Source organism: Lathamus discolor, chromosome 4, assembly GCF_037157495.1.
Source record: "Lathamus discolor isolate bLatDis1 chromosome 4, bLatDis1.hap1, whole genome shotgun sequence".
Taxonomy (NCBI): Eukaryota; Metazoa; Chordata; class Aves; order Psittaciformes; family Psittacidae; genus Lathamus; species Lathamus discolor.
In genome coordinates this window covers 116043584-116115672 of record NC_088887.1, presented here as the reverse complement: position 1 = coordinate 116115672, position 72089 = coordinate 116043584, and positions in this window count along the sequence as shown.

Below are 72089 nucleotides of genomic sequence, written 5' to 3'. Positions count from 1 at the left end.
AAATGTTATGATCCAGCTCTGCAATTTTCTAAATGCTTTATGACAGACAGTAAATGTAGCTATATCTGACTGACTCATGCAGCGGGTACAAGTAATATATACCAGGGTGTGCATTCATCAGTCAACACTTTTAGGCACATAAGACCTGTGCATTTTTATTTTTCTTTAGATTTTTGGTGGTATTGGTTAGTGACTTTGACTCTGCAGTGAAATTGCATCTGTTGCAGAGGTGCTCGATACTAAACTCAGTAGTTTTTGGGAGACTCTTTGAAAAGAGAAGATTACCAGAGGAATAAAAAGCAATATAGCTCAGAATTAACAACATAGTGCAGACTTAACCAGCCCTTAGACTGCAGGGTTGAGGATGGAGGATGTCAAAAGGACAGGAGAGTTTGAAACTCTCCCAAAGAGTGACTGGTGAAAGGTACTCCCTACAGAAGAAAAGTTTCAGCTGCTGGGCTATTTTGGTGAACACTTGGTATCTTGGAGTTTTCTTAGACTTGTATTTTTTGTCTGCCTTCTTGGTAGGATCTGTAGTATTCTTTCGTGTTGACAAAGAAAAAATAGAAAAAGATAAAGTCTTTTTTATCCATTTTCTTTATGATGAATGAATATGAAAAAAAACCCAACCAAAAAACCCAAATTAAATTTCTTATAACTTTTAAATTTCTTCCTGTTTTGATTTTTTTGCGTGAGAAATGCATTTGAAACTCACATATACTTATTTTTTAAAGGCTGTTGGAATGATTGAAAACCAGACATAAAAAGCATGTAGGCGATTAACATCTGTTTGACTGGAACAGTTGGTAGAAAAGATTTCTTTGTCAAATGTTCACCAATCCTATCTTTTTAACTGTGGCTAAGAAAATTATCCTCTACTTAATCTCTGAAGCATGTAAAAAACAAGACAGACAAAAAAATCATGTAAGTAGCCACTGACAGCAAAAAAACCCCTCAAACAGTGGCAAATATACGACTTTATCTTTTTCAAGGGAAAAAACCTACCAAAATAAGGATTACTTCAAACCTTATTTCGGCTGCTTTTATACTTTGTACAGGAACATGAAGGAACCTAAATATATTTTTCTTCTGATTGCTGTTTACATTCTGAAACCGTTTTTAAAACAGGAAATCATTTGAACTTTTTCAAATAGTGTTTGAATCAGTGAAGAAGTAATTAGTTAGGATAATATGTTATTATGCAGTAAGTCATATACCTAGGAAGCAATTTCATATCTTGCAAGTGGACAGATAAGGAAAATATTATTTTCAGGGGATGGTTCTTTATCAGAAAGAGTGACCTTCTGATATAATTAGTGCTGTATGTGCTGGTTAAAAACATAATTAGGAATCCAATCTGGAATTCCTTTCATTTTGTTCTGGTCTTGATTGAGTTGCACTGCTCAGATTGAGTTGCACTGCTCAGATTTGCTGATAAGGTCTCACTTCTTGTTATGCAATGGCTCAGGGTCTTGTTCTGCTTCAGACACTTTTCTGCTGAGACACTGACACACAACTGGCCTTTTAAGTAATGCTGCTGCTTTCTGTGAGGTCAGTGAAGAGTCTTATTGAAGACACTGTATATCTCAGGCAGAGGAACAGTGCTGCAGATGATATGTACAGTTATATATCTATTATGGCATCCTGCTGGGATTTTTAAACAGTCCTTTCTGCCAAAAGATTCTATCCAGAAAGTGTCGGCATCTCTTGTTTAGATGGTGGCAGTAGGTCACTTATAGAAGTAACTACACAGGCATGTGGGAGGTATGCTGAGAGGTCTGTATTCCCCTCTAACACTGCTTGCTATAAAGTTCCTTACCCCATGACACAGTTGTAAGCCTGTGCAGCTTCCATCTTTTCTTTCCTCCCATTTCTAAGTGTTTTTGTGGTTTTTTTCTCTGCCTTTATGAACACTTTTACAACTGGGAATACCTTTTGTCTCCCGTTTTTATTTCATTTTAGAACACTGTGTCATAACGGATAGCTATCTAACTGGTGCACACTACAGCAATGTTCTCTTTGAGCATTGTTCCTCAATTATGAAAGCTGCTGCTGTAACAATGTTGCTTACAAGAGCTTCCATTGCATACTGAACAAAGAAATCATTCATGGGGCTCTTGCTAGCACTGTGTCTATGAGAATGGTGTCAACAGCTTTGGACACAACATATGACACCTTCGCTGTCTTTCTGTAACAGTGGAAGGCATCCAGGCTGAGCTGAGGGAGCTGTGCAGCTGTCTCCTGTCAGCAGTAAGAGCAGCCTCCCATTGTGCTGGTGTCCTTTCAGCATGCCTGGGCTGCTAGGGCGGAGAGCTGACACAGCGTGGTGATGTTCATGGAAATAAACCTCTTTCTTCATAGTCAAAGGACTGTATTTTCTGTGGGACAAATTTGCCGCCTGCAAAAATGAGTTTGGGGAAAAGAGATTCTGTATCCCTGAGCACCTGGATACAGATGTGCACTTGGGAATTCAACTTTGAAGACTCCTTCCTCTCTACCTTGGCCCTCCTAAGGTATGTGAGTGGTGAAGCACAGACATATTTTTACCTTTGGCAAGGAGCTCCACCAATCAGTTATAATATGCTGCATGAAAACCTCTCTTTACTTTAACTGTCTTCAGTCAGCTTCAACTTATGGCCCCCAGTTGTTGTACTGCAGGAGACAGAGACAGTCCAACCTTGTCCACCCTATCAGGAGCTCTGGGTTTTGAAAACAGCAGTTGTATATGCCTGCAGGACATCTCCTTGCCAGTTGAAGAGTCCAACCTGTCCTTTGGATAGAAGTGAACCTGTACCTTTGATTTCCTTGGTGCTTTTCTGTGAGCCTTTTACAGTGCTACCACACGTTGTTTGCATGTTTGTTTTTCAGGTATGGGAACTAAATGCATTGAGGTGTGGGTGCAATCTGCCATGACAGTTTTTCTATTTTATTCTCAGTTCCTTTCTTTCAGAATTTCTAGCATTTATTCTCACTTCCTGAGCTTCTTTCAGTGTTGAGCTGGTGTTTCCATGGTGCTATGGATCACAGCCCAAGTTCTGAAGGGCTTTTGCCTACTTATTAGGTCTTTTGGCTGAAATAACTTCTCAAAACAACTGTGTGAAAGCTCTGTATATCATCCACCATTTCTGTGGATTAGTCTGTCCCTGCATCTGCTCCAAGTTCCTGTCAATACACCTGGATAGCTATATGGCAAAGTCTGTAACCTTATGTCTGTTTTGCATCTTCCCCCACAAAAAGCTCTGAGACTAAAAAAATGCAGTTATCTTTATCAAATTCTTGGGCACTAAGGAAATATGGCACAGGACTTTCTTCAGCATGTGTGAAAGTGGATTCAAGACCAGAGGAAAGGATGAAGGAGGATGTTCTGTCATGATGACAGCCAAAGATTTGGCTGTCATAGAAAGAGGAGCAGTCTCGAGGTGAGGGCATTGCCTGCAACGTCTTGTGCACAGCACTGCAGAAAGCAGCCTTCTGTATACTCTCTCACAAACAAGCTGGAGAAGTTCTAAACCATAAATTGTTCTATGCTGGGAAAGGATTCTGGGAAATTATTAGTCTTACCTGATAATATAATAACAGCTATCCTGTTCTTATATTCTTCCCTAGCTATTTTTTATCCCCACTGGAGGCAAAAGGACTTTCATTCTATTTATGTTCTTTGGCTGCAGTGCAGCAATGTGCATCCTCACTAAACCATCTCCACTTTGCTGTCCCTATAATGGGGGCAGAGGGAAGGAAGAGAGGAAGATATATACACTTTCTTGCCAGCTTTCTGCTTTAGCTGTCTCAGATCTGAATGACTGTACTGTAAGAGCAGTGTTTTCATGGTCTGTCACCTGTACTTGGGTTCTAACTATAAACAAGAAATGCATCAGTGTCCATGAACGTTCCTCTTTTCTAAGTGACCTGATAATTTCCAAACTTCAGAAAAGGCCTGAGTTTCTTGCCAAAGTTTGAGTCCTCTTGCTCATCCCAAATTTTCTGCATGTTGTAAATATCCTATCAGCCAGTTGTCAGATGCAACTGCTCTGTGAGCCCCTTTTGACTGTTACTGCATGCCTATATATATGGTAGCTATCTCCTGTGTCCTTGCACTGTCTGTTGTATCCACGTTATTTGAGACTGGGTATATTTTAGCAGTGGGCAACACAGGAATTTTTTATGGACCTTTCAGAGAAGCTGTAACTCAACCTCCTAATTTATTTATTTTTCCTCTATAATGTAATAAAGCATCCTCTTTTTTTATTTAGCTGGAATACCATTGGATTTGGGTAGAAACTCTTTCTGATTTCTTTGACTCTTTTGTGAGGTTAAAAATAAAATTAAGTAACTGAAACAAATTCCACAAAACATTACTGATATACAGGAGGTATGAAATACAGAGATAGCTGTTCCACATTTTAAGTCACTCTAAAGGCTTGTGAAAAGTATTCATCCAAAGACAGGTAATTTGCATTGGGTCCCCATACAAGGTATTAGAGCAAACCTACACCCACTGCTAATCCATAAATGGTTGAATCACATTCTCCTGTGATTCTCAGTGTTTCTGGCTTCAGGCTGTTCTGATATATTCACTAGGTATTTTTTGGGGGAGAATGGTGAAGTGCTTTTTTGTTTTATTTTGTATTTTCCCCAAATAAGAAGAATGTGAATATCACATTTAACTTCCTCAACATATTAACTTAGACATATTTCCATAGACTCAGTGTAACTGCTGTAACAACTGTCAGTAATTACTGGAAATGGGACTAGCATCCTCAGAAGTAATATACATCAACTCCAATTTTGTCTGTTGGACACCTTGCAATAAACTCTTGAATCCCCATATGTGACTGCCTTTGGGAGGGTAGGAAGCTTTTGACTCCTGGAAGAAGAGCGATCTGTGAGATCTGCACAGCATAAAGGGAGCTCAGCCCTGGGGAGAGAAAGCCTCATTTAAGAAAAATACATAATGCTTTGGTTTAACTAGCATGGCATCAGCAGTCTAAGGCAAGAGTGTCCCTGTTATTTTGATGTGGTCTTACCTTCTGGAGGAGGATGTGGTGCGACTACTCTCTTGTGTTTTCGTGCATTTTCTTGGGGGCAGTCTGGGAATGCTCAGAGAAGATACCCAGGAGTATATCAGCCATGTTCTGTTTGATTAGCATGCCAAACATGCCTTTAGAAAAGGTTATGTTTGCTGTAATATGTCTGGAGAGGCTGCTGCTGAAGCTGGAGCACTGAACCCCATGTGATGGTATAGCGTGGACGGTGCTACGTTGGCTCCAGGGTCAAGCAGCAGCCATACATGCGCCACTTCTTTGGGGGGACTTGATAAGCTTTAAGCATCATTGTACCTTGTCTGCTGTTCATGCACCATTAGTTTTCTTTGTGCCTCTGTTATCTTGAAAGATGTTATAGGCAAGGCACCGAAGAATGGTTGAGGGATTGCTATTCCTTGTTTGGATATAAAGTGTACTTAACTTGAGCACCACTGACATTTAGGTCCTTCAAAGACATGGAATTTGTGAAAAGTGACACAGCTGATGAGAGGATTGATAACTATGCAATTATATATTTATTTTAAAGGTATAAAATGAGGATTGAGTATTCCATAGGTTTCACAGACTTGAGTTTTATGATCACAGCACACAGGGTTTCTCTTATCATCTGCTAGCAATTTTCTTAAGGGCAGACAAATCTTTTGTTTAAGTGATGACAGAAATTAAGGGAGAAGTAAAAGAAGCAAATAAAAAGTAAAAAAGTACACCTTTTGAAAGAGTTTATCCCCACATATTTTTACCAGCTTACTCCTCTGTAGTGCTTCTGTCCTCCAAGATAAAACACAATACACAAGTACACAGCTAACAGTCTTAGTCACAGCCTGGTTTGAAGTCTTTCAGCAGAGAAGCAGAAAGTGAACTGCCAAGGGGAACACTTTCTTCGAAAACTGAGTGAACCCTTTTCAGTTAAGATTTGTGGATAACTGAGACCTTTAGGCCTGCCAAAGATAATAAATCAACAGGAAGAGAGTATGGCCAAAGCAAAGGTAAAGTCATATTGCCCATTAAAAGGAAGAATTTGTTTCAAAGTCCTACTGATATACTCTGGCACAACACAAAGTAATAATATAATAAATAAGTAACGAACACAAATCCCCCAGCGATGACAACAGCTGCCTAAAATCAACATGGGTATTATCAGAGAAATTCAAAAAGAGGCCAGAAAAGGCAAAATAAAACTATTTTTGTAACCAGTTCTTTTGTTTCACATGTGCTAGTGCCCCAGTGATGTTCTTGAATCATAGGAAAAGCTCATCTGAATACCAAATTTTGCAAAAGCATTTTGGTAGGGATTGCCATCAACAAGATAAAAGAGAATAGATCTGGTCTTTATACATTCCTTTTTAAAATGTTATGAAGGATTTAGGAAAAATTTAAAAATGCCATCATTTTACTTCTTACAAATGTTAATAAAAAAGCCCAACAAAACAAAATAGCAACAACCAGAACTTTACAAAATGTATAGCTGATTTTGGGGCTAGAGATACAAAATGCTGGCTGCCTCTCCTCATTAAGATAAGCATATATAGAAATACTGCAAGATCAAGATGAGCCTGCATTTTAGATGTCTTCCTGACAGCAGTCATTAACAAGTCACGAGGGAATACCTCATTAAGCAAATAACATATAAATTATGGGGTAATTTAAAAATACTTCCAACTCATTACAATAGACTGGTTAAAAGCAGATTTCTTTCATAGTATCCTCTATTTATCCGTAATGACATTGAACCTGACTTTCGTTCTGCTCCCCTGAAGTCCAACATGTGAGAACTTTGCCCAGTGCTTTTTCCAGCATATGTACCAGACCCTGTGTAGGGAGATGTTTCTTTCTTCTCTAGATGCCATTGAGATGGACTATTCAAGAAAGTAAATACTCACAGAGGCAGCCACACTGATCTGGAAGTGGGCTTGTTGTCTCTATTGATGGGCTTCAGCACCTTCATGAAACCAAGAAAGTTTCTGGAGCTTTGTAGAAATTCTCATGTAAAAAAGTGAACCCAGGAGCTGCCCCAGTCATACTACTGAGAATCTGTAAGTTTTACTTTGCTTTCCACTTGGACTCAGAGCTCCGTCTTGGCCGGGTCACATCCCAGTTGTGTTCTTTGAGTAGTGAAGAGCTGCCAGACTAAGGAGAGCATAACTCTCATATCAGAGGGCTCAACACCAATCACATGGCAACAGTCTGCAGATGCAGACTTTGGAGCAGGATGAAAAAAGTAACTCAGTGATAAGAAAATGTTCAACAACATCTAATTAGAGTTCTTTCTCTTATTCCATAAGCAGGAAATTCACAACTTTTCGGTGAACATCTCTTGATAACATGGCACCCTGCCATCAATGAATAGATGAAGTAATTTGTCATTTATACAAATAAAATTGTGTTCAAATGATGAATAATGACTATGCAGTAAGATATAATCTGTCACTCGCCCATGCAAATCTAGTGATATGAGTGTCACACAGAAATAAAAGGTGTGGGCCAGCAGATTGGAGCCGTATGTTCATTGCAGATGCTTATTCAAACTCAGCTTTGCAAGGAAAACTAGGAATACTTTGCAAGATTTAATTACAGAGATTTGAGACCACTCCTTGTCATGCTGGCTATTATTTTCTTATTTTCCTGTCCTCACTCACCTGATTGCTTCCATCTGTTGTCTCTTGTCTCATATACAGGCTGAAAACACATTGTGAAGAGACTGTGGATTTTGTTCTGCGTTAATACCTGCTGTGGCACAAGGTGATTCATGCTAGACAACTAGTTTTAATGAGTACTATGGTAGTACTGACAATCTGATAAATTTTGTACAGTCAATTTTTTCCTCTTTTGTTTGCTAAATTTTATATTATTTTCTAATGTTAAGAATTTTACTGAGACAAGATTAATATAGCTTGCAGACTCACAAAGCAGTGTACTTCAGATGGTGAAAAATTAAAGGATGCTGATGGAGTCTGAAGGTGCAGAAGAAGGAAACTCTTGTGTAAAGAAAAAATATTTCCTGTATTAGTATCCAAGCAAAAGATGGAATGGTAAAATGACTTAAGGAGAGGCATAAAACACTTCGTCAGCATCTAGGCCTCCATCCAACAAAATTCATAACCATCTGCTTGGTCTCAGTCAACCATTACACCACTGAAAGCTGTATACAGGTCAGCCCATGAAGGTAAGCATGTGCTTGAGTATTTTACTTGCAAGGCTATAGAGTCTTATATAAATATGCAATAGAATGACATCAGCCGCAGGTCTTTTAGAATGTAAGGCGGAGTCATTGCTTTCTGGGTTGGAAGTCAAGCTTGTTCATGTGGTTGTAATAGAATTGTCTTTCCAGCATTCAGGAATGTATTTGATGTAAACCTTGGTGTAGAAGCAATTTCTTTGAGGAAGACAGGTGCCTCTCACTTTCATAGCTCAGCTCTTAAGCGTTTTCTCCATGAACGGCCATGAAGTACATTTAGTCATGTAATCATTCCAAGTAGCTTTCAAATCTTTGCAAGTCATATTATATCTGATTTGAAAAAGTAAAAAAAGCCATTGTTTTACCTCAGGTCATTAGTGCTCTAATTGGCCATTACCTAACCAGAAACATATACCCATTATTGCTGCTATAAATCTTTCTTCTTTTTTATTTTTTTTTTTTAAGCCAACTGGAAATGAGAAAAAAATCTAGCTAGAGCATGTCTCCTTCAGAATTTTTTATATTTCCAAACGTGTTGGTGCCCAGTTTAGAGGTGGGTTTTCCTTGAGTACTTTAAGTGCTATTTATGTTTAAATTGCTTGTATTAGGACAGTCGAGTTATCTTCACTGAGAGAGAATTTGAAGCAGATCTTAAATTTTCTGTACGTTATTATGAGCAATCAATCATTAAAGATGGTGTGATAGCCAAATCTAAAACTCAGAATCTGGAAACATTTGGATTTTATCATCCTGTTAAAGAAGGAGGGTATGTGTGAGAGAGATTGATGTCAATAAAAACAATGAGTATCTGGCAAGAGAGAAATTTGAAAAATAGTTTCCTTGGAAACTGCTTTATACTTCATACATGCTATTTTTGAGATAACAGCCTTTCCTCATCAAAACACCCTCATGGCAGCAAGTACCTGTTTGTACTTTCCCCCTCTGTTTCAGGGGGAAAAAAGGTTACAAAAATTGATTAGTTCGGAATATTTTCCCTTTCTTCTGACCTGTTCTTTCCTAGTACAGTTATTCTCCCTCGCAAAAGGAAATCCATGAAGGTTTATGTATGTCAGTCCTGCTGCTTAACTCATAGTACTGATGAGAGGTAACATTTAAAGTCTGAGAAGTGATTTACTGTCTCTGAAAGAGTGTTTCACAATTGGGAAATGCCACAGAACTTGTTCCACTGTTTGATAGTATTCTGTATTTAAAATAACGATGTGATAGTTATGTCCCAAAGGCTAATACAAGTTTTATTTCCTGATGGTGACAGCTGATATCAACTTTGCTTTCCTAAAACTTACTCATGCATTTCCTTTGAAACCCCAAAAATATATTGACAGAGTTTAATGAATGATGAACCCTCAAAACAACACTTGTCTGGAGAAGATGGAGCAGAAAAACCTTCTGGGTATCTTTTTCTTTTTTTATGTAGAGTCACTTGACTCTGCATCATTAAATTGCATTATTATATTTAAGAAGTTTTTAACATGTCTGATTTAGGAGTTTGGCATACAACAGTATTATTATGGCCTCAAATTTTAACAGCAAATGCAGCTTTAAGAGAGATAGTGTAGAATAGCCACTGCCCTACAAGCTGCTACCTGTGCAAATCCAAAGGACTCATGTGAACTATGATGAAGTGTGAATTCAGGAAATGGCCTCAAGTGGAAGCTACTGTAGATTCATAAAGTAGAAGCCTGCTCTACAGTCAAGTTGGAATCCTTACCAGCTTTCAATGCTTTGGGATGGTTATAGTCTGTTCACTTATATATTGTAGAATCTGACTCACTATCTTCAACATATTTATCCTCATAATGCTCTGTTTTCTCATATAAACTTAGCAGTTTAAAAGTTTATGGTGGGATTCATCATACCTAACTTTAGCTATCTAAAAGCAAAATATGTTGTCAGAGATGTCTACTGATTCCACAGTAAATAGTGTGCATCCACCTCCGGAGGACAATTCCCAACACCCTACAATGGTTGTATACAGTAGTCTTGATAAGTACGTTTCACCTTTAAACATGCCTCTTTTTTTTTGTCCACTGACAGTGTGAGAGACTCAATGACTAAGATGGACTAGATGTAGAAGTTTTAGACCTGAAGCATGAATATTGCACAGGATGTGGTCCAGGGAGCAAGGTAATGGCCTTGATCTCTCATTCCTTTGCAGAGACCTAGAAAATTAAATCAGTCCAAAAGAAAAAGACAATACAAAACAATAAGACAGTTCTTTTCTTTAACGATGTACCCAGAAAATTTTTTCTATGGAATCCAAACCCTCAGTGTTAAAATCTGCAGGTGGCAAAACAGAGTTCTGTTTTGGTCTAGTGATAGTGCCTCGCCACAACAATTGTAAGCCAGGTGCTTGTCCATTTCCTACTCACAATAATTCCTCCTAATTCTGTTACTGAAATTTCTCTGGGTGTCTACAAAAGAGAAACCTTCTAAATGAGTGAAAATTAAGCTAGTCAATACATGTGAACCAAATGATGATGTACTGCATTTGAAACAGGGGTTTTTATTACTGCTCTTTTGAACTGTAAATATAAACTAATGTAACCAATTGCAAATATAAAAGTACAGCTTTATTGCAGTCTTTATGGGGAGTAAGAAAAATCTGCTTACTTATGTGTCAGTGGGAAAGCATCTATAATCTTTCTGAGAAATAATGATGACAGTATTCATTTTAATTGACCTTTATCAGTGATTTCTGTTTACAACCCCAAAATTTCAGACGGTGAGTTTTCTATCTTTAGTTTTTGTTTCCTTAGCCTCATTTCAGACAAAAAAGAATAACAACACCTTGGTGAAACTCTGAGTCATGTGGATATGAGAGACAGCTTGCTAGCCTACTGTTATTGTCTAAAAATTCAGAGAAACCTGCTAGCACTAGAAAAATTGATTATGAAAATAGCGGTGACTCATGCTGACCCATCTTTTCTTTGGCTTTACAGCTTTGCAGCTGCTTGTTTTTGCTTTGGTAAAGATAATCGATTTCTTCAGTTTGGATTATAGGATTTTAACACAAGCAGTTTCACTGGGTGTGAAGTCTGTTCACTTAACTGTAACTTTAATACAGGTTGTAGGGAAAGTTGTACAAAACTGCATTTGCCAGAGTGAGTCGAAGCATGCAATCCTTAACGGAAAAATACTCTTTGTTTTACTCAAATTCTATGGTTTCTAGTAATATAAATTAGTATTGATTGCCTTTGTTAATCTAGGTATGGCTCATTAGAGGCAAGATCCTGTATCTACTGGAGTAATTTGAAGATTTTTCCACTTAGGTCCTCAGGAACTAAATCAAGTCTTAACTAAAGCACCGTGGCCTCTCAGTTAATTGTACGAATGACATTTGGGGAAAACATACTTCTGGTTTTAATTTGTTTTAATGGTTAAAAGTCGGGTTTGATTTTTTTTTAATTAGTTTTAGGGCTTATCCTACCTGAATGTAGGCACCTTTAGAAGTGCCTGAGTTCAAGGCTTCAGCCTAATCAAGGAGACTCAGGCCCCTCTGCAGTCACTGGAGAGGGAGAGGCATCTTCACAGTGGACTTTTTATCTGAGGTTCAGAGGACGGTCTGGAGATGCTCTCTCTTTACCTCAAAGTAAACATACACTCTTAAATACTTGGGATTTGGATCCTACATGCATTTTTGGTGTGTTACTGTAACCATATTGTGACTGTCAAACATGGAATGAATGCTTCGTTGCATCAGTGTGGAAAAAGACATATAAGATTTTGTGTCCCTACTGCTGCAGCCTATGTAAGCCACAGAAATCTCAGCCTGTATTATATGGTAACTTCTTGATTTTGATGAGGATAAACGAGAATAGTAGGATATTGGTTATTGCTTTTTGTTCTCAGAAACTTTCCAGAATTAGCATCCCTTGTGTAATAATTTAGTAAAGTGTCTGTGTAGAGGTTTATGTTCCTTTGGTTTCAGCATGACACAAGTATTGGGTTTAAATATTTAAATATGTTCCTGAACATGGTCCATACTTCTTCATTTATGCTTTTAGATAGAGCTAAAAAGCTTGAAAAATTGCAGTATTTGCAAATAGTAAAAAATTAAGATGTTTTATTAAATATATGAGTTTTTGACCCTATTTTCATGCTTTCTAGAATGAAATGAAAGCCTTAAAATGTAGTCATGAAAAAAAGAAATTAACTAGTGCTTAGACCCTGATGAGTGTTTCTGCACTGTCTAATTTTTTTCCTGCTGTCCTGTTATTGAACTGTTTATCCCAATTGAGAACAATCCAGCCAGGGAATGTGAGAGAACCTGCCTTTACAGCTTGAAGATTAGGGCACTCATCTGAGCTGTGGGTAATCCTTTCTCAGGTTTCTTCAGCAAGAGTACACTGCATTCCTTCCTTATTTTAGATCATAAATGTAATCTTCATAATGAGGTTCTTTTCTCCTAAAGATTTTTTGGGACTGAAGAGGGGAAAAAAGAATACTTTGGTTAATTGTCATTTTGTATTGGAAAGAAATGCAAGACAATTCCCAAATCTAAATTATCAGGACAAGTAGTCAAGAGAAGCAACAGAACCAACGCAATAACGTAAGATTTCTATTATAGTCTGGAAATCCTGATGTTCCCTACATATAGTGTTCTGTGTATTTTGACAAAAGATTTCATTTAACCAAGTTGTTCATGTTAAATCCTCATGGCCTTTAGCACACAAGTTAAAAAAGAAAAAAAGAAAAGACAGCAACAACTGGCAAATGTCTAGCACAGCTGCATTATTGCCTATGAAATTGGGAATGTAACAAACTCATATCCAAGGTAAATGAGATAGATAAAGCCATATAGTGTGCCCTCCAAAAAATTATTTTAACTCATCATCAATAATGAGAAAAATGTCTAAATACCTTAAAGGGACATTTGAAATTTATATGGCCTGACACTTAAAAAATTCAGAAACATCCGAAGTAGTACAAAAATAACAGGTCTGGGGGTTGCAAACCTGCACAGCAATCTGCAGTATGATTCTTAGTCAACCAATATTTACTTCTTACAACAAGATGTCAATTTAAAGAAAGCAACAATTTCATTTTGGAATACAAACAAAATCAACAACCAGGAAAAAGAAAAAGGCATGAGGAGAGGAAAATTGCATTGTGTTAATGGCTTAAAATGTCCACTTCTGCTCTGTCAGCTTCTGATCCTAGTTCAAAATTCATATAACAAGGAAATGTGCTTTACAGTTCACAGTTGCTAAGAACTGTACAGTATATTTGTATAAGCTAGAACAACTTAATTTGAATTTGTTTCTAAGGAGATATTTCTTTGTCAATTTATTACTCTTTTATTTGATACTTCTTAGTATTTTAACTGATAACTTCATCTTGAAAGATAACAAACGTTCTGGCCTCCCTCCAGGGAAGAAGTTTTTAATATGCTTTAGCATTAATTGAATTGAATTTCAGGATAAAGATCTAAAGTATATCTGACTTATGTTGCATGGTTCTGCCCTCTTCTCTTTGTTCTCTTTTAAAAAATTCCCTACTCTCAATTTCATTTTTTTCTCTTGTGCATTTGGTTTCTGGGCATCCGGCAGCAGCAGTGATCTCTGTGCATGGTCTACCAATCTAAACCAAGTTTAGTTTGCCTTGAACCATCCACTACCCCTTATTTTTCAGTTTCCCTGTTGGTTGCTCTCTCAGAAGCACACTTGCCATTTGTATCTTCGGGAACCTCTATGGCCTGTCTTTTCTTCTTTTCTATTAGATTTTTGTGTTCTGCTTCTGGCTGAAGATGTCTGCTGTCACTGACCCTCTGATTGTTCACCTATTACACAGTCCAACAGTATTTTGGGAATATATCCTATGCTGTCCTTTGTATGTGGGAGAAGCTACCTATAAACAGCTACAAAGCATTTTGCTCCTCGGCATCATAACCTGCTATACAAATCACCTTTACTATGTTGCTAATACTGGGGTTTTTTAGTGTTTTTTTCCATCATGCTTACCGTATATTTTCATAAGGAGCTGATACATATATATATATATACACACACCATTTATTTGTTTTACTGTGAATGAAAGAAATGCTGCATTTTACGGTCCTGAAAAATAGACTTCCATCGAAACAATTTTCAAATTATGTCTTTCTAAGCCTATGAATCCATGATATCTTTTCTAATGGACTACAGCTTCATCTCAAAGGGGCATAAAATCTCCTGTGACAGGGAACGAGATACATAGCAGACCCTGGATCCATCTCTGTGCTAATACAATTTTGTTTAAATAAAACTCAGTGGAGTTTGCTATTTGTACAGCAGCAGACTCCAGGAGATCTAATCACTGACTCATTTCCCAGTGCTGGTGTGTCCTTCATTTACTTCCTCTTCTTCTCCCAACATTGCCTTATTTCCCTTGATATACCATAATTCTCCTGACCAGATCAAATGGCAACTGTGAACAATGACTAGAGGAAATGCTTCCAGCATTTAGAGCTGGAATTGTCAGACAACTATTTCTAATTATTTTTTTTTTAACCTTGGTTTAAATGAAATATAAGGATGAGTGCTCCATCCCTGGCAGTGCTCAAGGCCAGGTTGGATGAAGCCTTGTGTGGGATGGTTTAGTGAGAGGTGTCCCTGTCCATGGCAGGGGGGTTGGAACTAGATGATCTTGAGGTCCCTTCCAACCCTAACCATTCTATGATTCTATGGTTGTATGATTCTATAGACGTGACCTGCTGCATGTGTAAACTTATAATGCAGTGATTTTAACTAAGTTATAGAGTTTTGTAGGCACTAAACCTTTACATAAATCACACACTACATATGTTATTTTTTTATTTCCCCTGTGCCAGCACATTTAATCCTATAAGAAATATATATTGCAGGACAAGACATTTGCCCCTACAATCTAAGAGGCTGCTCTTCTGTGTGCCATTCTCTACCAACAACCTTTTATACATTTTAAGAAGAGTCTTATCTTCACTACCTCTATGGTTATGTTATCATTAAATTTTCACCTGCTTCAGAACACTGGTCCTTGGTTTGTGCTCAAACTATTTGCCATTTTTTTCTTCTCTTACCTGCAGAAAACTGGAATATACTGCCTATTATTATTGTGTGAACTTTCTCTTTTACGCTTCCATTGTAAACTCTCTTCACACAACTAAGTGTGACATTTTTGACATTTCTGTGACATTGCTGACATTTCTAATGACTTCTTCCTGCCTGCATCAAAGATCATAGTCCAGTTTCATGGCCTGTGACCTAACAGGTATTTTAACACTCCTGATCATTATTGCAGTCTTGATTTCATTGATTTTCTTGATTGCATTTTGTTTTGTCAGCTTTTGCAACTCTATCACCTCCAGTGTCTCTTATTATTGCTTGAAATGACCATTGGGGTGACCTCCAATACTGTAATGTCAGCCTCCCCAAGTCCGTTCAGAATGCTAATGAACAGTCTCTTTGTCATAAATGACAACTTGATCTTGTCAGAAAATGGTGCAAAAACCTTTCACAGGCAACTGCAACTTGAAAACACATAAACCCCATCACCTTCAAGTATTTTGACAAATTGCTTTTCAAAATATTTTTTACATTTTAGTTTTATTAAAAACAAATGAGAAAGGGACATGTTATTCCTTTTAAGATTTCTACCTCCTCAGCCTCAGAGAGATTAAAAATGAAGACAGGGTGGGAAAACCTTACTGAGTTCAAATCAGAATCAGAATCCTTATTTTACATCTCCAGCAGCGTCACAAAACATACAAAATATTCCTACAAGTGTGGATGCTACCCGGCCCTCAATAAACACTCTTGTGAGACCTCACCTGGAGCATTGTGTGCAGTTCTGGTGTCCTCAACATAAAAAGGACATGGAACTGTTGGAACAAGTCCAGAGGAGGGCCACGAGGATGATCAGGGGACTGGAGCACCTCCCGTATGAAGACAGGCTGAGGAAGTTGGGGCTGTTCAGCCTGGAGAAGAGAAGGCTGCATGGAGACCTCATAGCAGCCTTCCAGTACCTGAAGGGGGCCTATAGGGATGCTGGGGAGGGACTCTTCATCAGGGACTGTAGTGACAGGACAAGGGGTAACGGGTTAAAACTTAAACAGGGGAGGTTTAGGTTGGATATAAGGAGGAAATTCTTTCCTGTGAGGGTGGTGAGGCACTGGAATGGGTTGCCCAGAGAGGTTGTGAGTGCTCCATCCCTGGCAGTGTTCAAGGCCAGGTTGGATGAAGCCTTGTGTGGGATGGTTTAGTGTGAGGTGTCCCTGCCCATGGCAGGGGGGTTGGAACTGGATGATCTTGAGGTCCTTTCCAACCCTAACTATTCTATGATTCTATGATTCTATAATAAGGCGGCAAACAGGGCAAGTAAAAATGCAGCTGCTACCTCATTACCTTCTGCTTATAATATATTTATAATACATTACCCTCACTTATACAGTATGCTCTCTGGAACACAGGTTATTTTTTTGTTTGACATCCAGGACAGCTGGTCCAGAGCTGGAATAGTGACTTTTGGACATTAATTTAGTACACTTCTAGAGCAATACTATCTGCTTTTCTTCTCTCCTTTTACAAATCCTGTCCAGATCTTCCACATTAGTTTTTCTTTTCTCCTCACAACCTTGCCCTCATGCTTTCCTTTTTGCCTAGAGTTAACTTCCACATATCTAGTAAACATCAATATACCTCTCATCCTATCTATCCTGAAAAGTCACTCGCCAAGACCTCTTTAAAGAAATTCTACCAAATTAGAGAGGATCACGCTGCTTCTTTTTTAGACAAGTATTTTTCAGATGTTGCCAGGATCTCACTCATAACAAGCATATCTGATTTACCTTGCTACCCCAGATATTGGTCTCGCAAAGAAAAGTGATCCAGATGGATAATGCTGCTGTACTGTGTCCTGGTGACCTCACCTTCCACAAGACAAGGTAGTCTGGCTGGGCGGACAATAAACCCTTTTTTCAAGTAGGAAACTATAATTAAATTGCAATTCTGTGAACAGTCCTTGACTGTAAAAAGCTGCTTTCCACCACCACTGAACTTTATGAAATATCTATATGAAATAACTATGTGAAATACTTTACAAAGTACAGCCAATCATTTCGCTTGTGGTAAAAGAAGAATGCAGAAACAGAATGCCTAGATTTTTAGCCGTGCCCATCTGGATGTTTTTAGAATCTCTTTCCATGTGTGCCAGATTTCATATATGTTTTAGGCACTTTCAGATGTTCTGAGTAGTGGGCCACTTGGCTCGAGAGGAATTACACAAACCTCTGAGAGCCTGACTGCTTTTATTTCTAGCCAATATTAAAAAATCAGTGGTTACTTTCAAAAATTTACAGTTATGTCACCTGTCCCCAGAAGTGCGGGGTAGCCTGGCTCTGTAATCTTGATCCAGCACTCTCATGTCAGCACTTCTGTCTCCTTCACAGCAGCCTGTCTTTTTCTTCCTTTTTTCTTTCAAGTTAGAGAATATACTAATAAAGTGTGGTGGCTGCTAGTGCTGTTTTCTGTCTATACAAGTTTACTACCCTGACCTCTTAGAGAAGCAGACTCCAGAAATGCTTTATACAGAGCCATGCATATTCAGCACAATACATACTCATGAAGGAAATAGATTAAATAATGCTTTAGAAAGTTGAAGCATTATACATATAAATACATTCCACTTATAGCTTCCATGCTGACCTCTGGTGAATGAATATGCAACATCACCTTTTCTCAGAGGTGTACCTGTCATGAGATGGGGACAAATGCATTCATGTTTGCCATTTACAGAGGCACTTCATGGGTCCTCATTGGTGATTCTGAGTGGAGAAGGGCAAGCACTGGCGCCACATCTGTCTTCCTCCATCAATAAAATCACTTAGTGACATGAAGCAGAAATTCAGCCTGTACATAAAAGTACTGGGGACCATGTGAGGTTGTTTGGAACTAATGCAGATCACCAGGTAATTCAGAAACTATGATTAAAAGCTCATGACATGCTTCAAAGATAAATGAATCAGAGAAGAGAGTTGGAAGAGACCTCATATGTCACCTCCTCTGTAGCCAGCTGCCAGGGGAAGAGTTTTTACTTGCACAAAACCAGTGAAATCAGACTTGGACTTCTAGCCTGGATAAAGAGAGTTTTCTTTTTTTGTTTGTTGTTTTTCTGGGTTTGTTTTTGTTTGTTTCTTTAAAAAAAGATGCTGGACAAAAGATGCTGGTCAAAAGATGCATCTTCTGAGACATACAGCTCAATACAGATTTAGCCTCACCCTCACCAATAAAAATCCACCCCACTCTGTACTTTTAGAACATTTTCTGAATCAAGACAATATATCTTTTGTTTCTTTTTAGATTCTTAACTTTTTAAGTGCTCACTTTGATGGGTTTATATATATGCTGAAAGAGACAAATATAATTACTAGTTTCAGTCAGGAATTTCCATGCAGAATTTAGGTTATATTGTACTATTTATTGTACAGATAAAGAAGCTTTTACATGTGGTGAAATAAAAGTAGTGATGGTGATGTTCTGAAGACGTGAAAACTGCAATTTGCACTTGGCAGGAAAAAATAATCCATCTTTAAATGTTATTGCTGGGCAGTATTTTCACAAGACTCTAAACTTGGCTTTTTGTTCATAAAAATGTTTAAAAAGTTATGTTTCTGTCTGTAGCTTTCCAGTCACATGAGCAAAGACCAGCAGCTTGGCATCTCTCCATCTGTTTCCTCCCACAGTCTTTTCTCTCCATCAAAAGCCCATATATATTGTTAGAATCTCAGCTAAAATACATTGCCTTGGCTGATTTTCCTTAGTCTGTGGTTATGTGAGTACACTCAAACAATTTCTGTGGATTATAGAAGTACAGTTTTTCCTTACAGCACTGATGGTGTCCAGTTTTTTTCATGTAAGCCTTCCGTATTTCTGCTCAGCCAGTTAAGATGGGAAATCAGGAGATGCCAGTTTAAGAAGCTGTCACATCCTACCTATAACAAGGAATAGCAGTTGGTGGCTCTTGTAGGAAAATTGACAAAGGGTTTTCATGTTGGTGGCTAATTCTCAGATGAACCAGGTCTAGTATAAATTCATTCAGGAATGTGGATTAAGCAGTCTTTGTACATATTTAACTTAAAGTATTTGAGCAGTGTTATTTAAAGTCTATGTTAGGTAAAAAACAAACTGGGGTTTAACCTTCATGTGTTTATTTTGTATGGTTACTGTTCTGAGACACTAGGAACGAAAAGTCATTTTTCATAGTAGATTTCCAAATAAGAATTTCAATTAAAAATTAAACCTGAACATTTGAAATTAGCCCGTGAAGGGGATTTTCAGGGTCTTTTTAGTTTAAAGGTTGAATAGGTAAAGATGATGCTAGAGATCTGTCAGAAAGCAAATACAGTTTTGCTAAAATATTTGGGAAATGCAGTTGCTTCCCCTGTGCAGACACACTGAAACAAAAGTTCCAATTAAAGAAAATTTCAGTAAAATTTCTTTTCAGCCAACTCAGTATTAATAAAAAGTTTTCTCCATTTTTTTTTCATTTATTTTTCTTTTTTTCTTCTCTGCCTTAACTATCCATCAGGTTGTGATTGTTCCTATTTACATCAGCATGACTGGTGAAGCGGGAGGTTGTGGTCTTTGCTTCATACATTTCTAAGCACTGCTGCTTTGAAAAAAAGCTGATAAATTGAAGGCAATTCAGAGAAGAGCAGCAAAAATGATCAAGAGAGTCAGGAAGGGCTGACTTACAAGAAAGATCTATGAGCTTGGCTTGGCAGAGGGGACAGGGTAACATAGCACAACACTGACATGAGTCAGGTGAGAATAACTACGTAATACAGCAGACAGGATTGTAACTACGAGTAATGGGATGGACTTGTAAGAAAAAATTTTTCATTGACTCTTCGTGCAAATATCTTGACAATGAGATATGTTGAACTCTTGAATAGTGTCCCAGGGGTCCAGCTGAAGCCTTATCACTTGAGGCACTTGCTGATAGAGATGACAAAGCATTCACAACAAATGAAACTATCTTGTTTTGCTCTCCTCTAACACCAGTGTCTGTATTTCTGTATAGTGTTGTGATGGGTTGACCCTCGCTAGATACAACGTGCTCAGCAAGGCCTTTCTATACTCCCCATCTCAGATGGACAGGGGAGAGAAAATATAACAAAAGGTTCATGGGTTGAGATATGGACAGGCAGAGATCACCCACCAGTTACCATTATGGGCAAAATAGGCTCGACCTGGGGAATATTACTTTAATTTATTACCACCTAAATCAGAGTAGGTAATGAGAAATAAAAACTGAATCTTGAAACACTTGTTCCCACCCTTTCCTTCTTCCTGTGCTCAACTTCATCCTGGATTTCTCTACCTCCTCCCAGTAGCACAGGCGAATGAGGAATGGGGATTGCGATGAGTTCCACAGCCCCAGTGTGGGTCCCTTCCACAGGGTGCAGTCCTTCAGGAGCACACTGCTCCAGTGTGGGTCCCCCGCAGGGTCACAAGTCCTCCAGCAAACCTGCTTCAGGGTGGGCTTCCCGCAGGGTCACAATTCCTCCAGCAAACCTGCTTCAGGGTGGGCTTCCCACAGGGTCACAGGCCCCTTTGGGCATCCCCGTACTCTGGGATGGGGTTTTCCACAGGCTGCAGGTGGAGATCTGCACCACCATGGACCTCCATAGGCTGCAGGGGCACAGCCTGCCTCAGTGGGGTCTACACCACAGGCTGCAGGTGGGATCTCTTCTCGGTGCCTGGAGTACCTCCTGCGCCCTTTTGCACTGACCTTGGTGTCTGCAGTTCTGCCTCACTCACAGTCTCACTCCTGTCTCTGTATGCTGTGGCAGAGTGTTTTTTTTTCCCCTTCTTATCCATATTATGCCAGAGGTGCTACCACCATCGCTGATGGGCTTGGCCTTAGCCAGTGGTGGGTTCATCTTGGAGCTGGCTGGCGTTGGCTCCTTTGGACATGGGGGAAGCTTCTGACATCTTCTCACAGAAGCCTCCTGCTACTACAGGTACTGTGGCAGCTTCCAGCTACCACAACCTTGACATACAAAACCAGTTTATGCACAATTATGAATTTACTGCAGGGGAAGCTCTGTTGGCAGAGGTAAGACCAATATCATTGTCAATAGCAAGGAACACAGGAATATAACTGCTAAATGTTTTCTGGTTTTGAAAATGTTTGCATTTCCAAGGTTGACTGTGCAAAACTCTTCTTTACGTTCACACACATATGCGTGCTTGGAAGCTGTGACAAGATGCTGATTTTAGATGAAAGGGGAGGAAATGTTGTCATTGTAAAATAAAAAGAAGAAAAAAAGGTAACGAGAAGAGATATTTGTCATGGGGAAAAATGGCAGTTTGGAAACTCAGCCAGCTCAGATAACTAAACCTACTGGCACATGCCCCAGCTCATAATCTGGCTCAAGAAAAACGTATGTAGTAATGTTTGATTTTAGTTTTCCACACTGCTTGGCCCTTTCACAAATTTCCTGTTTGATAATTCACAGTGCTCTGTCAATTGCTCTCTATTCTCATAGCAGATGAAGGGTGTTATTTACTGTTGTGATCTGCCTGCACTGCATTTTGTAGGGGGTCAAGGACAGTTAATACCTATGTGAGCATTTATTTCATCCTCCGACTATGCAACTCGTCACATATTTGACTCCTTCACCTCTGTTCTGCTCCCTGACCTATGTTGCATAGGGATTAAGCTTTTCATTCACTGCAAGTTATTTTCTATGCATAACAGCAGGTACTAGAAGACCCCACACCAATGGTTCAGCAGTCTCCTGGTATCAGGTTTTTATTCAGGTACGTAACCACAAATCCATAAATATATCTGGGGCCCTGTCTTCTGCTCGACTGTGTGAACATGGGTCCCCAACACACACCTTCGAGGAGCTGGTTCCTGGGCTGTGCACAGATTTTCTGCAATTGTTGCTTACACCTGTGAACACTACTGTGGAAGAGAAAAAATTTCAAACCAAGATCTTGGTTTTCAAATGCTGACAGACACTGGTTTATTGAGGCAATTAGCTGTGAAATTTGGGTTAATAATGTGCAGAAGGCAATCTCAGTATGGCCTCTCTTTTTCTACTGGAGGTTGTTGACTAGCAATCCCGAATGACATATCAGTTTTTCATTACTATGATAAACATAATTGTGGTAGTGTTAAAATAGACATATGGATATAAGAGGGAAAAATTTATTTTAGATATCTCTCCTTATCTAAATCTTAATGGTGTGTGCTACTTCAAAAGATTTTGAGATCTAAAAGCAGTCTTTAAATTACAATGACATATCAGTGTTTCTGGTCTTTGTTTCTTGCTTCTGCAGTGTTCAAGGCTGATTTACATCCAGAAAACTAACACTGCAATAAAGTTAGTTGCAGAACTATTAATTAAGTACATGACATGTGAGAAGCATTCTATTTTGAATAACTATTCAGATGAGAGATTTAATACTACTTAAGTGAATCTTTTTTTCAAGTAATAAAATTGCTTGCTCATACCTAGACCAAAAGAAGCAAAATTGGAGAAGATGAAGTCTGAGACACAAAAATAACAGGTTTCGAAATACACAGTAAAGTAGAAAAATACTTTTTGATAAACAAAACTTACTAAGAGAACAAGCGGAGGAGGAAATGGGGGGAAGAAATGTATTGCATTCGCCACTGAAATGATCTGATGTGGAAAAGCTTTCAGTGAAAAATGAAAGATCTTTGTAGAACCCAATTAAAGATGCTATTGTTTACTAAACCCCCAAATTATTCTTAATTCCAAATTACCCCCAAGTAGGTACATCTTTCTTCCTCTCCTTTATGAGACTGACAAAATTCAGCATTCTAGCTTGCTTCTAACCTTCCCCATGAGGCTCATTCCAGTCCTCCTTGGAAGTCTTAAGAGCGGCCGGACTGCTGAAATACTTGGCACTTTTATGAAGATGATTGAATAAGAAACTGCTACAATAAAAAAGAAAAAGGTGGGGGGAGAACTGCTGTGATTTTTTTTTCTTTTCCCAAAAATGTGGTGAGCTTGAGGTACGGCGTTCAAGTAGAGCTGGTTTATCTTAAAAGGAACAGCTCTGTGCCACACAGAGCAGCATGCCTCTGAAGATGTGTACTTCTTTAGCCCCTTTAATGAAGAGATTAAAGGGTGTGCTCTGACCCTGGCCAATTAACAAAATCCTCGTTAAAACTGAGATGAGAGAAAGTGTCTGGTTTTGTAGGCAAAAATGGAAAGGAAAGGAAACACATTTATAGAAAAAAAAAACCCCAACCAACAGACATATAAATGAGTTTGAGAGCAAACCCTGATGAAAATTAAAACTCGCGGTACTACTGTACTACTATACTTCCATGCAACTACAAGAAGAAAGTCAAAAGAGTTTCAGTTAAAGAATGGTGTAAAATCACACAGGTACGAAGCTTTCTTTCTGTGATTTGATCTACCTACCCTCTTGTCACACTCCAGTTCTGATGCTGCTTCTGAGAAAAAGTCTGTTGATTCTCTCTCAGACAGAAGAATGAGCTGACCCTAGAAATAAGAGCTGAAAATACTCAGTGTACTCAACTAATTATATAGTGAAATCCACAATTTTTATTGTAAATTCACTGTGAATATTTTTTCTAGTTGTCAAGTTTCCTGAAAACAGGTAGAATATAGCCATTAACCATTCCTTACTTTCCTGGGACTACTCTGTGACCTGACCTGCCTATTCTGATTGAAGAAATGATTAAGGTAAGGTTTCTTGCCCTATGTCATATCGGCTTAGGTCTAAGCCTGAAAAGGTTTTACCAGTTCTCTTGGATCTAAAAGTCTATGAACCTAGTGTACAAAAAAAAATCCTAATCTGTTTTATTTTAACTTGGAATAAAGTCCTGCATCCCTTTCTGCATTTCTGAGTCCAGGTCTGAACTGTCCCTTTGTTTTAACAGGCTGATCTGGGAGTGGTGGAATGAAGCCTACCCTTGTGTCTCAAGGTTGCTGTCCCATAAATAGTCTCAGATTTCTAACAATAAGATCTTTTGCAATCCATCCTTTCTGGTAGTTGGAAAGCTGCTTGTTTTTGTTTTTGTTTTTTTTCTCTCTCTTGCAACTAGTGACCTACTTGTATGAAGCTATGAAGAACTTTATCCTTTTTGATAGTTCAGCCTTACTGTGAAATCTGGCTGCAATTTTTTTCTGCAGCTCTACAAGGGAAGTTAGAGAACATAGAGATGTATGCACAGAGACATTGTGATTGCATAATTGTAATTTCTTTAGAAATTAGAGATTAAAAGTCTCCTCTAGACTTTTTCAGACAGCCTTTCAGGATTGGATTGCCTGCTTCAGATGCAAATTCCCTTCTTTGGCCCCCTGACTTTCATTCAGACCTCTCCTCTGAAACTGCAGGCAAAAACCATTTCCTGTGTAATGTCTTCTGGAGCAGCAGTCAAACCTTTCTATGGATCTCAGCAGTTCTCAATCAGCCTACTTGGTTCTAAATCTCATGCTGAAACTTCTTGTATTCATAGAATCATAGAACAGTTAGGGTTGGAAAAGACCTTCATATCATCTAGTTTCAACCCCCTGCCCTTCCAAATCCCATTTACCACTTGTAAGGGTATTAATTTTTTTGCTTTTTCCAACGTGCTGGGATTCATGGTTGACAGAAAGTAAGTATATACCATCCAGGCACTTTGCCACATTGCTCTGAGGGGTGTGAGGATTGCTGGTAGTAAGGAAAAACACACCACAATCTTTCTGAAGTGATACCTTCCTTCAGCCACTGCAAGGATTTATCAGAGAAGTGTTGGATTAGCTGCAGCAACAACAAAATAATCAGAAAGAGAAGGATAACTAGTTTTCTTTAAGCAATTTAGATGCCATGTCCTGCAAGGTGCCAGGCCATTTATCCTGGGTGCTAAAGAACTCCCACACTCCACTAAGCTTTCCATTTTCTGATGATACTTGTTTGTATAGAGACAGCGGAGGCAGACATGCCTATACTAACTTAGTACCTGTATTAAGGACTGAGAAATCCAGGCACCCAAAGTCAGTCTAGAAACCATGTTCATGCCACCAGCCATCTGAAATAACAAGATTTTGTGCCACTATTAGCTTATATACAAAGGGCAGTTTTGGCTCAGACTCTTTGGACAAGGGCTGTATGCTTCTGATTGCTAGCTGGGGCCAAGCACACCCAGTTATGCTTGGGACTTGCAGGATGATCTGTGTAATGGAACCTGTACAAATATCCAACCTTGAATCAAATTTCTGGGTGAATGATTCATGATAAAGGAAAAGAGGCAAGCTCTGGAGCAGACAATGTTACTGCTTGCTAGCACATTAATGGCCAGTCCTGGAAAGAAAATAAGGGGGGTTGGACAGTAAGAGAAGCAAACTCTAGAAAGAAGATAAAGTCAATATATGACTAGGTGTCTCCAAAGGATGATATTGACTCCAGAGGAAGCATGCTCATAGAAATTCAGCTACATGCTTAATTTTTACATAGCTGACATTATGTGAGAGGAATTCCGCTCCAAGTTACTTTCTACAGAAAGTTAATTCAGGAAATTTTCCCTCTGGTTTTGGAGAGTAAGGTAGTTTTCATACAGTCTTGTGCATGTTATGTTTCTGGGGAACAAAAACAGGTGCAGAAGCAGGCAAGGCTTTTACAGCTGAAGTGTCACATATTAGAATAGTATTTGCCTCTGAAAAAAACTCCCTGTTATCACAATGAAGAAAGCCATCATTCTAAGGGCAACGCAATGCACTGTATACCAAGTTTCAATATAAAATGAATATTTACAACAACTGAATAAACTTCTCGAAATGGCTAGGAAAAGGAAATACAGAAGCAGCCTTTCCTATAGCAGCATAAGTGGTGCTGCTTTAATGTTGCTTAGAATTTTGGCTGGAGGCACTGAGAACAGCAACTTTTTAATGAAAACTCAAAGCATCCATAGCAGTGTGAAAATTCCAACATTGTTGCATTCCCATATCACTTTTTAACAGCTTGAAGGGAAAAAATCTTTAATTTTAAATGATTCTTGGTTAATTTACAAAGAAATTAGTAGAAGAAAACTTCTAGGAGGTAATAGAATGGCATTACTTGTGCATGTCACACAACATCAAGCCTAGAAAAGTTGCCATAAACTACTTTTTCTTATACCAGAATTAACCTGCTCTTTTCAGACCCACTTATCAGAGACTCATGAATTAGGATCTGGTTTCAGGTGGACTGATCTTCAGGTGCCATGAGGTGGTATAACTCCTTTGACTTTGCTTGCTGAGGCTACGGCACATTTATAAATTCCTAGAGGAAATGTATCATATGAATTAATTACCTGCTTTAAGCTGGAGTATTTATTCAGTCATTCTAATCAGCAAGGGACTGATCTGCTGAACTCCCCTAGCCACATAAAAGAGAGCAAGAATCGCAGTATTAAGCTGGTTATACATATTTTGGAAAGTGGAGAAGTAAATGGAGAGATATAAGTCCTTGACTATACTTAGCAGTGCAGTGCCAGTTTTCCTAAGCTTGAAGAGTGTTGTGGTTTATCCCCAGCCAAAATTCAAAGCAGCATGATTTTCATTCATTTTTAAGTTAATAACTTATATGCCAGGCATATATGCTCAGGCTCCAATGAACAGCACATATGTATGGCACATATGTGCATTCTTAAATGCTTTGATAGTTCTTAAGTTCTTAGTTTTCACATCTTACAACATTACATTTGTCGATCTTTGTTTGTTAGTTACTTGATGTACTACAGGTTTGTTCATTTCTCTCTTAACTCTCTTAACTGGATCGGTCACACTATCAAGCTCCCCACTGTTTCATTTGCATAGTCATGGTAATGAGATGTCTGTCTTTTTTTCCTTTGTTCTTTTTTCACCCAGGTCTGTAAAACCCTGATTTAGCCTCACACGATGGACAATTCAGGGAGATTAGAAAATTAATTTAGACTAGGTGCTTGGGTTTTAGATTTCTACACTTATGTGAGTTTAACACCAACCTCTTTTAATGCTGCTTACTTTAACACTAAGAAAAGTAGGTACGAATGGGTCTGTTCAACACATGAAGATTTTTTTACTCAGTCTGTTTTCTTGATTTTTGCTAGAAAGGGATCATAGAATCATAGAGTCATAGAATCATAGACTCATAGAATAGTTTGGGTTGGAAAGGTCTTTAAGATCATCTATTTCCAACCCTCCTGTCATAGGCAGGGACACCACACATGATGCATGGAAATAACGTTTACTTACTTAATCAAAGGATAAAGTCCTATTCTACACCCTTTCCTTTCAGGAGACACTTTATTTAAAGTGTCCTGTAGACAGATCTTGAGCATTTTATGAAATATCTGAAAATAAAATCTGGTTCTTTTCCTTAAAAATGCAATATAGTGTTTAATAAGTGATATTAAAAATAAATATTTTCCAAAGAAACTGCAGTGAAAATAAATGCAGTGTTGGGCAGGTTTACTTTCCACTTGTCTTCCAGAAAGTGCAAGATCATCCTCTTCCAAAATGCTGACAACCTCAGAGCTAAATTACAGTGGCTTTATCACACAGTCTGAAGTATGCTGGAGCTTACCTAACCTTTTCTCAGGAGCAAAACAGCTATGTTAAGCTGGGTTTTGAAATATGTGGACGAAATGCATTCTTTTTTTTGTTTGTTTTTTTAAATAAAAGATTTTTTTTTAACTTTTCTTCAACAGTGAGAACAGCAAAGTCAAATTTTGTCTTGCAGTTAAAAACAGCACTTGAGATGACAGCAAAAAACTTCTACAAAATGATTAGTTCATTTTATGGCTGGTTGAGCAGAGAAGGTCTGAATAAAGTTTTTATTTTTTCCCATGTCATTAATGAAACACTAATGAAATTAATTCATGCTTTTGTAACAAGAACATGTTGGGTGTAAGAAGATACCAGTTAAAGAAATAACAGCTCTTGATTCCAAAGTACTCCATGATGTGGAGGCATCATATTAAAGTGAAAGCAAAATCAATCTTGCAACTTCCTTGTACAGATTTTCCTTGTCAGAAAATTAAGAATCCAGTCTAATCTATTCATCTGTGCTACCTCACTCAGGCTTGTTCTTCAGATTGCAGTTTGGCCCATACTAAAGTGGGTAGGAAAAAAACAAGTTAAATTGTAACTTAGGACAAAGATGTAGATGTCTGTATTGAATTTCTCTACTTTGGTCTTATTCAAACGTTTCCAAAAATGCTTGAGTAGGCAAACTTGATAAGTTAGAGTGAAGGTCTCATATCTAAAAGGACTTCATAGAAACGGAGGATGATTAACTTTAGGCTGTGATTGTATGCTATGAAGACTTTTGTATCAGGATAGAATAGAATCATAGAATAGTTAGGGTTGGAAAGGACCTCAAGATCATCTAGTTTCAACCCCCCTGCCATGGGCAGGGACACCTCACACTAAACCATCCCACACAAGGCTTCATCCAACCTGGCCTTGAACACTGCCAGGGATGGAGCACTCACAACCTCTCTGGGCAACCCATTCCAGTGCCTCACCACCCTAACAAGAAAGAATTTCCTCCTTATATCCAATCTAAACTTCCCCTGTTTAAGTTTTAACCCATTACCCCTTGTCCTGTCACTACAGTCCCTGATGAAGAGTCCCTCCCCAGCATCCCTATAGGCCCCCTTCAGGTACTGGAAGGCTGCTCTGAGGTCCCCACGCAGCCTTCTCTTCTCCAGGCTGAACAGCCCCAACTTCCTCAGCCTGTCTTCATACGGGAGGTGCTCCAGTCCCCTGATCATCCTCGTGGCCCTCCTCTGGACTTGTTCCAACAGTTCCATGTCCTTTTTATGTTGAGGACACCAGAACTGCACACAATGCTCCAGGTGAGGTCTCACAAGAGCAGAGTAGAGGGGCAGGATCACCTCCTTCGACCTGCTGGTCACGCTCCTTTTGATGCAGCCCAGGATACAGTTGGCTTTCTGGGCTGCGAGCGCACACTGCCGGCTCATGTTCATTTTCTCATTGACCAGCAGGATCAGATTAAGCTGCATCTGTTCATACCACTTCATAAACCTACAGCTAGGTCAAGACGTGCTTTCTTTCTCGAAGGACTGTGCTCTGACTTAAACAGCAAATTTTGTAGTTTATGTAAGCAACAATAACATTGTTTTTTGGCAGTATCAGTTTCACTACGCAGCCCCAGGAATGGTTGTTACAGGGCAGGCAAAGGGAGAGTGTCTTGTGGTAGGAAGAAGGCATGGGATGCTAGGTGACGAAGCTGGTAATCTCTTATTGCCATCAAAGCTTTGTAGTGTTGAAGCTGAAGTTCAGAAATTTAGCTCTTGCAGAGCTCTTAGGAGATTCAAGCTCCCTTCCCTTAGTTGATTAGCATTGCATGTTGATCATATAAATTTACATCGGTAACAGCCTGTTGTGCTTTGCCTTTTTTTAGCAGTTTGTGTTTGGTTTTAAGTTCTGTGTTCAAGAAGGCTCAGGTTTTTAAGCAGTAAATGTCATTTTGATGGAAATGCATGCATTTGCCATCCATTGCGAGGTGATGCCTACTGTGACCATAAAGCTAAACTTCATTGCCTTGATGAATAGTTCATCTCTTGGCTGCTCAGCAGAAGGATGTTCTAGAGTCTTTAAACTAGGAAGCTGTGGGCTAAATTCCTTGGCAAATGTTTTTTTGACTTCTGATTTTAACTTCTACATGAAACTATTTATGAATTTTCAAGGAAAAATAAGCATAAAGATGCCTGTCTAGCTAATCATACCTGCCTTTTGGGCCAGAAATTGAATGGTTTTGTAGTCCTATAGTAATAATTGATTTGAGCTGTGTCACTTTTGTTCTGTTGTGCTCTGTAAGTGCCAACTTGTGTACTTTGGGAAAAAGTTATTACGGACCATGCCTGGACAAATATCAGTAAGAAGACTCCATTTCTTTTTAATGCACTTTCCATAATTCTACTAATGTATTTTTTATCCAAATGCATAGCATAGTATTCAAATTAGAAATACTGTGGTGCTTCTCTAGCTGTGATTTAACTAACAGGAAGGTCTGTCAACAAACACAGTGTAAGTTTTTCTTCTTCAAATGTTCATTGTGTCATTTAATTATAACACTACATCACAAAGAAGGATGTTTAACATATAAGAAAAAAGCACATAAAGATATATATCCTGTGCCTGGTAAGTACTTTATAGCCTGGGGGCAAATTCTCAGCTAGAGCAAATCAAAGCAGCTCTGAAGAAAATGCATTTATGCAGTGTACACTGACAGTAAGGCTCCTGAGCAGGCAGGCAAGCAAAATGTACTGTGGCAGGATGATTTTGTGCCAAACAGCTTTTTCATTTTACTTCCTCACAGAACCTTCCTGCATTTCTGCAGGTTGTAAATAACCTCTTGCTCCCTTTCCCCAGCTACCTAGAAATGCAACCTAAATCCTGGGCAAAAATCCATATTACAGAGAAAACATTTAAACAAGACAGGAAAAGTGTGTAAATGTAATTGCTGTCAGCAAGAGCAGCTCTTATTGGCACTGCCCAAGGAAGCAATGGGAATATATAGGGTAAAGAAAACTTCCTGGATGGCTTCTTTCTACCCTTTGAGCCTTCTATTGTTAAAAAGCAAACATAAATCAGGGTGAGCTTTTGGTGTGTCCAATGCTGAACAAAGGATTTTCATGCACTGAGGTGCTTATAGCTGTCTTTGAAAGCCAACAGCCAAGAGATTTCCTTGGAAAGGTCCAATTCCTGAGCACCAATGTCACTGTCAGGTGAAATGCTGCCAAGAAAAGTCTGTTTTCTTCCATTGACAATACAGGGAGCTGAGGATGACTATTTGAGATGTAAGCAATATAGACATACAAACCGGATGGGTTTTTGTTTTGTTAGTTGTGTAACTTACATAATTTATCTATGAGCATCTTTATATGATGTTGTTCATGACATAGACCTACCAGAGACAGGTCTGAATCCTTTTCTCTCTTTTGCTGTGTGAGCAGTTATTTGCTGAGAAATCACCTCAAGCTCCAAAGACCTGTCAGAGGCACAAAGCTTCTGCCTCTGGCTGCCTACCTACCTCCCAGCTACCTTTGTGACAGAAAAAACTCCTTCATTTTGAATTATCTGTATATAAGTAAGCGCAAACTTAAAATCTCATGTGCAGCATGATCAAAACCTGTGGGTAGAGTCAGGAGTTCAGCTGCCAAAGTCTTAATGTCATATTTTCTGCCAAGTCCCCCATGACTGTCTTTTTCCTGCTCTATGACAACATGCATGCAGTGCTGTTAGCAGGGTCAGCACTCAGACATCGATCTTAGGATGGTGGCACACATCAGCAGAGGATGACTGGCCCAGCAGGTTGATTCAGCATGTTGTCTGCGTTCTGAGCTCCCTCACAGGAACTGGGGAGAATCGGGTGCTTTTAAAGAGCATGTCAGACTGTCCCTGTCTGGCAGATACATCCTTCCACCATATTGAGAGAAGCTAAACTGTACTTCAGTACATTTAGTGACTTAATACAATTAGATTCAGTTTTGAGTTTCAGCAGGGTCACAGTGATTTTTCTAACCTCTTTGACCTCCAAACTTTCTTAGATGTACCTGTCAATCCTGTTTAACCTTTCATCAGTGGGTTGTAATGTGACTGGCCTCATTACTCTTGAACACCGGAAACTTCACTTAGTGGTACGTGACAGACTGAAGGTCTGTCATTCAAATGTAATCATCCTTTGGGATGAGAAAGAAATGGATGAGAGGGAAAGAGTGAAGATTATTAATTTCTTTAATGTGTGCTCTTGAAAAAACCATACTCTTTTACAAAGCAGCAGTGGAAGGAGTGGTTAAAATGTGATCAGATCTGTTTTGCAATCTGCTATTGCACTCCATGCTGATTTTAATGTATTATACATAACAATGTACCACATCTAATCCAAAATAACAAAAAGAGGCATCTGTGTTGTGTCTGTCTATAACTGGTGGGTTTGCCTCTCTTGGCTAGCTTCTGTGATCCAGAATTTGTCATGATCAAAGAACATTCTGCAAAGAATGCAGGGGATGATTTTGCTTAAAAATCAGCTGCTGAAACAAACATCCAAGCATTCATTTGTTTCTTGTGTAGCAGTATTAAAATAATTGGCAGCACTGCAGCAAGCGTAACAGTAAAATGTATTTGTGCTTCATGCCACAACAGAATGATTTTAGTAGGAGCTAGCACAACTTGAATGCCAATAAGTTACTGAGAGTTGTGAAGCATAACTACCACACTGTATCTGAGGTTTAGGATTTACTCGGCTTACTACAAAATCAATAATGGGATCGTTTGCAACAAAATCTATTTGTTGAGAAGGAATGTCAACGCAGGTATTCATCACAGGAACGGGACAGAGAGAGTACAGTGCAAAGCCAAGGATACAAATGAAAGTCTTTACAGTACACTGGCTAATAGCTGGCAGTTTCAAAAGTCTTGGAGACTAGAAGGATCTTAATAGAACCGTGTGGAGTGTGAACATACACAGAACAGTTAAATTATTTTTGAACTCAACGCTTCCCAAGACTAGCTAGAATCATCATCCCTTGCCATCTCAATACTCCCTGGTTTCTATTGTGAATACTCTTTTCTGGCTAAGTGAAGCCATTGATAGTAAAACCCTTCAGTTTTCCTCCCCAGATCTGTTCTGGACCATGGCAGAAATGCAGTTTTGTATCCTTTTGACAGTTTGCTAAATTTTTCATTTGTAGTTTTCCTTCTCAGCCTTAATTGTGCGTTGCCTGGAAGTAAATTCCAGTGATATGGATCAAACAATGTCACATATTGCTTCAAATTAAGGATGAGATTGCCTTCCTCTAGCATCAGCTTGTGGCCCTGCATGTGTGAAATGGAGAAGACTACCATTTGCTATGGTTTACTGTTCAAGGATGTATTGTGTTGGTAGAGATTCTGTCACTTCCACCAGACAAAATGACAGAATTCTCCATGTTCTAATCTCCTCTGTATCTAGCTTTAGACTAGGTGTCTCCTAATCTATACGTATGAGAACTGCAAGTGATCCAGACAATCTTTCATCCATCTTCTACAGTTCTTTGAGTCTGCTTCAATGGGAGTTGGTAAGCAGAAACCAAATTGAAGCTTCTAATAGGAGATTCAGATATGGCGTCTGCCTTTGACTGTTTTCTGTGTGGAAACTGAAGAGTAGAGTCAGAGCTACTACTCATAACAATGCTGATTTTAGAGGCCACTGTAGGTGGTCTGAATATAGCTCTAAGATGATACAATCCACCAGAACCTAGGGGAAAACAAAAAAGAGGATGAAGTTCACCATAAGTGAAAAGTTCAAACTTTTAAAAATCTGAAACAGTCTTGGATCTGAATCAATATTAACATTCAGGAAGTACAATATGATGTTTGAAATATACAGAAAAAAATGATTCAGTGTATTTACGATTAACAGAAACTGCTGCTGATTCAGAATCTGATGGAAAGACAGGAGAATTAAAAATGATTGGTGATAAGTTGCCTTGCTTTCTTGGGGAGAGTAGAAATGGATGGTTTGATTTCTGTGACTGACACAACAGTTTTGCAGGATGCTGCTCGTGGGACAATAGCAGAGCAGTAGAAGAGTAGGATACCAGTTGATTAAGTACCCAGATAATCATGTATCCTTAAAGGACCACTACAACTGCAGCACCTGGTATCTGACATTATCACTGCAAATTATTTGGCACAAAAGGAAAAAAAAAATTACAATGAATGCTTACTACTATGAATCATAGTACTAGCAAATTGTTCTTTAGCAATGAAAACTCAATATTGTGTTGACATTGCAAATAAGGATGAAGTCTCTAACACCTCTTTTATACAGCACAGTCCACATCTGTCTGACAGTAGTGACTGAAACTTACAGAAATAAAACAGCATCTAAGTTCTTAAGTGTGCAAGGTGTAAGGTGAAACAGTCAACTTAAGAGATAAGAATGGGTGAAACAAATCATTCTAAATGAATGCCTGTCTAATGACAATTCTGCCAGCACAAATTAAAGCAAGAGGTTAAACTCTGATGTTATGAGAAAGGCTTGGAGGTATTTACAACATGAACTTTTTTCTATTCCTTTGCAGCATCTGATACCAAATAAATGAATCTCTGTGTAACAAGACAAATCTGCCACAGATTTTAGTGAGTGACTGTAATATGGTGCCAGATGGTGTAAATCAGTGCAAAATTTGGCGGTGGATATTGGAATCCGCAATGTTTTCAGGGACTCGTATGCATGAAATCAATGAGTTCTATCTGAAATCACAAAATTTTTCTTGTGAAAATGAACCCATGAGCCTATTTTAGCCTCTCAGAGTATTCCTTGCATTTAAGTTATCATTACTCTTCACCGTGATTTAAAAGAAACAGTATACTAAGAAGTCAGAAGACAGAAACCAGTGACATCCAACCAATAAAACAGATGTTTGGCAATTTAGAGAAAAATCTCCTCAGACAAAATGTTGACTGCTACTTCATGATAAGACAGTTCTTCCAGGTCTTCACTTTTAGCATAACTTGAAAGGAGGGTTTAGCAGAAGGAAGCCAGTTGTCTTGGAGAAGCACATATTGAAAGAATGAAGTCTAGGAAACAGGCCTCTGATTAAGCACAGTGACATACTGCTCAGCACTGTGGAGAGAAATGTCAAGGACAAAATATGATACAGTTTTCCTTTTTCTTTCTTTAATCTTTTGATCAGTCTCTAGGAACAATTTATCACCTTTACAAATCATCTTGTGATGTACTGGCTTCGTATACTAGTTACAACTCACCAAAGAAATATTTTCTATAAATATTGCACTCTTTTTTCCCCTGTTTTTTTCACCTTAATTTTACATTGAAATTTAGTATGGTCAGAGGCAGTGAAGAACTGTGTATTCCCAGAAGAGTTCAAGTACGTTGCAGATTTACTTAGGCACTCTCTTTCTTGATGGCAATATGATCCTTTCCTCTTTCCTGTCATGGCTTGTAACCATTATCCTGTGTCCTCTTTGTTTGTGGTGTTTTGTCTGGGGCACTTTGTAGCCGCCAGATATCAATATACTTCCTATGTTTCAAGTGCAGATTCTGAAATTCATTTGTGTCCTGAAAGAACAGGGACAAACATTGAAACATTTTTCCTTTCATCTGTTCATTACTGCGCATTAAGTTAAGGAACTATATGCCCTTGCATGACTTGTGTGCTAAAGTAAGGGCCTTCTTTTTTATAAAATCATTAGAAGAACAGTGACCAGGCACGTGACAAGAAGACTTATTGATAGAGAGTGAAGACACAATGATACAAGCTTATTTCTCTCTTTCTCTAAATCTTACGTACAGAAAGCTTACATAAAGAATCCTTAACACTCTACATACAGTCTTTAGCCATCAAGGGGAGATAGACACCTCCAGGCAACAATGCATACATAGAGAAACAGAAACGATTTCAAGGTGTCATCTCAGATACCATCTCACAGTCCTTTCCAGTAAGTCAAGTTAATTATTTCTAGTTACCTGCAAAATTCTATTGAATTTTTTCATATTTTTCCAGTTCTTATTTTCAAATTATGAAGAAATCTGACCTCCAAGGTATTAGCAGATATCTACTGCCCATGCTTTGACACTCAGAGGTCATCATCCTCTGTGAACTTAATAAACACTGTGCTCCACCTCTGAGGTTATGGATGAGTTGAAGGATGAGGGGTGTCACGCTCAGAACATATACTTGCAGGATCCTTCTTAGTTTTCACATGGTTTGGTTTTGTTTTTTTTTTTTTTTTCTGAAACAACTCTGCTTTGATATCAGGGAAAATCTTAATGTTCTGAGATGATTTCCTCTTCCAGCTTCACTGTCACAAATTCATTATTCAGATTGAGCAATGAAAATATCCAATATAAAGAATCAGGGACAGATCCTCTACCCCTTTGCAACTTACATGGAAATTTGCACCACTGAAAGTGAAACTTAATCTGTTCACATTGCTTGCTTACTATTTTAGATACATTTCAGCAAAGATTAATTCTATTGTTTTGAGATAACTAAACGATTTCAAAAGTAATTTTAAACTTCTGTGACTTTAGTCACCCTCTAGGGGTGCTTAGGTGTGACTAGAGGCAGTGTAAAGCAACAAATTTCACTTTACAGGCATCCTAATCAAATACCTCCGAATCAAAGGCATTTACAAAGCAATTATCACAAAGGGCTTCTGTGAAAGATTTGCTGCTGTTTCAAGTAATTATGTTCAACTTTTCTTGGGATAACTCAGTCAAAATGCAGGGTTTCTTTCTTTAATATTAATTTGTTACCATGACAAGCACTGGTTCAAAACAAAAATCTCTAGAGCAAGTCAAGGCAGGATAAAAGGTTTTCTCTTTGTTTTTGTTCCCCTCTGGAGCCATGGAGCTAAGTTTATGATTATGTTGAATGTTTAGAAAGTAACCTTGAATTCACTGAGTAAAACCAAAAATCTTCATGCATTGAATTTCCAAATTAAAGAACACAAACTACCAGGTAATACAAATGCATGGTATACATCAGTGTTTAAAAACAGAGATAAATGAGTGATGAAGGAAGTGTGAGGGCAAGACCAAAGAGGTGGTTTGGTAACAAATAGTATTTTGTTGTTTATTGGATCTGGGCCATATTTCAGTCAAGGCAATACACCATGGGCAACTGATGGATTTATTCAATGAATAGCTCTGGCTATATCCTCCTGGCCAAGAGAACTGGGAAATGTTTCTGATTTATTGATAAAATCTCATTTACACAAGCTTGTCCTGTAAAAAAAAAAAAAAAAAAAAGGCAAACACAGTTATCCTGAAAATGATTTGTGGTGAAAGACTACCAGTGACAGACTCCAGCCAAACTAATTTAATGCCTACAGCTTAAATGTTTGGGTTGAAATGTTTGAAGACAGGAAAAATCTTGAGAAAACCTAGCAGCTTTCTGGAGAGGCTGAATAACTTGAGTTTTCAACCATGAAAGCCTGGACTTTATACTGCCTCTTTACATAGGATGAGCTAAGTTTTGCTGCGTATTGATACCACCAAGTAATTTCTCATGTTATGCTTTCTCTGTATTCTGATACTGGTTGCATGTCAGCTGCGTCTCGACCACATCTTTCCTGCCTTTATACCTCTTTGTGTTCCCTAAATGGAGAGGTGAGGATTTCCCTTCTGATGTGAAATCCAAGGTCCATGAAGAGCTAAGGTGACTCCACTGCCTCTGACCGTCCCTCCTAAATGCCTGAAGGGAGGAGCTGTGATGGAAAGTCCCCTAGGGACAAAAGTGTTAGAGGGTATCAGGATCCTGTTTGTGCAGCTGTGGTCATTGCTGCGTGCCTGAGGTTCAAGAATTTCAAGAGCTGCTCCAAATTATGCTGAGAGTTGAACTGTTCCTACGATTACAGACTGGAAGAAAGGAATACAGTCCCAGGTTGATTTTACAGCTTTGAGCCTGATGTTTCTGTCATATTACACCATTGCTTTCAAAAAAGAGTGGTTGCCTTACTGTACTAGTCTAATTGTTGCTGTATCTTGTAATCTGGTTTATAAAGGGTAGAGGGAAACAGGAAAAGAATCCCAACAACCAACCAAACAGCAGTTTAATTCAGCCTTTCTAGTGTTCTTGTTGCCAATCAGTAAAGAAGTTGAGGGTTCAAAGTCACAACCACACTGAGTAGAAGGTTCTTCTGTTTCTTCTTCTGGAAGAAAGAGACTGACAGAGCCATAATACATACGTATATTGCACCTTCTGTGCTTCTGACTGCCTTTATATATGGAGATTGTTCCTCATGTCTAGTTCTCTTGGAAGTCTTCTCTGCCCTACCTATCACCAGAAATGTTTCTTCTTGAGAAATATATTTTAGGGGATTAATCAAACATTTGATCTGTCACTGTTTAGAGGTACTTCAGGAGATCTCCCCTCCCAGATGAGTTCTTCTCTTGCCTTTGGACATTTTAAGAGGTTCTTGTATTAGAATTGGACTTAGGTCAGTAGGTGCAAAAACTAAATTTGAGCTAAAGTTCTCCCAACAAATCAGTTTTGCTGGCTGCCTTCCATCCGGCAGCTTACAATATCTATTTAATTATTAAGCTGGGAAGAGAGAACTGACTTCTGCAACAGCTGAATCATGTACATGCTTGACAGACATATGGGGGCTGAAGATTTTATCTTGGTGGACCCTGTGAAATGCTAAATGTCTGCAAAAGTACTGTCAGAAAGAGCTAAAACTCCTTATTAATGAACACGTACATAGTCAGACACTGTTTCTTCTCCCACATTACCTCTCATGACTCCCTAGCTTCAAGTATGCCATGCAAAAGCTATTTTTATTATACCAGCCACTAATTCACTTTCCTGGATGCATCCCAAAAGTTCAACGAATAAATGGCCCATCTTTCCCTCTCCCAAAAACTTTCTTAAATCTAGTCTCTTCCTTCAAGATTATAACTCCAGAGGCTGAGATTTCCTGCAAAGGACTGCGCATGGGCTTTCTCATGCTGTCAGCCCTAGCCCTCACTGCAGGAGTTAGATGCTACTGTCAGGTTTATTAGCAGGGACACAATTGAGTTCCTTCATTTCCAACCAATTCAGGCCACAGCCTGAAGCAGAAGGTCTTTTTCTCTCCCTGCTCTTGTGATTTTGAGGAGCGCAGACACCTGAAACTTTCTCTGTTGTAGACACCAAAGCAAAGCAAAGCAAAACAAAACAAGTTATCACTAGTTAAAGCCCTCTTTCCTTTGGATAAAAGGATTTTATACGCTGATTATTAGGGAAACAATCTTTCACATCTTTCGAAGTCTCTTTCTGCTGCTGTCCCACTTTCATTGAGGACAAATGTTTTGCTTAGGGATTTCAGTCCATACCAGAATTTGAAACCAAGGCATTAGAAACAGTAAGATTTATTCCTTCTGAACTTGTCTGCTAAATTTCTGTGCAGTACTTGTCAACAAAATTCTGTGGAACTATATTCTTCAGAAATAACTTCTAGAAGAAGCAGATAACCTTCACAAAAACCTATACAATTTCATTATTTCCTGAGATTAGAAATTTAGTTAGAATCCCTCAAGAAAGAAAAGCAATTTGCAGGTAATAAATAATATGCTTTAAAGGTATTTTTTATAGGAGTAAACACATATGCACATTGTATGTATGTGTATATAAGCTTATGAGCCCACAAAAAAGTATGTTTTATTACACATATATGTACAGAATTTGAATATTACATAAAAGGAATTTGCTTATAAAAATAATAATAACTTCCCACCTCTAGATGGCCCATTACATGAAATGGTCTTTTACATAGCAATATCTCAGATGGTCAGTTCTGGAAAAATTAGAATGTATACTGAAAATTTTTGGCACCTGACTTCCCGAAGCACAGATTTGCCAATGACTTCAGTTTCTATTATTACTATAATATTCAAATACGTTTGAGATATTTTGCAGTGTATGACTCTTTTCTTGTGAAAATCTCAGATCTAAATAAGACAAACTAGCTCTTTGAAGTTAGAAAACAAACAAACTCCCCACAGCACTTCTGCTATATGTATTGGTGCAATATTTAAGATGCAGATGGCTGGGAGACTGGTGGCTCTTATGGAAAAAGTAATATAACTTGTGCATTACAGCTAAGGTCCTTTTGGCAATGGCTGGAACAATGCATAGCCTCAGTCAAGGGTGACATTTATACCACACAAGAGAGTTTTGCATTATCACAGTGTCGTAGTTTAAACAAAGACATAAACCACACAGCCCATCCACTCACAACCCCCCTTCTTGCCCTCCCCCTACACCCGGAGGGACGGAGAGGAGAATCGAAAAGAATGCAACTCCCACAGGTTGAAATAAGAACAGTTTAGTAACTAAGGTATAACACAAATCACTACTGCTACCACCAATAAGAATAATGATAAAGGAAATAACAACATGAAAGAATACAACACCTCAACACCAGCTTACCAGTAACTCGCCCCACTCCCCCCAGCCGAGCACCGATCGATACCTTGTCCAAACCTGCAGTACCCTGGCCCTTCCGGGTAACTCCCCGTTACATCCTGGGCATGACGTGCTGTGGTATGGAATACCTCTTTGGTCAGTTTGGGTCAGGTGTCCTGTCTCGGCTTCCTCCCAGCTTCCCCTCCTCCCTGGCAGAGCATGAGGTTCAGAAGGTCCTTGGCCAGACCAAACATTTGAGCAGCAACTAAAAACATCGGTGTTATCAGCACTGTTCCCAGGCCAAAAAATGAAAACACAGCACTGCACTAGCTACTAAGAAGGAGAAGAATTACTGCTACTGGTAAACCCAGGACACACAGTCTGGTTTCGTTCCACAGCTAAATGCAATTTGATTGCACTGCTCTCTAAACCCAGGGGTCTCCCTTTGCATGTTTCAATCAACGTTTCCAACCAGAAGGCCTAAAGAGCTGTCCGACTCCTCTCAGCATCTGTTTTTTTGCCTTTGCTCTCAGGAAGCCTGTTTTAGCTGTTCCCACCAGGCTTTCAAATGTTTAAGTGCACTTTTCTTTCGCGCAGTAACTCCAACACCTGCACCTCTGTCTACTTCACTTTGTGTGTTTTCGTAAAAGCATCCGATCTGCATTTAAAACAAAGAAAAATGTTTCTGGCCTGGTTTTTCTGTGTGGAAGAGGTACAAGGAAACTGTTGTTTGCCTGCTTGATTAGTCACTGTTGAGCGGCTACCATTTGGTGCTCAATTAATGCAGTTACACAAATAGTATGAACTGTATGTAGACAACAGAACAGATGTCGGAAGGTCATCATGGAACCAGAAATTATGTATCTTTAAATTTAACATGCTGGTCTTCTTCCCAGGCTGTTGATCCCCTCTTGATTATTAAACCAGAAGAGAGCAATTGTTTGGACCAGCCTTTTGTTCAGTGTTCGTGCAGTGCGTAGCACAACAGGCTGCTGGTACTTCAAAAGCAATGACTGATGATAACTACATCTCCACGCCTATAATGGGTTTAAGCAGTAATCGCTGCATCAATGCCAAAAGATTTGCAAAGTTCAAAATTAAAAGTGAGAGAAGACCCCTGTCTGTTTCTCTCCCTGCCACCAGGAGAGTAATTGTTGTCAGTAGCTCCAATAATGGCAAAAGTGCTGAGCTTGCTTTTTTGGTCCTTCCTTTAAAAACTTGATTATATTTCACTGGTATGACTGCCTCACTGGCAGGCACTGCATGCTGATGACTGTCATTTTTCTTCCCACTTATGTCGACCATTACCACTGTCCATGTAAAAAAATCCCAAACAATCTCATTATAGATCCATCAATACTTTTGCTGAACAACAAAAGAGGCTCAAAGGGAGCCTCTGATATTCCAGCAGTGGTAGGTAGCAGAAGGTGGTGCAAAAGGAGAACAACTGCTCTTGGTTGGATCACACTCTGATACCCTGAAGAGGAGGAGAGACCATGTAGGGTTGAGAGAACGAGACCTGAAGACATTCTGTAGACATCGAAGTGATTGTTGGGGATTCTGGCAGTGCAACTAAGCCTTTCAGTTCTAGCTTGGATTTTGTTACAGATTCTCTGATTAGCACTGGCTGATCAGCAGTGAAATGGCCATGACACAGAATGGGATAGAGGCTGATGGTGATAAGGAAAATGTTGATACTCCTGTGTTCCTTCATGTTTATGGCTTACCATGGAGACTCTGTGAACTTCGTCATCTCTGGTTTTGACAGCACAGCTGTGCTGTGCTATGCATGGGAACATGTCCTCCCTCATTCCCACTGACTTTGGCATATGTAGGAAAGCATATCTTAGAATGCGTCTGGAATGTGCTTGATCCTTCTCCTCTCTTCCATAGGTGTCAAAGCAATGCAAATTACTTTGTTTCCAGAAAGCCACTCCTAATTTCTGATGGTGAGGCTGGAGAATCAAACCAATCTAATTGACTATGCATTAATTTATCAGTTATGGTGGTTAAAATGTCCACTTCTTAGCAATGAAGTTTAAACTATATAAAAATGAATTAATGGATGAATAGTAAATTTTGCCAAGACTTTGTTCAGCCTGGAGAAGAGAAGGCTGTGTGGACACCTCAGAGCAGCCTTCAAGTGTCAGAAGGGGGGCTACAAGGATGCTGGAGAGGGACTTTTCACTAGGAACTGTAGTGATAAGACAAGGGGTAACGGGTTAAAATTTAAACGGGAAGTTTAGATTGGATATAAGGAAGAAATTCTTTACTGGAAGGGTGGTGAGGCATCGGAATAGGTTGCCCAGGAAAGTTGTGAATGCTCCATCCCTGGCAGTGTTCAAGGCCAGGTTGGATGAAGCCTTGTGTGGGATGGTTTAGTGTGAGGTGTCCCTGCCCATGGCAGGGGGGCTGGAACTAGGTGATCTTAAGGTCCTTTCCAACCCTAACTATTCCATGATTCTATGATTCTGTGGTTCAGTCTAAAGAAGAGCTTTGTCTCCTAAAAATAATAATTTAATAATATCTTTGTTTCTGCAAGATTTCAAGACACTGCGGTAGCAAAAAAGGATCTCCCCTCTACACCCACCTCAGGTCCAGAAGACCCACAGTCTAGCTCAGCTTGTGAGGGGAGACCTGCAGGCACTGTAAGATCAAGCAGAGGGGGCAGCTGTGAACCTTAGAGAAGGCAGCTGGAGGGAGTGTTCCTCTGATGAGAAACACATCTCAGAAAACTCTTTGTTCCTGCTAATGAAATAAATCTGAAATTATTCCCTGACACACTGGACTTCAATCTCTTTTTCAGACTTCTCCCTAAAAGTCAAAAGAATTACAGATGTGTGGCTGCTCACTGAAAAACAATGATATTTACACCCCCAAGGGAAAGCCATGTTCATCTGGATGCACTTCTAACTTGCTGGGTTTATTAGACAAGTTGTCCTAGTGTAACTAAAGCAATTGGGTACACAGTGCATATCCTTGGACACTCAAACCATTTTAAAATTATATTTACATAGACTGATTTGAAAGGCTTAGTTTCAACTCACTGGATAAAAGCAAAGATTTAACTAGTGTGAGTAATTCTCCATTAGATGTCCATGTTCTTATAACTAGGTCAGAATTACATTGACTTGGCTACTCTGCTGCAATGTTTCAGGCTAGGAAAGCCTCCCTATTCCTTAGGATTCATCACCACTGAAGTCTGAAGTGTTTAAATGAAACTAGACAGTGCTTTACTAAGTGGTTAGGACAGAACACAAAGGTGATATTTTTCCCCGTAATAACAGTTTTCTCTAAATACCTAGTTCTACTTCTAGTCATATAATCTGTTTATAACTCTTCCTTATATCACAGAATCATAGAAGGCTAGAAGACCTGAAAGATCACCTATTTCCAACCACCCTGCCACAACACACCTGCCACTAGACCAGGCTGTTCAATGCCCCATCTAACCCAGATTCGACATGCCCTTTCAAAACCCTTCCCTTTGACCAGAAGTATTGATGAAAATACTACCTCCACTCCAGAGTCCCTTAGCACTGCCCCAGGGCTTTGTAATCCTTCTTGATACTCCTCAGACTGTCATGGCTGCCCACATGAGACAACAACTGTAAATAATAGTCAGTGGACTTAGTAGTCTCTCTGTGACATCCCTGATACAACACCCCGGTAAGCAGCACACCTCAAGAGAGTGCATCAGGTTGGGAGATAGGTGCCCCTCAAGTAAAACTCAGTGCTATGATTAATATGGTGGGGTTTGTAATTATTATGTGGTGGTATTAATACTGTTATAATCATGATTATTTTATGAAGCAGTACCCTCTCACCAAAACACTGTTTATTTGTATCAGACACAAAAGCAGATTCTTCTCATCTCAAAGGAAAGTCTAATTCGTCTATGGTAGTAGGTATAAGCTAATGTACAAGAACAGATGGGTGGCAACTAGCATATTGCTTAGTTGTGCAATTTAATAATGTGTCCTTAATTGCTAATTTGTTTGAAACAGCTTCTAATGTCCTTCACAATAGTGAACTGCAACTCCAAAGAGATCTCAACAACATAGCTAATATAAAAAAAATGTCAGAAAACTTCATTCTGGGTTCATGGTCATTTTTTTTGACACCTATATTCATCAAGTGAAAGTTGAGAGGTAGGAAACAGCTTTAAGAAATAATGAGAAACTAGAAATAAGATATTCATCTTAACACAGTTTTGTTAGAAGAATATGGGTGTAAGTCAGGATTTGAAATTGGAGATGCAAAAATTAATGTCAGAGAGTGATAAGGGCTGTAAATCACATGCATTTACATGCCATCAATCTTGTTATACAGGAGGATTATACCATGATTGACAACAGAGGAAGTATTAATTTGTAAGAATAGAGATTTTGGTGTTAATAGAATTTGATCATCTGACTTACCAAAGGAACAGAACTGAAATACTCAAATGACAAAAGTGTGAATCATGACTATACAGTAGATGGCTTTGAAGAAACTTAGGGACCCTGACTTTTCTGTTCTTCAGCTGTAAAAATTGATTACTCCTGTGTATTATGATCCTACGTCCTTGGCCTATTCATCAGGCAGTCTTGTATATGTCCTGGGCAGGTTACTGTCATTCATGTTTTATGCCCGTTATGAGATATAATCTGTTTTGTTGAAACATCATTAAGTTATCTTTCTTTCTGATTTCCCTGGGTACACTAAAGGGAAGATTTTCTAGCTGTGACTGTTCTTATGAACTTGAAAGTGGATTTGGGTCAGAAGCTGAGGCACTTTAAAAGATTAGTTGAAGGAGGGCTTTGCAAGATCTTTTTCTTCCTTTTTGTTATCTTTTTATTCCTGCTATGGGATCAGTGATCCACAGGAGCTGCGTGTGATCTGTAGCAGGGAACTTCAGCAGGCTCTAGTTAATTTTTTTTTTCCATGGGTCCTCAAAGATGATGGACAGTGATGTTATCTAGCCTGTGTTTTTCTGTCTTCCTCTATTTCTTCTGTAATCTCATTCTGGTCAATACTATGGTCTACAATTGGGAAAATTTTTATTGCTGTCTGCATATCCAAATCTTATTGCTTCTATCTCCACATTATTCACTTAATTGAATGTTTTCTGAATACAAGAACCAGCATAAAAGTAACAGAAAGTGGGCTGTTGCTAGAAGTAAGAGTTTGTAAGAAGAATTCAGTCCTTGATCTGCAGTGTACATGCTTGCTGCATATCTGTAGACTTTTCTTAAAGCAATGGCTAGGTGTCCTGGGTTCAGCAGTAGCAGTCATTTTTCTTCTTCTTAGTAGCTGGTGCAGCGCTGTGTTTTGACTTTCGGCCTGGGAACAGAGCTGATAACACAAATGTTTTAGTCTGACCAAGGACTTTCTGAGCCCCATGCTCTGCCAGGGGTGAGGGGAGGCTGGGAGGAAGCAGAGACAGGACACCTGACCCAAGCTAGCCAGAGAGGTATTCCATACCACAGCACATCATGCCCAGGGAGGTAACAGGGAGTTACCCAGAAGGATATGGGCTCCCTTTGGTGGGGCATTGAACTCATTCGGTGAGTGGTATTGTATCCTCTTCCCTTGTTATTTTCTCTTATTATCATTGGTGGTAGCAGTAGTGATTTGTGTTATACCTTAGTTACTGGGCTGTTCTTATCTCAGCCCGTGGGAGTTACATTCTCTCGATTCTCCTCCCCATCCCTCCGGGAAGGAGGGGGGTGGGGGGGGAGAGGGGGAAGGTGGGGAAAGGAAAGAAAGAGGGAGAAAAAGGTGAGGGAGGGAGTGAATGAGCTGTGTGGCTCGATTTAAACCACGATACTAGGTTAGTTTTGTACTCATTATAGTACGATAGTATTGTGGCTAGCTTGGGTCAGGTGTCTTGTCTCTGCTTTCTCCCGGCCTCCCCTCATCCCCAGCAGAGCATGAGACTCACAAAGTCCTTAGCCAGAATAAACATTACTTAGCAACAATTAAAACCAATTGATGTTATCAGCTCTCTTCCCAGGCTGGAAGTCAAAACACAGAGCTTGCACCAGCTGCTAAGAAGGAGAAAAACGGATACTGGAGAACCCAGGACAGATAGTTATAAACATGTTAACGTGTTGCACAGCACTGTGGACTTGTTTCTCATATAATGATTACTGTGGTGTTTGAACAGATCTTTGTGTCCTAGCTAATCATGTCCAGATTCCCGTACACCATGTGCACTCTGAATATGCCACCTCCAAACCTGTTCCCGAAATGTGGTTTTGAAATGAACATTTCAAACCCCTATTTTGAAAAAGATCCACTCTGCAGTGGACCAGAAAAACTAGGTGTGCATGGCTTTATGCTACATGCTGTAGTCCATCATGCAATGCTGAATAGGATTCTGCATTGAGATGGGGGTATTTAGACTTCAGAATGCAGAAGGCTGAAAGAAAATACATGCTGCTTTTCCTACACTCATATTTGTGGTACCTCGTCTTCCCACTGCTCATTGGTATAATGATTTTTAACAAATATTTAGCATTTATACAGTTACTGTGCCATCAGCGAAAAACCTCATCTAAATAAAGAAGAAACCAGGCAAGGAATCAAAGCTCAAATCCTTCCTTTGCCCGTGATGTCTTATGTGCATTTTGACATCGTTGCTTTCTTGTGCTTCTATTTCTTTATTTCAAAAGTAAAGCTACCAAATGCTACTCTGTGACTGAAAAAGTAAAACAAACAAGACACACACACAAAAGCCTTTCCCAAATCAGGTCCTCAAAAGTCAGGAAAGATAAATATTGAGGAAAAGGTAAGTATTAAGGAAGGTCATCTTTAGTGCTTTTTTTCTGGACAAAATTGCAGAAGTTTTAGGGCATTAAGAGGCTGCAGTAATGAAGAATAGGAATGCCACAGACTGTCAAAGTCACCACTTCCATTGCTGTGGATGTAGGACATGGGGATAAAATAGAGTTTTTAACATCAAGTTTGAAAGTAGCAGCAGCTCATACAATTAAGCTTGTGACTCAGTGAATTGCATATTTTAAAATTTCCTGAGCTTTGACACATTGAGGGTGACTTTATGTCCTACTGTTTTCACATCCTTGTTGATATCTTGAATTAGCCAAGCAGCTGTTACTCCAGTGAAATCAGATATCTGTTTTAATAGGGTTGATTTCAACACTGCAGTGTGTTTTGGTTACTATTTGTGTTGAAAAAAAAAAAAAAAGGAAAGTGTTCAATTCTGTTCCTTTTTCCTTTGTTCCAGAGGAAAATTATTTGTTCCAGTCTACTCTTTTTCTTACAGTCCAATTAGATTTACCTACCAGTAGCTTCTATAAAAGCTTTTTATCTGATTTAGTATCTTTTAGATGAAAAATTATGAAATTCAGAAAAGAAATAGTCTGAAATATATACCCATTAAACAACTTTCTTTAGGTCTGACTGCACATTCTTGGGATAGTAGTAATGGTAAGGACTTTTTTCCCCACAAAACATTACATTTTCTAACCATACAGCCCTAATTTATTCTTGAAAGGTGCTCTTTTTAATGGTATTTTTTGAGAGGATGGCTTCTTTTCCAGGTCCAGCATGCCTTATTGCTTTTAAGTTCCAGTTCATTTTCAAAATAAAGGAGTAAAATATTGTGTGTGATTTATGAGTATAAATTTGGAGCAATTCTAGGGAAATGAGTGTGGTTGCTCCAAATTTACTCTGTATAATTGAAAGGTGCTTTTTGGACATGTGTTAAACTCCTTTATCTTTGCCACAGCAAGGGAAGGAATGCTGCATTTCAAAAATATTGATGTGACTGATGATGTTCATAGACTGATATATTCTAATAGAGTGTTTTTACATTTTTCATTAGTAATGTGTAGAGTAACTCACATCTTCAAGAGAATCAATGTATTTTCTTGGACATTAAGAGAGATAGCTTCTAATCTGAAGGAAGAAAATATTGAAGGGGAGAAAGAACTGGGAGCCGCCACATGTCATAGACCATCAGAAAATATTCCCCCTTCTATTCAATGCTGCATGATTCAATGCGTTGACCCAGTGATTATGGCCAGTCGAAAAAAAAAAGATCTGGAATAAACTATTTTTCTTCTGTTCTAAAGGTTCATCAGACTCCACTGGAACTGGCAAAATGACCTTTATTGATTCTGAATGTCTTTAGATGATGTCCCAAAAACATCAAATAGGAATAACGGTGCATTGTATTTTAGGTTTTAGGATAGGTTTCAAGAAAATTAGGTATAGCTTCATTACAGTTCTGGACAAAAACCTTATCTCTGCTGTTTGTACACTGAAGGTAAAACTGCTGTAACTCATGTCAAAATCCTTACAAGGATAAATCCATAAAGTCTCAGGATGCACTGACACATATCGCCAGAGGGACTATATTGATAGATAAAAGCCACTGTGCTGTCAACAAATGTCTTACTGGTACATATAAAAATTGATGAGCTTTTCTTACTCTGTTGGGTGTCCTGAAAACCAGGAGAATTGTGACCCACCTCTGTCAGTTATTTTAGCTGTGAGCTGAATTTTCTAAGTGCGAAAGCTCTAGCCTGAAGTGCTCATACCTGCATTAAACATAGAGCTGGATTTGCTTTACCAGTTGTAATACGTAGGTATTTTCCTTGTGTAGCAGGTTGTGAGCTACTACATTATTACTGGAAGAAACCAGACCACAAAATAGTTATGATGGCTTGTGAGCTACAGATTATCATTTGTGAAGAATTACAGACATATTCCATGATGTCTGAAATTGAAGTAGCTGCTTCATCTTTTAAAGTCCAACGAACTGTTTTGCATTGTTCCAGATAATGGCTCAGAATATGTGCAACAAAAGGATATAAATTTCAGCGTGGGTTGTGACTTTTTCTTTTTTCTCCATTTGAAACAAAACTGTCAGTCAGGAAATAAACTTTCTAATCAGTCAGGGAAGATACCACGTTGCATCATGTCATCCTGAAAAGTAGCTGACAAAATATTTTCTAAAAATCAAGCTATGTGGCAGGTTTGATATGTTCAATGGGTGCTTTATTAAAAAATCTCACATTAGAGCAAATTATCAATAAAAAGTCAGGAAACCATTTGTATTTACTAAGCCAGATAATAAATTTCCATAAGATATGCAGGAAAAATTGTGAAAAAATTGCATGCTTTTTGTGTGACTTCAACAACTCCTGAATAATATACTTCCAGATGTGGGAAGTGGCTTTTACTTTTGCCTGTAAGAGGATCAGGACCAGCTATACAATCTGTCTGGGGACAGGCAACAGACTGGCTGCCCCCCTGAAATCCTTTTCAGTACCATTTCCTATGACTGTGTCATTGGAGTCAGTTTAGATAAAGTTAACCTATTTGACTACTTGTAGGTCTAAGCAGATAGCAGAGCAAGCTAAGCTACCTTGCAGCGCATGCAGTTATTGCTGCCCAGTGAGCTTACCACAGCTGGATACTCCCAGGTGGGTGTAATAGACCCAGCTTGTGGCTCTTCACTGCTTGCCTGCCAGGTCTGAGAGGAGTTATATGTTTGTCTTCAGAGCCAGTCACATACTTAAGCTCTTTGCCTGATCACTTCTTTGCAAATGATGATGAAACTTTCTACCTCTAGTTACTCTCCATAATAAAGAAGTATCCTTTCCCAGACAATGCAAATGTTCAAATTATTCTGGTAGTAAAAACAGAGCAAAATAACTTTATAAGACAGCTTCTTAAACAAACATCCCTTTCACTTACAAGGAGAGACTATCCAAAGTATATGCTCAGCATCTTCCTTGCCTGGTGATCTCTGAGTTACCCTTGTAGTTAACCTCAGTGCAAAATCTCAAACTGATTCTATTTTCCTTGCTGTCCCATTTCTGAAAGCCGTTCTGTCTTTAATAATTCTGTTCAGGATCATAAGATGCCCTTTTTCAGCCCAGGCTTCCTTCCATGTTTGGTCCATCATAACAAAGCTTCCTAAAAAAGTGTTTAAAGATGTTTTTACTTTTCTTCTTATCCAAGCTATTCACTCTGCTTATGCCTACCCTGTTGATTGCATCTACTCTGCTCATGATTCATGATGCTCTATTGATCTCCAGTGTTTGATTTTTAACACCTTCAGATTTACAAGTTTAAGGTAGAAGCTGGAAGACAATTTTCATTAATAAAATGGAGGTTGTGGTTTGATACAGACAGAGTAGGATTAGACCTGCCAAATTTAGACATCTATAGTGTAGATATCTACATCTGAGCAGGTTGTTTACAATCCCTTCACAGTCAGCGCAGAAAAACAGGTGCTCCCAAAGACAGAAACCCTCTTATTTAAAGGCAGAAATCCAAAGTAAGTGAGGAGAACTGCCTAATTCCGTCCATTTCCTGTCAGTGGACCTTGGTGACTGACCAACAAGGAGTTAGGTGAGATTAATCCTGATTAATATACACACCAAACTGACACATCTTTTGTACTATGTTGCTGCATGAAATGCGCAAGAGCGTGGGCAGAATCTGCTTTATTGAGGTGATTCTGTTTGGCTCAGTAGAAGCGGAATTTAGAAAATGCCACCAAGAAACCCAATCCCCCGACTGTTGCTGTCTTCTGAGAGCTGCAGGGCTCATGGTTGGCTCAGAAGGAGGCTTCTCCTCCATACGCCTATAGTGTCACAGACTGTTTGCAGGGGAAGGGAAATTCAGTTGTCTACAGGATCCCCACCATCTCTTTAACTTGAATGCTTTGACCCTATAGGAAGACACAAATACATATACCTGGTCTCAGTACCTAGCTTTTTCTTCCAAATCACTCTGTTTTCCTTCACAGTCCTTATGTAGCATTTTCTATAGACAAGTGTTTCTACTGAATACTCATTGATTGTACAACGTCCAGATGAAGCTGCAACATGGATGAGGAGGTAGTACTGTGGTCAATCAGGAGTATTTGTTCTGCACAGAGCAGTGCTGAGAGTTTTCCCAGCATCCTACCAGGAAATCTATTCCTGGCTTATACTGTATATTGTGCTAAATCTGTCTTGTCCATGGAGAGTAGAAATAGTTTGTTTACTTACAGTAAATACCTGTAGATGTGAGTTGGGCTATAGCCTATTTTACATATGGGAAAAATGAACTAGAGCACAGTCACTGTGGTAACGGCCTCATTCAAACCATTGTTAAGAATATCTGTATTCATCATGTCCCAAATCTCTGCAAATAATCAAACAGAAATTTGCTTTTAGACAGTACCGTTCTTTCCCCGTTGCAGATAGTCATAAACACAAAAAGTATATTTGCAAGAGTGGGAAGACACTTCTTTTCCCCTCCTATACAGACTGTGACCTGTATAAAATGGCATTCTTTTTCTCTGCCTCTAAACCAGCCTTAATCCAAACCCCCATTGCTTGTCTATTACTTATACATTAATCCTTTTTTTTTCTAAAAGGAGTTTATAATGCTTTATAAGTTTCAGCAGTAGTCAGAGACCAGATAAGACAAGTGACATTGTATGAAAATATTATCTAGCAGTCCTGTTATGAACAGCAATGAGAAAAAGACAACTTAATGCCCTGCTGCTTCAAAGTAGTGTAGTCGAGTAGCTCCACCAGAGATCAGCTCAGTTGTTATAACCCCTCAGGATTCCTCTCTACAGCTCATGCCCTTCCAAAAGCTTTTCACAGAGTCATTTTCCATGGTTCTGCAGGGCAAAGATTATCTGGAGCTTGTTGGACGCTGTTGTCTGCACAGTCACAGAGACATCATGGCAGCAGCCAGTCTGCTGCGTGACAGGAAGCTTTCATTATAAAATGCTAAAAGGGGAAAAAAAAAAGGTATGAAGAAGGCAGGTCTTTCTTCCTCAGGGTAAAATATCCTCCTTTCAAGCTGTTTGACAGATAGGAGTGAGCCAGTCACCTTGTATATGGTCATTAAGAGCATCTACCTGCTTCACGCTCTGCTGGGAAACTGTAATAAGCTTTGTCTGTCAGATCTTCTCACCCCACCTGCTAGATAAAACGATCTGCTGTGTGGGGGCCTCTTTCCTCATCCCAGAGAAAACATTGAACTTGCTGCTTCCAGCTCGGTGGGGGGCACTGTACCTGCTATGCTTTGCCCACCCACGAGCCGCAGGTGTACTGTGCTGCACAGTACATCCATCCTGCATCCCACATGGGCAGCTAAAGAGCCCCCACCCAAACACATTAGCGGCTGCTAGGGTATGATCGAGATCTCACCTCTTTTCTCACTCATCTGGTGACCTCATTTCACACATCTGATTCTCTTTCTACAGCTCTTTTTACAGTTTCACTTTTTCAGCTTCTGATTTGCTAGTCATCTTTTTTTTTCACATCAACTATTTGAATTTGTTATACTTATAAGAGTGCTCTTAGGTTTTTTCCTTTCATGTTGTTGTATCCTACCTGTACCTTCCTATGAGACAGATTTATTTTTTGTTTAGTTTTATCTCTACTCTTTTCCTTCAGAGTTTAGATATCAACATCTCTTTAATTATTCTTTTACTTTGCCATATGGAGTGTTGCTTTTTTCTCCGCCCCCCCCTCCCCACCCCCAACTCTTTCTCACTTTCATCCTGTTTGAAATTTTCAGTGCACTGTGGCTTCAAACTGTGTAATAATCACCTCATTCCCAGGTTTACATCATTTGAAGCAGCAAAAAGAGTTTGGAAATTCATTGTTTCGTTTCAAGAGCTCCCGATTTTGCTGAGCAGTGCAGGGGAGGGCGATCAAAGTTCATAAAAAAAAAAATAGATTTTGCAGTGTGGAATTTGTAGATGAGCAAGACTAATACTTCATACAGGACCTGAACTGTCTGTGTGAAGGATGATTTCCCTTGCATCCCAATCAGACTCACTACTGGCCTTCTCTAGCAAACCCCTCTTCCCTAGTAACCTCTCTTATACCATTATCAATATTTATTCTTAAAAAAAAAAAAGGGGGACACTGATTTCCTTACACAATTTTCAGATGTGGACTTTTAGATGAGTAGAAGCAGCCATGAAGAGTTGCTCCCCATCCTAATCTATAGTTCCTTAGCATTACAAGTAGGCAATAACTTACATCTGAGCGAAACAGTTGTCTGAAGTGCTATCTAAATATGACAACCTTTTACACTTAATTTCTTTGGGTGAAAACACATTTCCAAGGTGTCAGGAAAGGGTATAAGGAATTAGGTTTCAGACTTAATCCTGAAAAACTCTCTGAGAATGATCTTACATCTCTTCCTCCCTTGAAGACCTCCATGAAGCAGCTCTTGCATCCTTACACATCTCCAAAGCTAAAGAGGGCTCTCTCCACTTCCTTTGGTGGATGAGAAAGAATGTATTGTGAGACTTCAACAGTACTCTACCAAATTTATGACCTAAAATTTCTAGCAGCTGCAAAACCTTAGTCCACATGGTAGCCAGACATGTTTTTTGACGTTGGAGAGCTGTAATTCCATCCTCTAGAGACAAGTGAAGTGTCATCCATACAGAAAACAAGTGAAGAGAGGGTACTTCTGGGAAGGGACAGGTGCTCGAGTGTAGCAATTCTGGAGAGATTAATTTGCCTCCAGTATTTTTTATAATGTTATTTTAAACTAGGTGTGGCAAGAAATCCAAAGAGCTACAGAAACAGTTCTGAAATTGAATTGAAATCTCTTTTGAACTTTTTTGATAATTTCCACTAGAAATCTTTCTTCTGCAAACCCAAATCAGATATCAGTAACTCAGTTTATCTCTTCAGAAGTTACTGGATCAGGCAGTGTTAGAGAATGTGTCACCAGTATCATTTTGTGGTACTGATAATTTATGAAGTTTATCAATGTATAAGCTACATAAGAGGAACATGCCTCTGATACTGCTGAATATGTTTGTATGCTGTGCATTCTGTATAATGGATAACTTGGTTCTTTTATTAGCCTGTTGGCAAGTTGAGTAAGTTGTTATATTACCCTATTTCTTAGGTAAATCTTTATGCTACTCTGAAGCATAAAGAGGACTGTGGCGTGACGGTATCGGTCAGCTGAAATGTTGTCATATTTCAAAATTAAATATGGTTCACCAAACTAAAAGCTTTCTTGTTCAGCCTCAGACATAGCATGGAATACTACCGGTGCTAACAAATGCCCTAAATTTGCTGGTTTTCATCACTTTAACTGCATATTATGTGCCCTGTAAACTCCATTACTCTACCAAAGGTGTACTTAGTCATGCAAATAAATATTTAAGGCAATTATATCAAATTTCCACTCTCCAGAAGAGTAGTTATAGAAATAATTCATAGCACTACATGAATAACAATAGGTGAGAAGTTTGTTTAAGTTGAAGGGAAATAAGACAGGTTTATGCAAATAACATAAACATTCTGAAGAATATGACATTTTAATTGAAAAATAATTAGAAGTCTTTTCATTATTTGAAAATATTGAATTATTAAAAGCTATTAAACGTTTTTAGCAAGGTAGCTAATTGGGAAATATTTTTAACTGTCTGCCCTTCAGTCTAATGAACACAGAATGTGCTCACAGAGTATGAAACTGAAGTATTATGATGCTGAGGTTGATAAAGTTAGATTTCAAATTGGATTGAGTTTTACTTTGTGTTTTTCAACAGAATAGTCTTACCACTGAGGCAGTGACTCACTGTAGAAAATAAAAGTTCAAGTCCCTGATCTGTTTCAGACCTCTCTATATCATCTTTCCTCTCTGGAAGAGGATAACTGTCTTTTTTATTTGGGAGGAGGGATTGACTACATTGAATTTAATTTGTTTGTACATACTGCACCTACTGAAAGTTAATTCTTATCTCCATCTTGTTCTCTAGATGTTAAAGGAATATTAATTGTATGTTATAAACAATTGCTACTAAAACTGGTGGAAAAACATGTTTATGGGTTTTGAGGATACTTTGTGATTGTTTCAAAAGCCAAATATTTTTACTTCATTGCCTCCACTTCTTCATGGACATAAAAGATACTCTTTCTGTAAGGGAAATTATTATTTTTAAAAAATGCCTGGTTTTAAACATTTGTGGAAAATGAACAAACCAGAGCCTGGAGTAAATCCAGATATAATTACATTTTTTGATAGGATGCAGGAGAGGAGAAAATGTGTTAGGTCATTCAGTTTGCCTTCCACAGACTAGTTCACAGCATTTCAGTACTGAGACAACTTCAATTGTACTGCTTGTGAAAGAAACACTCCTTTTGCACTCCTTTATCCCCAAAAGTCTTATCATTTTTTACCAAGACAAAGGCTGGTATATGTTGAGGGTACTTGCCAGTAAGTTAAGAACAGGCAGTGGTAGTAGGAGAAGAAAGGGTTGTACAGACAGTAAGAAGGACACACTTGGGAATATTTGGGAGGAAGACTAGAATTAAAGGAGACTTTTCACAATCTTAAGAGGCAAAATATTAGCATGCTTAGGAACTTTTATTCTGCAGTTGGATAAATAGAATTTTATCTATTTCTCCAACAGAGACAGAGGACAGTGGACAGAGGATTTTGAACGGCAATGTGAATAATCTAAGTAACAAGAAAACCAGGATGCCTGCTCATGTGCTTGGGATTAAACCTATGGACAAACTTCAGGCAAATTGGCAAGCACCATTGATTATACTTTTGTTTATTTGCTTAGCTTTCTTCCAATGCATCAGGTGTGATCCGTTACCCAGGGCTGTCTGAATATTTACCTTACCATGTCTCATACTACTCCTGAGATCCAGGGTTTATTGAGGCCCTTGATCTCTTTCAATGATATTTTAAAAATACATTTTGGATGACATTTTTAGAGGGTTTATTGTATTTTTCTGTATTACAAGCAGTCTGTTATGGGTGTTCCCAGGGCTGTTAACTTGCACAGGGACTGTAATACCTCTTCCTAGGACTAATATCTGAAAAAATGTTAGGATCACTCTAAGTTAGACAGAGCTTCTCTTAGCTTCCTCTGGGCATACAGAGCCTCTGTATTGGTTCTGTATGCCCAGAGGAATATGTGGGCTTCTTCACTTCTGCAAAGGAATAAGAAAAAACATCACCACCTTTCTGCAACCTGTTTTGTCACTCTCAGATGCACAGGTAGATTTAACCTACCCACTACAGGGTGCTTCAATAATGCCATATATACTCACAGTCTTCAAAGAAAACAAGTTTTGGCTCACAATTCTTTTAATTATACAACACAGGATAATAAATTTTACAAGGATGTACTGAACCACACTAAAATATTTCAGGCAACTGGCAGACAAGGCTGCCCCTGCTCCCAGTTTTATTACCAGTGTGGGTGTTTATTTTACACCCTTTTTCTTCCAGGTCAGTAAATTCTGGTGGAAGACCATTTACACTTTCTATGATCTGTGTTATCCAAAGCTATAAACTCTACAAATGAATGGGGTAAACCTTGGCTGCCTAGTTTTCTGGGTCTTGCTGTTACAGTACATCTATCTTATTTACTTCCTAGCTCTCAAGAAAGCAATGAAGCATCGTGACTTCATGAGCAGTATTAAAATATTCTGATTTATCCCTGTGACTGAGACTTATACAATCATGGATCTGAGATCTGTCTTTCTGATATCTGTGGCAGCTGTAATTGCCCTGTTGCTCTGCGTCTGATATAGTTATCTACAGCACAGCAAAGTGTGTATGAGACTCCTAGATCAGGAAATTTACTTTTGCACTACTTTTAAAAGTTTTAAGTGATTCAGTGAGGTACAAGTGCAGTAGTAAATTTGGTGTTCTCTTTTGTTTTCATCTCCCACTGGCAAAGTGCATTTGGGTGATTGGACAGGTCTTAAGGAAAGCTTGTAACCAATCATCGCAAACTGTGAACATGAATTGCACAAAATAATCAAAATTTTGTAAGGATAAACTGTGTACATTGTCAGTTTGAATTGCAAATTTACCACAAATTTACATCAATGCTTTCGAGAACTGCAGCAAACTAGGTAAATAGGAAAACTCTGACACAGCCAGCAATACCATGCTTGCAAGTCTGTGGGGAGAGCTGTACTGACAGAGAAAGAGGGTTTAGTCTTTCTCCAGCCTACCCCAGCCACCTTTTCCTGCACAGTTTTACTGCTCTTTAGTTCTTCTGTGGAATGGCTCAGATGAACAAAAGAGGCTCAATTTCCTTTGAACAAGTTGTTTCTCATTTATGGAAGCCCTGTCTATTTCATCCAGTGCTTGAATTCCTTTTCATGGTCAGCATGCTGAAGGCACTGAACTCTGCAGTTCAGTGATCGCAAACAGCAGCATGCACATTGTGAAGCTGGCACACTGCTCTGATCAATCAGCAGGCTGAAGGCTCCTGTAATGCAGCAGCACTGGAAGGTCTGTGTATTTAGCTCATGCAAAAGTTTATAACCAGTTCTTCAGCTCCACAAGCCGGATTTCATATATAATTATTTTCCTTTATCACAGAGCAGTAGGGAGGGGCTAAAGTGGAAACTACAAGCTTTCATGACTGATGGTTCTCACTCTAAACTTTACATGGGAGCTTGGCCCCAGTTACAGGCTTTTCTCATGTGCTGTGACAGCCACTTTAGACAAAAAGTGTCAGAGGGGAGCTTACACAAGTATGCCCTAATACTGAGTATATAGAATCATAGAATCATAAAATAGTTAGGGTTGGAAAGGACCTCAAGATCATCTAGTTCCAACCCCCCTGCCATGGGCAGGGACACCTCACACTAAACCATCCCACACAAGGCTTCATCCAACCTGGCCTTGAACACTGCCAGGGATGGAGCACTCACAACCTCCCTGGGCAACCCATTCCAGTGCCTCACCACCCTAACAGGAAAGAATTTCCTCCTTATATCCAATCTAAACTTGCCCTGTTTAAGTTTTAACCCATTACCCCTTGTCCTGTCACTACAATCACTGATGAAGAGTCCCTCCCCAGCATCCCTATAGGCCCCCTTCAGGTACTGGAAGGCTGCTATGAGGTCCCCACGCAGCCTTCTCTTCTCTAGGCTGAACAGCCCCAACTTCCTCAGCCTATCTTCATACGGGAGGTGCTCCAGTCCCCTGATCATCCTCGTGGCCCTCCTCTGGACTTGTTCCAGCAGTTCCATGTCCTTTTTATGTTGAGGACACCAGAACTGCACACAATGCTCCAGGTGAGGTCTCACAAGAGCAGAGTAGAGGGACAGGATCACCTCCTTCGACCTGCTGGTCACGCTCCTTTTGATGCAGCCCAGGATACGGTTGGCTTTCTGGGCTGCGAGCGCACACTGAAGCCGGCTCATGTTCATTTTCTCATCGACCAGCACCCCCAAGTCCTTCTCCGCAGGGCCACTCTGAATCTCTATTTTGCCCAGTCTGTAGCTGTGCCTGGGATTGCTCCCACGCAGGTGTAGGACCTTGCACTTGTCATGGTTGAACATCATAAGGTTGGCATCAGCCCACCTCACAAGCGTGTCAAGGTCCCTCTGGATGGCATCCCTTCCCTCCAGCATATCAAGCGGACCACACATCTTGGTGTCATCGGCAAACTTGCTGAGGGCGCACTCAATTCCACTGCCCATGTGTCGTGGTTTAAACCCAACCACAAACCTCTTTCACTCACCCCCCTCCCCCCCACCACCACCTTCTTGCCCTCCCCCTGCTCCTGGAGGGACGGACAGGAGAATCAAAAAGAATGCAACTCCCACGGGTTGAGATAGGAACAGTTTAGTAACTAAAGTATAACACAAATCACTACTGTTACCACCAATAAGAATAGTGCTAAAGGAAATAACAAGAGGAAAGAATACAACACCTCAGCACCAGCTGACTGATAACTTGCCCCACTCCCCCCAGCCGAGCACCGACCAATACCTCATCCAACCCTCCAGTCCTCCCAGCCCTTCCGGGTCACTCCCAGTTTCATCCTGGGCATGATGTGCTGTGGTATGGAATACCTCTTTGGTCAGTTTGGGTCAGGTGTCCTGTCTCTGCTTTCTCCCAGCTTTCCCTCCTCCCTGACAGAGCATGAGGCTCAGAAAGTCATTGGCCGGACCAAACATTTGAGCAGCAACTGAAAACATCGGCGTTATCAACACTGTTCCCAGGCCAAAAAATGAAAACACAGCACTGCACTAGCTACTAAGAAGGAAAAAAGTGACTGCCACTGCTGAACCCAGGACACCATGTCAGCAACGAAGATGTTAAACAAGACCGGTCCCAACACCAATCCCTGAGGGACACCACTCGTTACTGGTCTCCAGCCGGACATTGAGCCATTGACCACAACCCTTTGTGTGCGGCCATCCAGCCAGTTCTTTATCCACCGAGTGGTCCATCCATCAAATTGATATCTCTCCAATTTAGAGACAAGGATGTCGTGTGGGACAGTGTCAAACGCTTTGCACAAGTCCAGGTAGATGACATCAACTGCTCTACCCCTGTCCACCAGCTCTGTAGCCCTATCATAGAAGGCCACCAAATTGGTCAGGCAGGATTTCCCCTTAGTGAAGCCACGCTGGCTGTCACCAAGCACCTTGTTGTTTTTCATGTGTCTTAGCATGCCTTCCAGGAGAATGTGCTCCAAGATATTGCCAGGCATAGAGGTGAGACTGAGTGGTCTGTAATTCCCTGGGTCTTCCATTTTCCCCTTCTTGAAAATGGGGGTTATATTTCCCTTTTTCCAGTCCTCAGGAACTTCACCTGACTGCCATGATTTTTCAAATACGATGGCCAGTGGCTTAGCAACTTCATTCGCCAGCTCCTTCAGGACCCGCGGATGGATTCCATCAGGTCCCATGGACTTGTGCACATTCAGATTTTGAAGATGGTCTCGAACCAGATCCTCTCCTACAGTGGGCCCAAGGTCTTCATTCTCACAGTCCCTGCGTCTACCTTCTAAGAACTGGGTGGTGCAGTCAGAGCCTTTGCCAGTGAAGACCGAGGTGAAGAAGTCATTCAGAACCTCAGCCTTCTCCAAATCCTGTGTAGCCAGTTCTCCCGAAAGCTTCCTCAGGGGGCCTATTTTGTCTTCTTCGTATGATTGCTCCTACTCCTAACAGCAATTGTGCAACCTATATTCTATGATTGTCTTTTTCTGACTGAATTTAAAATGAAGGCAAGAGAGGAGTGAACTGAGATGCTTCAACAACTGGATGAGAAATTGAGTTCAGGACTGTTTTACACAGGGAAATCTTATGAGCCCATCAAACTGGATCACTGTCCTTTTGGAATGATAACTGAAGCAGGACTTAGAAAGTGCCTCAAAATGCTTTAGAAGATGGTGGCTTTAGTTTTTGAAAGAATGAATGTCTAACTAGATTAATGACATTGTAACTACTAAAATTTGAGGAGATATTTCTAGTTAGGTGCAACTATGTTAATATTCCTCTGTCACACCTCAGAAAAAATAGTTCCTTCTGTCTCAATTAAGATACCAAGTCTGAAATAGGATGGAGTCAAAGTAAGAGCAGATGGAAATTTAATCCTACGATCAGATGATTTCATGCCTTTTTTCAAGCACTGGACACAGGAGAATTATTTGAGATAAATATCTTCTTTCTTCTTTACAGAGATATTTAGGACCAAACTTGGTTATTATAATGGTGAAAAATTTATTGGTTTGATCAGTGGCAAACTGGCCTGTAAATGTGTCCCGATACATGAGTATCCCCAGGTTGCCCTGAGCTTTTCAGCTTTTCAGGATTGATATAAATTTGCCCTACTGATGTAACATGTGCTCTTCCTAACGGACTCAGTGGATCTTCTGGTAATTTTGTGACATGGTTGTTTTCTATTCATGTAAATTTTGCTGCATGTGCTGAATTCAATAGAGATTGAATTTTAAATATTTAAAAAGCTAGCATCAACAGAGGTAGAACAGGGACTCCAACAGTCAGAACATCACATGACTACTTAATTTATCTTCATTCATGAATAAAGTGGAAGACAAGAGATATGTTTTTAAATAAAGAGCTGAAGTTTAGCAGGTAGCAGCAGGTACACTATGAGAAGAATGTAAAATTAAGAAGATAGATACAAACTAATGACAGAACGGTGTAATTGTCAAGGGTTCCTAACACATCCTGTTTTCTCTACCCATATTTTCTTTTATTTCTGCCTTCAGCAGATAACAAAGTTGCAAATTAAACCACCCAGCAGCTGATGTTTACTGAGCTTATTATCATGCTCACTGTGAGGGTCCCATACAAACACTTTGTTGCAATATCAATTTAGGATTGCAATCCTCATTTTAAAATACATTTAAGTAATTAGCAGACCAAAGATCATATCAGAAGCCTGAAGTCTTAATCAAAGAATTTTCTGGGGCTTATTAGACCTGCAATGGTTTGGGTTTAATTCTTTGCTGAAAAAAAGGGTATTATTTTTTTCCTTTTTCTGCAAGCATGGTTTATTATTCAACAATGCTATCACCATATTCCTCATTATCTCAAAGGTTACAGTTCTACTCCTTTGCTTGTAAGGGACAGTAGTTTACTGTTTGTGTCATCAAATTAATCTCAGGACATTAACCTGATGTCAACAAAAGTGTTCCAATTTATCTCAGATCATTTGGGCTGACAGGAGAAGTGTTTGTCTCAGCAGCTTGAGGTCTTAGTAAGAATATACAGGGAGCAGGGAATGTTTAGACCAGTTGCTGGTTGACACAGATGAGGAAATGTTCGCACAAGAAATGTTTCTACGTGAACAGTGCTCTTCTGTTTTAGCATGAATTGTGGGCCTCAAACTTTTTTACTGTCTCTGGTGTTAGGCGTTGAGCTTCTCTTGGTATTAATCCTGACAAGCAAAAGAAGATGCGGAGCTTTGGTTCAGTGTTAGGCATCTCTTTCTGACCTGAGCCATGAGTCAGAGTGAGGAATGTAGGAAGCATTTTCAGGCTGTAAGCCTTTATGCAGCAGGTTATTAAGAGACTTCTAGGAGAGCCCTGTGAAGGTTCAAAGCAGGAATGAGCTGTAGGTGCTGGCAGGTTGACAACTTGCAGGTAGTGACTGAGAAATAAGCAATACTGGATAAATGAAAGAACAGCTCATCAGAAAGGAAGAAATACCCACTACAGAATGTCCATTGGTGAAATTCAGCTCTAGACGTTCAGCTTCTCTGTATTTTGGGTTTAATATGAAAGTGTCAAAACTTGGAGTTAGGGGTCAGTCATTTGCTTTATAGCTAGTGAAGCGCACAGAGTTATTGAACTAATGCTACAGTTGACACAGCAGATTTACAGGCATGTAAATAATTGTCTTGGGTCCATTAATTGGGATGATGAGAGACACAGTCACCCAGAGCCAGGTGGGATGCCCAGAGGTATCTGGGACCTCCCTCTGTAGTAGACATATACGAAGTAGGACCTGTGGTCTGGATTTTTATTTATCATATAAGGAATTCAGAGAACCACATTTAAACGTCTGTGCCAGTATTCAGGCTGAACTTCTTGAACTGAATCTTACTACCCAGTACCTCTAAGGTCTTTCTGGTAAGAGAAGGCTTTGATTCAATTCGCTTGAGACCCCAGTTAAGGCCATAGATTTGAGTGCCATATTCTGAGAGAAAAGCCCGGGGGTCTATCTGGGAGCTACATTGGTTTACAAAAATGAATGCATATTCTTTGCGCCAGGGGGAAGGATGACAAGTTACTGATTCTGCAGTCTCCCAGATGTGACATGCCACTTTAGGATGTGGGATACTGCAGTTAAGTGCTCTTTTCCAATTAATTTACTAGAAGTGATTCAAGTTGGCACAGTCTGTTTTTAATACAAGTAGAAGCAGTTTAGTGACAACGTAGAAGTGAGCTGGTATTTCTGATGAGCTGAAGGTTGATCAAAATATAGCCTGACTAATAAGACAGATCTGTCCATAAAATATTGATTGATAGATTAATTGATGTGTTATGAGCACAGCTGTTGGTGTAAATTCTCTCTTTTGGAACTATTCCTTTATTTTATGTATTTTTTTCTGCCAGCATAATGTCTCATCTACTTCTATCTACAGCAGAGATGCTGTATGTAATTTATCTGCTTCAGTGCTCTACATTTTCCTATGTTTCTATATTTTTTTCCAGATAGATTACAGGTATTATTTGCATACAGGGATACTATAAATCCAGATTCCAATCACAGTTTTTTCTCTGTAAATTTGGAGAAACTCAGTTTGTATTTCTGTAGTTTCTCTGGATTTGCTTTCATGAAACCGCAACCTTGTCCATGATTTTATTTAATTATAGGAAAGAAAGACTTTTTTTTTTTTTTTTTAGTTTTAAAATGGACTAGATTTCTTTTTTTTTTTTTTTTTGGTAAAAGAAGAAAAGCACAAATTGATGCTTTTTGCTTATGCTGCCCTGCCAGCTCCCTGAAGTGCTACTGTATAATTATTTTTCAGAAAGTAGCTTAGATTTTTTGTGCTGGTGTTATGCAGTGTGTCTGTGAAAGCACAGTCCCGTTGCATCTTATCTAAAAGGGAAAGGGAATATATTGATACAGAAGACAGACTGTGTCAGATTGCATAAAGGAATTCCACACAGTGAGATTGACCTGCTTTTGTATCCCTTTTATCTTAGCAGTGCCAAGGCACCACCTTTGCTGTGACATAATAAAAGACACAGTGTGATCCAGATGGTTCTTTAATGAAAGGATTCTCCCCTTGCCTGGTTATAAGATTTGGCTAATGCAGGAGGAAGCTACAGCCAGCAAGGTCTTTCACATGTAATGTATAATTGATGCAGGATTTGACTGGCAGCAAAGACTCATGTTCTAAAGTTATTTTTATCAACCCTTTCCTCAATGTGGTCTCTCTCATCGGGCTTACAGTTTAATGATGAAGAGTCTTTTGAGCAAAATCCTTATTTTATTAATGAGATATTGCTTGATTTGACAAAATAATTCTTATAAAAGGCTGGTTTCTGCTTTTCATTTGTGGCTGATCCGCCAATATGGATATTTTTACTTATTAATGCTGTGAATCTGGAATTATTTGTTTGCTACTGTGTACAATGTCAAAACAGATAAAGATTTTAACACACTTGAACTCACTTATTTGTTTATATACGATTGGACTTTTACTCATCAGATTTACATGATATCAGTTGGAATGAAACCTTGATAGATTAGTCAGCAACTCAGCGGTAAGCCCTGAATGGGGAAACAATAAAAATTTTCATTAATTATCTGAATACATGTGAAATATTTTTTTTTGCAAAATACTGATAGAAAATATATTCTTCTAATTAAAAGTAGTGTCTCTAGCAATGATATTACATTAGATTTATGTTAAAATTTCCCTGAAGCTAGTAAATTTACAGGTGGACTTGAAAAAAGGGAAAACAAGAAACAGATATGTTCCCTATCTTAGAATAAGAAACACAGAGTACTGAGGCCACTACTGAAAATGGACTCTGTGTGCAAGCTTAGACAAATATGAGCTTTTGGGGGGATATCTGGAGAGAGGTTTTTTTCATTTGTTTGCTGGTATTCATTTACTGCACAAGAGAAAACCAAGTTCAAGAACAATCTTGAGCTGAATATAGTGTTGTCCTGGGTTCAGCTATTTATTCTGTGTTATTTTGATGTTCTGCTCTGTTACAAAGAATCCTCTCCATTTTCATCTGATGAGAAAAAGATCTGTATTTCCAAGGACTGAATATCAGTAAAGCAAATGAAAGTAACCTATAGGCAGAGAAACAGTCGTCTGGTCTGGGAATGTTGAAAAGAAAAACTGGGGTGCGCAGTTTTGTTAAGTCCTTCCTTGTAGGAAGACAGATTACCAGTACAGCACTAAAACATGTGGATGGACTGCTTACCACCTCTGAACATGTGGGGTGTTTTGGTAAAGCACTGCAAAAGGCAGCATTTGAACTTTCAGGGAAAGTGAAAGTACTTTTGGGCATAGAGCAGAAGTTGTATGGAACACAACGGTTGAGCAAAGGAAACCAAATTTACAAAAAACACAGTTTTCACAGTGTCCTGGGTTGAGCAGCAGCAGTCATTTTTCTCCTTCTTAGGAGCTAGTACAGTGCTGTGTTTTGATCTTTTGGCCTGGGAACAGTGCTGATAACGCCGATGTTTTCAGTTGCTGCTCGAATGTTTGGTCTGGCCAAGGACTTTCTGAGCCTCATGCTCTGCCAGGGAGGAGGGGAGGCTGGGAGGAGGCAGAGACAGGACACCTGACCCAAACTGACCAAAGAGGTATTCCATACCACAGCACGTCATGCCCAGGAGGTAACTGGGAGTGACCCAGAAGGGCTGGAGCGACGGTAGGGTTGGACAAGGTATTGGTCAGTGCTCGGCTCGGGGGAGTGGGGCGAGTTATTGGTCGGCTGGTGTTGAGGTGTTGTATTCTCTTCCCTTGTTATTTCCTTTATCATTATTATTATTATTGGTGGTTGCAGTAGTGATTTGTGTTATACCTTAGTTACTAAACTGTTCTTATCTCAACCCGTGGGAGTTGCATTCTTTTCGATTCTCCTCTCCGTCCCTCCAGGAGCAGGGGGAGGGCAAGAAGGGGGGGCGTGAGTGAACGAGGTTTGTGGTTGGGTTTAAACCACGACACACAGAAACACACAGTTTAAGAAAAAGCCGGGCAAACTTTCCCTTACTTCTTTGTCTAGCTCATTGATGAGTTTTTAGCTTTCCAAGAAATGCTATATTCCATTGGGTTTGTGATGGCAGTTATTTGTGAAGTCATCACAAATCAGGAAACACACTTCTTTTACAGCTTTGGAGTAGCAGCTCCTTCTTTACCCTGGAAAGGCCTATGATATTGAAGAAAAGGGTGAAAAGTGTGTGAGTTGACAACATCAGGGATTTGCATCCTGGGCTGAGAATTTGAGGGGCATTGTGGATCAAGGATCAAAACACATTTTGCTGTTTCAAGACCTGCACATTCTTTTCTAAACAATGTTATATGGATGGAGAAACAGATAACAAACCCAGTCTTCTTGAAACACGTCTCCCTTGCAATGACGGGCATATGAAATCCTGTGAAGAAACTTCATCTGACTTTTTTTCTCATGGTCTCCTTTCTTCCTCCAGAGATGTTTGATTGTTAGTCTGCAGGAGGTAGGAATACAGGTAAAACTACATCCTCAGAGAGCACTTTTTACATCCTTCCTTTGTTACTAATTTGTTGCATCCAAGTTATAGAGCAGGTTGCTTGAACTCCCACCAATTTATTACACTCAAAATCTTCTTGTTTGCAGAAGCAACACACTTTTCATGCATAGTCAAGGATTCATTATTAGTGTAATTAAAGTCTTAACAGCCTGATCAGAGAATTATTATTATTCTAGTAACTCTGATATTAACACTTATAATGCAAATTATATACAGCTAAAGTGATCTGTACGCAAACTTACTGATATTTACCCCATTCTCTGATGTTATCCTAACATGTTTACTAATATGCTCTACACCTTGGTCTTCAGTTGTCTGCAAGCCACGTTGCATGTCAATTTACTGTATATGATGCAGATATTTGTCCTGGGTTCAGCAGTAGCAGCCATTTTTCTCGTTAGTAGCTGGTGCAGTGCTGTGGTTTTGACTATCAGCATAGGAACAACGCTGATAACACCGATGTTTTTAGTTGCTGCTCAGTAATGTTTACTCTGACCAAGGACTTTCTGAGTCTCGCACTCTGCCAGGGAGGAAGGGAAGCCAGGAGGAAGCGGAGACAGGACACCTGACCCAAACTAGCCAAAGAGGTATTCCATACCACAGCATGTCATGCCCAGGATGTAAACTGATAGGTACCCTACCCATGGCAGGGCGGTTAGAGCTAGATGATCATGAGGTCCTTTCCAACCCTAACTATTCTACGATTTTATGATTCTAAGAAGTGGGCAAGTGAGCAAGTGCCTGCATCGTTATAGGTTACCAGCTGGGCTTAAACGATGACAATGTTTGGCACATATTGGATAGTTTTTCTCTGTTCTTTTTGTTACCCCTGTTTTTGCCCAGATCCTGAGGTGCACTGTTCAGAGGCCTGAGCCCTCTGTCTTCATCCCATGCCTGTACTTCTAAGCCCTCTACTATCAACCCATCCATATCTTCCTGTGTGTGGTGTTTTTTTTTTTTTTTTTGTTCTAGACCCTGTTCTGCACAGTCATTGATTGTTATTGATACCTATCAGTAAAAAAGTATCCTCTATCAAGAGGATGAGGGACAGTGATTTTAAACTGAAAGCAGGTAGATTTAGATTGGACGTAAGGAAGACATTTTTTTATGATGTGGATGGTGAGACACTGGCGTAGGCTGCCCAGAGAAGCTGTGGCTGCCCCATCCCTGACAGTGTTCAAGGTCAAGCTGAACAAGGGCAACCTGATTTAGTGAAAGATGTCTCTGCCCAAACTAGATGACCACTGAAGGTCCCTTCAACCCAAACTATTCTATGATTCTGCAAAGGATTTGACACAGGCTCCTCTGCTCCTGCAGCTGCCTGCAGTGCAGGTAGCTCCTGCCTTAGTGCTGAAGCTCTCCTCTGTCTTTCAGTATGCTCAGGAGAACCAAATTTAATTGCCAGTAATAAGAAGCCTAAGCTAAGCCAAGCAAAATAAATGAAAAAGCAGGTACAAGCTATTATTTCTTTCATTACTTTGTCACTTGTACTGAGGGAGGGTGAACTCACAAGCTGCTCTTGTTTTAACTGAGCTCTGATTGCGTGATGTCTGATCAGCTCAGAACGGGAGTAAACAACTGGCCAGGAAAGATGGTTGTTACAATGCTGGAACCTAACACTATATAATTCCTGGTCCTGAGTAAAGACAGTGTTTTATGTGGAGTTTTTTTGGTTTGGTTGTGGGTTTTTTGTAGGTTTCTCGCTTGTTTTGGTTTGATTTTGTGTTTGTTTTTTTTTAATCATGAGTTGTACAGACACTAAACCCCCTCCTATTTCTCTTGGTCACCATCTGTTTTCCCCCTTTTTCCTTTTTTTTCTTTCCTTCTCTGGACTACCCATTTCTGTTCTCCCTCAGCACCTGTTTGGTTAAGTAGCCATTTCCCTAAAGTTTTGAGACACAAATATGAACTGACAGTGCTAGTCCCCTGACAAAAGCATTTCTAATGCTTGGCCAACTCTTGGCTGTAGAATTAAATCAGAAAAAAGTAAAATTTGCTTTTCTCTTTCTTACAGAGATTTCAGTCCCAAGTCAGAGAGAGATTACATCGAAATTATTGTTCTGATGATTTAACATAAAGGCGGTAAGTATGTTGATAGTAAAGAATTTTATTTTATTCAACTTGTAGTGGTTTTATTTGCTATGACAGTTGTGTTAAGGAGTTGAAAAGTTGTTCTAAAACAGTGGCCCCTGACCCTGTTGTGCTTTTTCCAAAAGGTTGGTATTTATAACTGCTCGGATCCTGGCTTCTTCTCTTTCTCTTTAAGCTAAAGCGTGCTATCTGTTTGCTCAGAGAGTGGTCACAATCCATTCTGCTTGTTAATGCAATGTAATCTGGGGTAATCAAAATACATGCATGAGCAGCTAATTACATCTAAATGTGATCACAAGCATTAGGACCTCATCCTCTGATATTTCTTTACATAAGGACATACCCTGTAAATAACCATTGCTCCACGGGTGTGAAAAGGTTGGTATCGGGTGAGAAGAAGGAGGAACACACCTGGAATTACTTCCAGTTAGATATAATAATAACAAAAACACCAAACTAGATGATCTTGAGGTCCTTTCCAACCCTAACTATTCTATGATTCTATGAATTCCAAATGTTTTGGTCCTTGCTGCTTTAGCTGAAAGTTGGTGAGTACAAAAGATACTGGGCACCCATCCTCGCATCCTGACCTTCAACACATGAAGAACTGTCAGACTGAGTAAGCGTTGAGATGCTTATTTAAACTGTCCAAAGATGAGTATGTGCCAGCCAAAAGTCTGCAGTCTGACTTTTCTTTCAGTTTGTATCTGAAGCCCATTTCCCCAGCAAAGTGAAAAGTAGCATTGGCTTCTTTGAAGCCTTAATTTCTAGAGCTGCCACCGACTAAGATGACCTCTCTCAAAAGCCATCTAGGGCTTGGAAGAGTGGCTTCTGGGCAGTAAAGGTGTGTGAATGCCTCTGAAAACAAGGAGCTACTGAATGTCCATTCTTATTTACCATTGAAAGGATGATTCGACATGCTCCTTGGTTAAGAGTGTCACCAAGCAGCTATCATCTGGTTGCAGCAGTTATAAAATGGTACATTGGTAGTGCTACATTGGTGCACATAGAGAAAGGATTTGCCTTTCGCAGTGGACAGCTTCTCAGCACATCTGTGAATGAGGTTGCATTACAGGATGCCCAAAATATCCATTTTTAGGAAAGCTGGTCTGTTAAAATATCTACTTTAAATGCTTACAAAACCCTTTAGTTTAAACAAAGAGAACTTGTCTGTACTTTTAAAACAAAACAAAACAGAACAAAAATAAGATATAAAATAAAAAAAAAAAACCAACCCTGTGTCTTTGGTAAACTGTTTTTGGTGTTTCCTACAATGTGTAAATGCTTTTCAGTCAGGTGAGGCACTCACCCATATTGAACATCTTGATCTCTTGTGCTCTGATCTTTTTTGAGTTTCCTTTTTCTTTTTACTTTTTTTATCTTTTTATTTTATTTTATTTAATTGTTAATTTTATTGCTGCAGTGCTTAGAATATCTTTCAAAGTCAGGTCCTTGGTGGCTTAAATGTAGATTAAATGGGGAAGTAAATATTTTCCTGATCCCAGAAAAAACAATCTAAATACTAAAGGTGAGTAACAGAAAGTAGAAGGCGACAATAGATGCTGGATATTGTTGGCAGTTTCCATTTCCCAGCTCCAACTGTTCTGCTTAACTCGCTCTCAACAACCTGATACTTCATATAGTTTTCTCCCTTCTTGATTACATTTGTAGTGCTTTATATCCAGCTTTGCTTTTAGTAGTGTAATCTGTATTGTTTATGCTATCTTCATTTTCTGTCATCACAGCTTTCCTCTTCCTACCTAGCTGTACTGTGTTGCAATATAAATAAATAAGGAGGAGGCAGGTGTAGCAAAAACTGAGCTGTGCTGGGGTTTATATATTTCTCTTGCAAAAATTAGAAATCATTTGACTTATGTAAGTTACTTTGCTGGAGGAAAATGCTGACATGAAAGTGAGTCTTCCTGGTGTCTGGAAGGAAATAGAAACAGGCACAGAATTTGGTGGTATTGTACCAGGAATGTATCATATCTTCCATTAATGTCTGGAAGGATACAGCACATAGTCAAATATCACAGATGCAGAATTTTTTATCTTGGAAAAAAAAAGGACAAAAAAGGACAAAAAATATAACATAAAGCAAAATCAGGCACCACGTGAAATAAAACCAAAAATAAATAGAGACAAAAATCAACATGAAGCCAAGCTTTTATCACATCATTGTGAAAGATAGATGTACTCAAATAACTCATGGTAAATTACTGTGAATAAATCAGCACTTTACTGAAGGTATATTGCACAATAATTCTCTAGGGTCCTGTTCTATAACATGCTTTTATAGGAAAGCTTGGTGTTTCTGGGAGATGGGTACTCTGTGATTCTCATGAGAAATCACTAGGATAGATATCAGTGACTGAGCTGCTTTTGTTTAGTGTTTTCAATACTCGAACGTTACGATTATAGCAAAGAAGTGCAGTACTTCAGAAAGCAAAGGGGATATTAGATTGTGGGGAAAGTGGATGAAATGACGGGCCATCTGATGAATACACTTGACAGTATATTGCTGAGTTTGGTCAATCTTTACAAAAGGCAGAGGGGTGAATTTGAAGGAAATATGTGTCTGGGTCTGAGATATATACTTGAATAGGAACAGATCTGGGACTGTAACCATTTGTGATTATGAACTGTACCTGGGTCAGTCAGAGCTTGTATCACCAGGCTGGAGCACTCACCTTCCTCCACTGACACAAACGAGATGTGTACCAGGGCGCTCATCCTGCACTTCCAGTTCATCCTGATTCAGATCTCTCTCGGTGCACCAGCCCTCTGCTGGGCCTCTTTAACAAAGCAGAATAGCCTCTACCATCCAGTATTTAAGACACTCACCAATTGTCCCCTAGGTCTGTCAGATAATTTGTAATTCTTATTTGTTGATCTCTATCTCTAGTGGAAACATTACAATATCACTTTAAATATCACTAGGTGGGCATAAAATGGGTAGCAGGGCTTCAAACAAAATGTATTAACAAGCCATGAGGTGCTTAGTGGCAAGGAGATATAACTATACAACTCCCTGAAAGTCCTGCCTTGATTTGACAGAGATGGTTACAAAGAATTATTGTTCAGGATGTGTCTTGTGTTCATTTCCTCATTAATGCTCTCTAGTTGCTTGTTTGATTTTTATCACTCTATGCTTGCCTTTAGAAAATCAGCAAGTTGGAGCATGAAGTGCAAAGTGCTGTAGAAAACTCCCTAAATACAGCCTTCAAAAGGAAAAAAAACCAAAACAAAACCAGTTTTTGTAATAATCATAGACTCATAGAATAGAATAGTTAGGGTTGGAAAGCACCTCAAGATCACCTAGTTCCAACCCCCCTGCCACAGGCAGGGACACCTCACACTAAACCATGCCACCCAAGGCTCTGTCCAACCTGGACTTGAACACTGCCAGGGATGGAGCACTCACAACCTTCCTGGGCAACCCTTAACAGTGCCTCACCACCCTTACAGTAAAGAACTTCTTCCTTATATCCAGTCTAAACTTCCCCTGTGTAAGTTTTAACCCATTACCCCTTGTCCTATCACTACAGTCCCTAATGAATAGTCCCTCCCCAGCATCCCTATAGGCCCCCTTCAGATACTGGAAGGCTGCTATGAGGTCTCCACACAGCCTTCTCTTCTCCAGGCTGAACGGGCTTCTTCTTCTTTCTCAGCCTATCTTCATACGGGAGGTGCTCCAGTCCCCTGATCATCCTCGTGGCCCTCCTCTGGACTTGTTCCAGCAGTTCCATGTCCTTTTTATGTTGAGGACACCAGAACTGCACACAATGCTCCAGGTGAGGTCTCACAAGAGCAGAGTAGAGGGGCAGGATCACCTCCTTCGACCTGCTGGTCACACTT